The following is a 71,300-nucleotide window of genomic DNA, read 5'->3' as shown; positions in this document are numbered from 1 at the left end:
GGGTGGGTGCTGTGCAGTCGCCTTGCTTCAAATGTGCACAACTTCTATACGCTTGTTAAAGATGGGACAGTGACGGAAGCACTCTGCCATCCATAGATAAAGCTGCTCTCAGGGCTGCGATGCACACATTGAGTGGTGATGCTGTTCACGGGAGGAGGACAGTTTCGTGGCTGCTTTCACTCTAACGTGATTTAACTGTGCCTAGATTCAGTCTGTGGTGCGGAGAAGGATGCAGCCTGTCAGAAGAGGGGACTGTATGGTTTTCTCCATAGTTAAAGAACTGATTTGATGGTGTCTAAAGAAATCAAACTGAAGTGAGCTCTATTTTGTGCTATTGTTACAAAACCCTTCCTTTGATGCCTGCTGTCAGATGTGCTTTCACAAGCTTTGCACTCAATCTGTTGGAGCCAGCCCTGGCACTGGTGCCTCTTGCTCCACAGCCATTATGTTACTGTGATGGGGAGGTATTAAAGCAGATCCCTGCTGGGCTGGCAGATTCTGGTGGGGGAGTCCCTATTGCAACTGGAGCGATCTAGAAAATAAATGCTAAAGAAACTTAATGTCTAATAATAATAATAATAAAAGAGCTGGATTTTTTTCAGAACCTTGTGATACGGGATTTAATTTGGAAAGCTCAGGGATTCAATATGAAGGTAAGGGCAAGAACAGATTATCTTTGCTTAAAAATAGGTGGGAAATGTGTGTGGAAGACTGATCCAAGCTCTTCACTCTGATATGGTTTTAAATTGTGAAGTTTCGGTTTAGAGGTGAGCTGGATAAAAGGAAGGGGATGAGGCTGTTTTGCTCTACTGGGTCTGGTTGGGGTGGAGTTAATTTTCTTCCTGGCCTCCTGGGTGGTGCTGTGTGTTGGATTTACGACTAATGCAGTGCTGATGCCGCGCCAGCATTTTGGCTGCTGCCGAGCAGTGCTCGCACTGTGGCGAGGCTTCCTCTTGTTCCTGCTCAGTGCTGCCAGCGAGGAGCCCAGGTTGGGCAAGAAGCTGGTGGGGACATAGCCAGGACAGCTGCCCTGAGCGACCCAGGGCATGTATGTGCTGTATGACTCCATGCTCAGCTGTATTTGTGAGCTCTGGATTTCCATCCCAGGACAAGAGCTGCTTGTCAGGCCACTGTGCGAGGCCACAAGAGACAGGTTTTCCCCAAACAGCTGTGCTAATTAGGCTTGTACCAGGTTTATTTCATTGTCTGGAAGATTTGTTTCCCTGGTAGAACAAATGAAGCTGGAAGCAGTTTTGTTAATTTTACAGGTACAACTCACTTTTACAAGGAGCAACATGAAGTCTTGCACCTAGAATCAATGTAGTTCTACATGGCTTGCTTTATTTCAGGAAAAAATACAGGTGGCATGACTTGCTCTACGTCCCTTCATCTGGTTCTAGCTGTGCTAAAAAATATCTACTAGAGCCTGACCTCAGTTGCAGACTAAATCCTGTGCAAATGTTTGCTGTAAACAATGCACTTCTTACTCAGGGGAGTTAAAAAGAAAAAAGGCATGCCTGATTCTGAAGGGAATGAACATTTCCCAAAACATAAACACACAGCAGTAGCTGCTTTCCCTTCGTCAGCTAAGATAAAACCTCACAGCTTGATCAAAACATTAGCTATACTAGCTGCACATGAATTATTGGATGCTGTGTGTGTTTATAGGATGTGTGTGCCTGGCTCTGAATTTATAGAATTGTCAACATCCTGCTTTTAGGTTGCTCAAGGTCTGGTTTGTTATGCTGGCCACTGTAATGCAGAACGTCATGCAGAATTAAACTGCCTTTGTTAAATGGAGCTGCACTACTGGACCATTAGCAACTCCAGGTGAAACCTGCTTTTTTCTTTTTTTTTCTTTTTGACAATTGAAAGGAAGGGAAAGGGAGAAGAGACGTGGAGAAAAGCACTTCCCTTTTATGAGAAGCCTCCTGAAGGTGTTCAAGCAGAAAGGAGAACATGAAGAGGTGGGATTGCCACGTGGGACGATGGGCACACAGAGGACTTGGGGCATTGCTATTGCCACCTGAGTGGAAAAAGAAGCCCCAGGATGGCAAGGTGGAAGCTTCTTCCACACAGAGAGGCAGGAAGGGCTGCAGTGGTTTAACTGGCATCAGATGGTGGGCAGTGACAGAGGAACTTGTGGGGGAATGGCAAAAGCATAGGACATGGGGCTGTAGATCATTTCATTATAAATGATATCCATCTGTGACTTCCATGGTTCTTAGGACACAAATACTGTGATTGCCCAGTCTCAGATCTGAAGGGTACAACTTGTGTTCTTTTACCTTGGGAAATCACTCATCTTTCAGAGCAAAGAAATCCCTTAATTTAAACAATTTTCATTAATTATAGGGAGAAAATATATACTTATATGTATGTGTTTTTCTGAACATGGTATCAATGGGTTCTTGCTCCATGGAATATTTTGGAGAGCAAGGTGTGTGTTTTGAACAGGCCTTGTGCACTGAACCAGCTAGCTGGTCTCTTCTTGATGCTGCAGTACAACTCTGCAAGGCACAAAGTGTAATATAAGTTGATTACTAAAGGTACTTCATAGCTGAATAGTGAAGCACTTCGCTAGTCCTTTCAGGTCTTTTGCTCAAAGCAGAAGGTAAAGTTTGCTAGCACCAGCAGTGCTGTTGCTGCCTCTTACTTGCTAATGTCTGCTTACATTTTTTTCAATTGCATGAAAAAGCAGCCTAGTAAATTAGAAGCACTCAGTAGGCATTAGGCTGCTCTTAATTATGTGGAAGCACAGACAACATTCACAACAGTAATAGGAAAACTACCAAAGCAAATGCAGCAGACGGTAAATGCCAAATTAAGGTCTGAGCTCTTGAATGAAACTAAATTTGCATGTTGATGCTGCAGACTGAGTGTGGGGTCCACAGTTCACTGAATAATCCCCATGTTTTATCTAGCGTGTGCAGTCCTTGTATGAAGAGTGTCTTTGCAGCTGGGTTCATGCATAAGCCAGGAAGCAAAGGATATAATTAGACTTTGCACTGAGATTTGGTGGCACGCTTCTGGGTTCCTGTCCTCCCCAAAGGAGGAGGTGAGCTGCTCCCCTCGCAATCCACCTGAGCAGAAGTGAGGAGCCAGGTCGGGTCTGGGCACTTGAGTGCAACACCAGTACTTCTCCCTGCAGATAAGAGCAGACAGTGGTTTATCTGATTGAATGGGTTTGGAAAGGCTGAGCAGGATCACTCGGGATCAGTGGTTTCTACTGGGGGACCGGAGCATTTTGTACTAGGTTTTCAACAAACCTTGAAGTCAGATGTGGTTGTCAAACCACGCTCTTGAGATTGCTACGGTTAACATGCAAGCATGTTCAAATTCATCTTCTATTTGCTGTGCTTTAGGTCCACGTCAGTCTGTAATGACATTGCCATTACTGGTTACTAGACTTTTACACCACATGTGGCATTCGTATTTCCCCCCTTGGGAAAACATTCCTTGGTCTTCAAGTAATGATAGATGATAAAAGCTAGGATTTTTTCTGTCCCCTAGATTTTCCTCTCCACACTGCTGCTGAACTATCACTCTAGATTTGTAAATTACACTTCTTGAGGCTTTCAGTTGACCCAGGCTCCTGGAGCTGCTCTTGGTTTGTTCATGCAGCTTTCCAAGGTTCACAGCCTTGAAATGTCAGGAGGTGGGGGGAGTGCCAACAAACAGCTCCTGAGTTTTTGCAGCTTGTGAGACCCAGGGGTTAATGAGAAAGCAATCGCTGCATCTCTTCACATAACTTTTTGGACCTTATCACCTCTGATTTATGCATGTTTCTTCCTGTCACACTTGGGTTATTACTTATTACATATTACTGAAACCTAGCAGGTGTTCAAGCTTTCAATCTTTGAGTGAGGTCTCAGTGTGTGCTTGCTGTTACCTGTCGGGATTTATTTGGCTGATGGTCCTAAGGTGGCCACTTCTGTGATATTCCCTGAGCAGTCATGGCACAGGTCTAATTTCTCATTCAGTGACATAGGAGCTCTTTTCACTGCGTTGCTGAGATCCATAGCAGAGAGAATTGCCTGGACATAGTCCTGGAGTAAGCTTATTTTGATTACAGCAATGCCTGCCAGCGTTTCGAAGCATGAGGGTTTCACAGTGGAATGTCTTTTCTGCATTACATATCTGTAATGAAACTTAAAGTATGAATTAAATAGGACTTGAACTGCTAAAATGTCTCAGGGCAAGCTAGCAGCAGAGCATGCATTAGAACTGAGGTTCGTATGTCATTGGCATTGCAGAGAAACAGGCACCAAAATGTTTTGAATGGAAACCATAAAGCATCTTGTTGTCATTTGGAGGCAATAGCTGTGATAATTCTGAACGCCCCCATTGCTTTTCTGTAGGCACCAGGGGATATTTATCATTGCAGGCTCCTGTGGGCTTTGGATACAGTGGATTTAATCCAGGTAAATTGAAGCTGGCGTGAGTTGGTAGCTCAAATCCTACAAAACGAAACTTCACCTGAATGCAAGTGAAGAGACAGACAGCTCATGTTTTAGTTAAAAACTCATAATACACATGCAAATATTTCTGAATTATATATCAAAAATGAAAAAGAAACAATGGAAAGACTGTAATAAAGCAGGCTAGCAACAACTGCTAATTTTGCTGCCTGTCTAGTCCTTAAAATTCCAGGAGATACTTGCAAGTTTATCTCAGGCTACTGTCAGGGATCTTACGTATGGGTTCATGTAATTGCAATGAATTTTTTTGTTGGGCTCAGTCTCGCGTGGCATGCATTCTGTGTGCAATTACTAGCTCAGCTGCTTGGGGCTCTGGATTATTTTGTGCTGATTGTGCAACGCCTCCTCTGACAGAGGGGAGGAGCTCTGCGCCCAGGTATGCACGAGAGGTTTCCCTCTGTAGAAAGAAAGCCTCATTTTGGGGATTGGAAATACTGTATTTCTTCTGTATCCTCCATCTCTGAGACACCCAAAGGAAGCTACACCTGCTTAATACCTCCAGGGCTGGCCAGGGAGTGCTGATTCAGAGCCCGAACTCAGCAGTGTCTCCTGCTGGGTGCCTGAAATTGGCTTTTACCCTGTTTCTATAGGATCACTTCACCCTGCTCCCTGTGCCCCTAGTGCTGGGTGCAGGCTTCCAGCTCGAGGGTCTGGTTTCGTTGGTCTCAGACTGTCAGGCTCCTCATGGGAGTAGCTGTAACATCAGTGTCCAAGAAAATGGGTGTGACTGGCAGTTACTTTTCCCCTCTGATAACATTATATTAACACTGGATTCTTGAAATATTCATAAGGAAAGAATATGGCTGTGTATACCTAAATGTTCATATTGCCCTAATCCTGGGCAAAGGGAATAAAAAAAATTAAAGCAGAAAACCCCTTACCACCTGGAAAGAGAGAGCTCTACAGCAATCCCTTTTCCCCTTCAGAAATGGAAGCAGCCTGGAAAGTCTCTAGTTTTATATTTAAGGGAGAGCACTGACAGACATATTATATAGTTTCTTTCCATGTGTTTTTTTCCCCACTACTTTTATTATCATTGTTCTACATGCATGAAAATCCCCTCATATTTAAGAAATGTAGAGGGGGGGGGAAGTTGTCAAACTGATCTTGTGCTTTGGAAATGCATCCCTGCCAAGGTACTAGTTAGGCTGTCTCATTGTAGCATTTTCAAAGCCCTGTATATGACCATATTAAGCCTTGATATTACAAGTACTTCTTCACAGCGTAAGCTGGAAGAATTAAAAGGACCAAGCTGTGGCTCTGTATGGACTCAGAACACTTATTGCTGAAGCTGTAGCTGCCTCTGGTGGGACAAAGTTAAACCTTGCTTTAGCCTGAGTCTTCTATAAAGAAATATATTTCAACTGATTTTCACCACTGCTCCTTGTGCAGCATGAATATTTGCATGGGGCTCTTGAGGACCACTTAACATCAAGGAACACAGATCTTCCAGCCCCTGAGGAGCGTGTGAGCTGGCAATATCTGGAGATGAAGCAGCTTTGGGGTATAACACAGTCATTTGTAAAACACAACCATCTCTCCATCACTCCTCAGAATAGCTCTGGGCTGAGAGGGGCTGCAGGGGGGCTCCCATGTGGGGCTCTGCTGTCATACCATGCCCTGCAATCACTCTTCAGCTGGGAGGAGGACTCTTTCTGACATGACATTTGTGCGGTGTTGTGTTTGTCAGCTGTTTGCCCTGCTGCTGGTTCATGTATTTAAGCTCTCGTTTTGGTTCCTTAAAAGCTCATGGGGTGGCTGAGAGCGGCTGTGTAGTATTGCTCAGTGCATATTTTCTGTAGCTGGCTTTACAGAAAACCCTGCTGCTTAATTGTCTGTGACCAAATTGGTTCCTTCTTGTGCAGGACAGGGGCCCCCAGGCAGAGCAGTCATACATACGCGTGCTGTATCTGGCTCTGGTCCCTAGAGCAATCTCCTTACTCACTGAACTTTCTGCTTGCAAAACATGTGTCCTAATAATGTTGGCCATAGCCTATTATAAATGTTACCCCTGTGTAGATAACTATATGAGCTTTATGAAAGAAATACATCCCTCCCTCTTGCTATTTTGGCCTAACTTACTGGATCTTCTCCTTAGCTCATGGCAGATTTTCAACGACTACTGAGAAAAGATTTTCAGTAAGTATGAAAAGATGTACGCTATCCTTCTAGGACAAATACAGCTATCTAGGACAAATACAGCTGTACCCAGTAGCTATATTGCAAATGCATTTTTTGCCAGAAGGTGGCAGAGTGGAAGGTTTTGCAATTACTGTTCTGGGAAGGTAAACGCCTTTGGTCTCAGCAGACTTTAAAATTGCCTTCTGCCCCACAGGGAAGCTGGCACGTGTCTCCAAATTGTTCTACTGCCAGCCAGGTCAGATGTTGGACAAATCAGAAAAATAAGGTTTGGGCCATGTGGGTTAAACTGAATTAAGCTTAAGGACTGCCAGTGACCTTCCCCAACACACAGTGCTAACTTTGAGGTAAACTAATCCACTGAAGACATTACTGTTTTTGTTAAAATACAAAGTCTGTGCATGTAGGCAAAGAGCTAAATGTATACAAGACTCCAAGGTCTGGAACTGTAACCAAAGCATTTAATTAATTAACGCTATTCAAAAGAGCTCAACTAGCTAATCTGTGGCCCTGTTATCGTACTAACTTATAAAGAAGGAATAATGCAAGGTATATTTTTCCTGGTTAAATGTTTCATCAGATTGTATTGGTACCAATCCCTGGAATATTTATGGATGTATGCATTGCCTAATTTTCCATACATGTTGCGGAGCTGGCATATATCTGGAGAAGAGAAATTGAAATATGTACTCAATTTGTTCTTATTACCCAATACAGTGCTTTTATTCTGTCTGTAAGGCAGGCATCGATCTAGTACTTGCAACAGGCTGCTGGAGCTGGGGTTTGTGTCCAGCTGTCACAGACACATCAATTTGGAACAGAAAAAACAAAGGTTCTCCTGCTGTGTCTCTCTGCTTTGGGATGCGATAGACTGGTTCACTCTGTGAACTCTTTGATCACACCATGCCTTGGAGGATGCTGTGTGTGCTGTGAAGAGACTGAAATGGGATTCCTGAGCTGGGGGCTGCCCTTGTGAGCAGTGCACAGGCAGGACAGAACGCCAGAGCTGGCTGCAGGGAGTCGGGGCTGTTGGGAGCCCAGGACAAGGTGAGGGGATGGACCAGGGCCAGGATCCACCTAGGTGGTCCAGTAGTAGCAGAGGAGTTGAGGCTGTGGGCAAGGTTGCAGCCACGGTCCAAGGCAGGGCTGGAGACAGGCCTGCCTACTGCAGGGCCTGGGCCAGGTCCGGCTGCCCATGGCCATGGGTTGGACTGCAGATAGAGGCTCCTGGTATGTCTGCTCAGGGCAATTAAAGCCTATTTACACTCAGGGTCCTGATAGTTTGCAGTGTGATGATCTTTGTGGTTGTGTACTTAGCTCTCTCTTTCTTCCAGTGGTGTCTTCATTGATTTTTCCCTGTACTGATGCTACCTGGAAAGCTCGCTGCTCCCCAGGCTTTGTAAGAATGAGAAATGTTTTCACAGATAAATATTGATTAGGTAATGAAGTCCTGCTTTATGACTTTCCACAATCAAACAAGGTTCACAGTATCACTTTGAAAAGCAAGGACAAAATGTATCAGGCAGCCTTTTCTGTTGCTTAATAGGTCAGCATCAGTCTGCACCCCAATTTAGTGAAGTCTAAGATTGATCTGATCTAAACTGGTGTTTTAGCAGCAGATAGTCTTTTGAGGGTGCTCTGGCTGTCCTATAGTCCTCATTGGCCAAGGATACTTCCTTTGCAGGAATAAATCCAGGCTTACCAACTGACTTGTACTATGTAATCTGTCATCTGTCGGCCAAGTCCTGGTCTAAAGCTCACTTCCTTGGTTGCCTTCTCATCTAATCCTTAGCTGGTCACTTCTTATAGCTGGATCAAACTTCAGTACAGTAAACACAGAGTTGGGACAATATTCCAGCTTGACAATAAATCATAGAAGCCTCTTCTCAAATGTAGATAGGGGATTGTGTATATTCCACCCTGGCCAACTTGATTATGCCAGGGACTTGTGATGCTTTCTCTGTGATGCACTGCACAGCACCTTGTCTTGAGATGAGACACCATACAAGCAACAGCAAACTTTCTCAGAACTCAGCTGGGTTTTGTCATGCTTGTGAATAAAATTCAAGATTCACTGATTTCTGGTCTTTTGTGGACTGAAGTGGTGTTGAGCTTCCTCTTGTCACTTGGTTTGTCTTTTCTGTCCTTTCTCTTCCATATGGCCCCTGAGATGCACTCAGACACTCAGAGGCCCCTGGAGTACCAGCCTGGCAGGACAGAAGAGCTTTCTGCCTGGACAGTGGCACTGCCGTTCCCCAGACCTCATGTGCTTGGCTCCATGTGGGGTGGCTGGGGCCAGGTTTGATTATGTGGGTGAGTGACCTGGGCCTGGGAGTGAGGGGAAAAAAGGGAAACTGAGACACCTTAAAGGAACTGGAGACCACTGGGGTGTATAAAAAGGCAGCTGGAGACTTGTGGGTTGCAACTGATGGCATCAGAGGACCCACTGAGGGCCCTGAAAGCAGGGGGGGGAAGGGGGGCTGGTGTGCACCTAGAGATAAACACAAGGGATGAAGAACAGACACTGGTGCTGCTCTGAATCCTCCCAGGTCCCCATGTTTCTCTATAGATGTGTCTTGACATAGGTGGTTGCCCTGTGCTGGCTGCAAGAGGCAGAAATGGCCAGGCCTCTTTGCTTCTTTACTACGTCTCTGTAGGGCCTCTTTTTTTTTCTTTTTACTTAGGTGAGTAAAAGCCCATGCAAGCAGTCTTCTTTGCTGGAGTTGGCACGGCTAACCTGAATTTCCAGTGCCATAGCAGCCTCAGATATTTCATAGCAGAATCAGAGCTGTAGAATAACGTGACTGGCTTTAAATCTCTGCTTTAATGGTGTGGTTTATATCACCTTTCTGGTACGTGACCTTGTCTGAGTTTTTTTTCAATTATGTCCTGTAGCCTTAACGGCACAGAATCCATTTAGAAAGTAAATTGATATCCCTTTGACCCTAAGGTTTGGGGGGTTTAGGTAACAGGATCCTGTAATGGAAAGATTAGCTGAGAAAATTGTAAGCACTTCTGAGCTCTGTCAGTAGGTGTCTGCACTTGAAATTCTGAAGAAGCGTACACTTCCCCTTGCAGCCCACACCTGCTGCATGACAACGCCAACCAATGTGGGCTGATGTACATCTATGTGCTAGGCAGCCTCTTCTGGGAGGATGGGAGCCCAAGGGGTCCAGCGAGGCTCTGTTGTGGCCTAAGCTGGTTAGGCAGCGACATATATGGCTGCCCATTCCTTCCCTTCATCCCAGCAAAACGGGGTAGAAAACTGGAAGAGCAAAAGCAAGACTTGTGGGTTGAGTTAAAAGTACCTCAGTAAGCAAAGTTAAAGATGGGTTATTAACCAAAATATTGAAGAAAAAATAGAGGAAAAAACAACAACAACAAAGAAACATAAGCCAACAGTGATAAGATGAACAAGTGATGCAGAAGTGTTGTCTTCTACAGAGCCAGGCTGAGGGAGTGGGGGGGAGTGAGCCTGGGGAGGAGAAGGCTCTGGGGAGCCCTTGTAGCGGCCTGCCTGTGCCTGAAGGGGCTGCAGAACAGCTGCAGAGGCACTCTTTGTCAGGGGGTGGGGTAGATAGGACATGGGTAATGGCTTTAAACCAAAAGAGACTAGATTTACATTAGGTTTGTGGAAGAAATTCTTCGCTCTGAGGGCAGTGAGGCCCTGTCCCAGGCTGCCCGAGGAGCTGTGGGTGCCCCATCCCTGGCAGTGCCCAAGGCCAGGCTGGATGGGGCCTGCTCTGCTTGAGGGGTCCCTGCCCATGGCAGGGGGGTTAGAACTGGATGGAAATTGCATGCAGGAAGGAGGTGTGCTTGGGAGAGAGCTGAGGCCACGCAATGCAATACTACCTCAGTAGGCATGTTCCTGGTATGCGCACTGTTGTGTGACCCATATTTAGGTATGGAAGTACATACAGAATGGCAACTTTTTCCATCCCAGTAGTAAACTGACATGCAGGTAGCGTAATTGGGGATGGTGAAAAGACACCATGAATCTTCAGGGCCAGATCTGCCAAGTGAAGGTGACATTTAAGTTGCGTTGTAATTCTATTATCCCCCAAGGCCCTCGGCATGGAATAGACAATATTAAAGCCCACCCCCATTTTGTAGTCAGCTGGTACCATCGCAGCACTCTGGTGTACGAGAAGTGCAAATGCATTTGTCAGCCCTGGGTCAGGTGTGGGAGAGGAGCTCCTGGGAAGACCAACATCTTTGGAATGTGAGCACCTGCAGCAGAAAGGCTTCAGGAGGAAAGACTGGGGGCTTCAAAGGCATCCACTGAGGCCTCCAGGTACATAAGGAAGGCAGGCGTCTTGTAGAGACCTGGAAGACCATGGAATTTGTTGTAACTCAGAATACTGGGGTTGGACAGTTAACAACCCTCTCTGCAAGTCTGGAGAGAGGCTTCTTGGTAAATCCTTGTCCTACTCACCCTGTCTCCTCTAGTTTCAGGTAGCAGTTCTAGCTCATTCTTTGATAATGCCTATTTTTTTCCTGTTTAAAATTCCTTTGGATGAATTCAGTATTAAAAACAAAAAAAAAGCCTGTAGAAAATCCTACAGGAGATTAATCCAGGGATACTCCTGGATTACCTGGATTAGACTTTGAGGTCAGTTTGACCCTGACCCCACCACTTCTGGGACTGATTTGATGCATTTGGTACTGGTAATTTTATGAAATATATATATATGTACATAATCTGACATTTGTATAGTATCGATATTGCTGTTAAAGTATTGACAAGCTTGTAATTGATAATAAGAATGTGCACTGCCATAATATTGTTAGGTTTGTTGAATATATAATACCAATCTATATCGGCTGCTATGTTGCTGATTTTAACTACCTCTAATTGCCTTCCTACTAGCTGTAATTGCTGATGCTAGTAATTAGTGCCATTCTCTCAATATCTACTATATACATGCTTTCCTGGTAATATCCGTAATAGCTTGATATCTACATCTTATATTTATATATTTACCTTATTAACCATAGTTTACTTGCTAGTGCTGATTTGTGGTAATCTGGAGTAAACAGACTTTATTAGAAAGTAAAGCCTCCGTCTCCTCCTGTGCTCTGGAATCCTATGAACCTGCTGTTGCAACCTCTATCTACCCACAGGCCAGAAAACCTTTAGGTTGGGGCTGATGGGACACCTTTCTCTCTGGAGTGAGGGAGTTTGAGGCACTTAAGAGATTTTGTATGCAAATGTGTGTCCTTTTCACTCTAGGGAGTTTAAGATTTGTTGTCACAAACAGCAAAGTACTGTAGGCTAGTTTGATCTCAACACTCCTGTAAACCAGTAATGAGTAGCGTCCCTCAAGGGTCCGTGCTTGGACCAGTGTTATTTAATATTTTCTTTAATGACCAGCTTTTGTCCTGTAGCAACAGGACAATGGGCAATGGTTTTAAACTGAAAGTTGGCTCTATATGCAATATAAATCTAAGTTTTTCACAATGAGGGTGCTGAGACCCTTGAAGGGGTTGCCCAGAGAAGCCGTGGATGTCCCACTGTTCAAAGTGGTGTTGGCTGGGGCAACCTGGACTAGTGGGAGGGGTCCCTGCCCATGGCAGGGGTTTGCACTAGGTGATCTTTAATGATCCCTTCCAACCCAAACCATCCTGTGCTGCTATGAGTCTATGATCTGATTAAAGGGGGGATTCCTTTTCATTGAGACCCCTTTGCTGTGAGCATTTCCTCCTTCCACAAACCTTGAGTGGACTGTTCCTCTCTGTCATTCATAGGAAAACTAGGATAAAAGAAAACTTTCTGCCTACCTGGAGGGGCTGGGCTGTCTTCTCCTTTCATGTATCAGGAGCAAACTTGTCGTGCCATTGCCTGGATAATGCAGCATTGCTCCCCTTTACACCTTCATGGACTATTTTTTACAGAAGTATCTGCTAGACATCTCCTATAAATATCCATCATTTCCTGGGTTGTCTGGCTTTCATTAACCATTTTTCTATAGAGGAAAACCTTTGCAGTCTGGCTTCTTGCACTTCTTTTTTCCTCTCCATAAAGCTTTCAGACCTGCTCCTTACACTTTCCCTAGGCTTTTCCTTGTTTTTGAAAAGTCCATCAAATAGCTTCATCAAACTGCTTCTTGGTGCATTTCAGTGCCACCTTATATCTGTCTTTGTTTGTTTGCTTGACCCTGACTGTTCAAGATGACTGAGCTTGGAAATAGATATCACAGGGAAACTGTCCTCAGCTCTCTCTTTTTTTTGTGTGTGCTTGGATAATCCCTTCTCCTCAGTAGCTTATCAGTGTGGATAATAGCCTGTGATTACACCTGCCCATCATGATGGTGCACAATAAATGGTGGCAGTGAATGGCAGGTTCAGGCTCTGCAGGTGATTGATATGGTCCAGCTCTGGTAGTTGAAAAGCCAGAGATTCAAATGAGTTTGAAGATGTGTTGTGCCCCTCTGAACATCTTCTTGTTGTCTCTTTCCAGGAACATCTGTATTTCTGTGAGCTTTATTCCTCAGACCTGGTGCTGGTCTGCATTTTAAGATCATCCGAACTGTTATAAAGCCTTGTTTGAAAATGAGCACTGGATGCATATATATGGCTGGATGTATATTTATGGCAAAAGCTTGTATGAGTGGCATAATAACTTGAGCAGTGTTTTTGAGAGGGGGCTTTTGAAACCTTGAAATGACAGTAGCTTACCAATACTAGTCATGCATATTTCTGCTAGCAGCATCTCCTGCTTGCTATCTAACAGCTTTCAGAGAGAAGCTGCATTTGAAGTGTGGTTCTGAATAGCAGCTCTTATTTGGTCTGCTGAATCTTCTTCAAGAATGGAAAATGAAAGCCCCATGAAACTTTAAGCACCCTCCTTGTGTTGCTAGTGTCTCACTGTCACTTATGTAGTTGTCTTTCTCATATATAGGGTTGCACAAAACCGTAGAGGTACGGGGAGGAAAAAATAGTGAGACTGAGGCTGCAATGGACTCACTGGGTGTTTTCTTACTTGATTAGAGAGGAATAATTAGTAATGGAAGTAATTTCCTAGGGCAAGAGCGGTAGCTGAGCTGACTTGAATGGTTCTTATTAGTACAACTGATATTGCTCATGCTGTAGAACTTAGGCAAATGTTTCTGAACTAAAACCTCAAAGGTTGCGTTCTTCAGTTTTGTCACATCAACTGAATGTCTGGAATTCAGGGCAAAGCAACTTGTCCTTACACACCTCTGGCAACTGGCAGAGACAAGTGTGCATCTTCTGTGAGACTACCTTATATCAGCGTGCTCAGGGTTGGCTCAGAAACCTCTGGGCTAGAGAACAGCTGGATTTGATGGAACAGCATAAATTTATTTTGACTGTGAAAATGACGCTGTTGAAAATCTATTCAGTCCTATGGTTCTGATGATAGGGACAAGTGTGTAGAGCATCCCAAGAGCTCTGTGAGAGGAGAAAGTAGTCTTTTTGACCCATGGAAGTCCAAACTCCTGTGAAGAGAAATGCCTGCCTCTCCTGTTTGTCTTCCCCCAGAGTGTCTCTTTTCCTGCATTCTTGGTGAATCAGCCCCATGTATACGTACGCTTGCTCTTAGATGAATTAGAAAGGGAATTTCCATGGCTGACAGCTGGAGAGACAGCCCAGTGGCGGAGAGATTAAGAGGGACCTAAGAGCTGGCTGCTGGGAAGGGAGCAGAGTAGTATGCATAGAGTGGATTTGAATAACAGAGGTCAGAAGACTTGCTTTAGAGATGAGATTTTCAGATACCAAGTGTTGATCTAGCCCTTTCACCGTTTAACCTCACTTTCTATGTGGTGGAAAATTATTGCCCTCATTTTCTCGCTTTGTTCTGTTACAATACTAAATACTCTGAGAGATGCTTACCCATGCTGTTAATGTGTAGTAATGGGATTGCTATTTTAAAAAATCAATACAAATATCACACTAAAAAAAGAAGGGTTTATAGATTAGTCTGTCAAAAGCTGTTTTAATAGATCTGTCTGACATTTGAGACACTTTCCCCAAAAGTACGCTTTCAGTTTCAAATTAATTTTTAAATGCTGCTGGTTGCAGATTCCAGGCTAGCTAATACAAATTGTTAATGGTGAAAACCTTTCTCAGCAGTTCCAGAGAAACTGGAAATCATAAATGCTTTCATTATTTTTTCAATTGATCAAGAAAGTGTTCTCTCACAAATGAGGGAGTGGCAGCTCCAAACACATGCTTTGTGTTTGTGGTTTCAGCTATCTGGGAGACTGGAGAAACTGGAGAGCTGAAGCTGATGTGAAAGTTTAGAACAAATCTTCGTAATACTTCCATTTGCAATGTGAAAAATTGAATGATGCTGTCTTGATTGAGACTCTTATTTGAGATGAAAAAAAAGCAACTGCTAGCAGCTGTATTTATAATCTAGGTATTTGAAGTTTTCTCTAAAATCCAGACTTTAACAGTATTTCTTACCCTCTTCTTACCCTTCTCATTTCCCCAGCTCTGTATGGGATGTCTCGTTGATCCTTGTCTGTCAGTACATTTCAGCCTTTCTTCTTCTCTGCTTCCTAAAGGCTTATTAGCTACCAGTAACTGTAGTTGTTCATCAGATTCAGAAGTACTGGGGCCACATTTTTGGTGTATCTTTCTGGTTTTGATACCAGCTTCATTCTAGTTAACAGTGATTTTGACTCAATAAAAATAATTAAAAAATAAATAATAAAAAAATAAATCAAAGTCCAGTTTGGTTAGTTTGGCTTTTCCTTCAGTACCAGCCTTTTCCCTGTCTTGGGAACCAAGTCTCCTGATTTGTTCAGCGGTGGGCCCTGATTTTCCCTAGTCTTCCTCTTGTCATGTATGTGCTTACAGAACCCTTCTTCTTGTCTTTGACATCCTTGGCCAGATTCAACTCCTTTAGGACTTGAGCTTTCCTAACTTCATCCCTGGATACTCGGACAACGTCCTGTATTCCTCCTGGGTTCCCTGTCCTTGCTTCCACTCCCTGTGGGCCTACTTTTTGTGTCTGAGTTTTGCCAGGACCTCTTTGTTCATCCACACAGGTCTCCTGGCATATTTTGCCTGACTTCCACTCCATCCATTGGGTGGACCACTCTTGAGCCTGGAGGAGGTGCTCCTTGAATAGGAATCAGCTTTCTTTGTTCCTGCTCACAGCCAGGGCCTTACCCTACTAGGGCTCTTTGAAGCAGATCTTTGAAGACCTCGAAGTCTGCTCTCCTGAATCCAGGAGACCCCAGTCCAGGGTTGTGATCTTGCTTTTGCCCTGCTCCCTCCTCTCAGGATCCTGAGCTCCACTTGGTCACTGCAGCTAAAGCAGCCTTTGACTACAGACCCAACAAGGCCCTCCTTGTTGGTGAGTGTCAGGTCCAGCAGATCACCTCTTCGTGTTGGCTCCTCTATTACTTGGGTCGGGCAGTTGTTACTGATGACAGTTGTTATTGATGGTAGTTGTTATCGATCCCAAGAATCTCCTGGATTATTATGCCCTGCTGTTGTTCTTCCAGCAGATATCTATGTATCTCCTTGAAGTCCCCTTTAAGGACAAGGGCCTTATGGCAAGCATAGATCCCCAGACCCCAAATCCTTTGTGGTCTTGGGAAAAACAGTGAAATGTATCAACAAGTGGATTGAATTCAAGGCTTACTTTAAATTGCTTCTCTTTCATTATAGTGCTGCCTATTGTACAAAAAGTTAAACTTATAAACTACCCCTATAAAGACTTGAGCACTGCTTAGTGTTTTTAAGCACATAGGTTTGACAGTAGCAGCCGATCAATAATTAACAGAAAATAATGGTCAATGAAAGAAATATGTCTTTGCTAATTACTCGGAAGTTTCCGCATGCATTTTCCATGAGTGTCTTTTCCTTGCAGGACTCTGAAAAAGCATATTTAGTGTTTTGTTTGCTTTCAGCCATGGTTTTCAGCAGATATTGACTGAAACAATGACTTGATCAGTCTGACAGCCTCTAGGGAATTTTGTTCCTTTGACTGTATCTCTCTCCTTGCCTCTCCCTGTGTGCTGAAATTCTTGGCAGAGCTGGCAGATCTGTCTACTAATGTTGCCTTTAATGCTTCTTATTTTAAGACTGTCCTTAGCTCAAAACTTTTCTGAACAGTCTTGTCTAGGTGGAGAGTTCATGCTGAATTTGACCTTAGTTAATTTTCTTGAGTTAATTTTCTTGAAAACAGTTTCCTCCCATCACTAGGGAGGAAAAAATGGTCCTACTTTTCTCAAACTGACTTTCCAGTGGCAGCTGTGCTGAGAACAAAGTACTGTGTATTTTAGAGGGCTCAGAGTCAGCTCCTTTGTGTGGCCACTCAAACCAGGTAACTCAGTCATGCTTTCCCACCTCAAGCCTGGAGGGTGACTATTATTTTTTAATGTGGACTTGGCAAGAGTTCTCCTAAACAAACAAACAAACAACCACCACTACAAAAAAACACAACCAGGACATAACTAACCCAATGCACGTGTGATAGGCAGTTTGTGAAGTCATTCCTTTCTTTTGTTTTTGAAGCATAAAGTTTGGCAGGCTGATGAAGAGGGAGTTCATCTGACTTCTTTCATCATATGCTCAGAAGTCACCACACTATAAGTAGAGTTGCTGGCAAGTGAGGTGCCAACACTCTTGTCACTATAGGACTACAAGAGATGAGCTTTTTCTGTTTGTCATTGGATTACCTACTGGGAAGTATCACCGGGAGTCTCAAAGGGAATGGGACAGGGCAGTTTGTGGTGCAGCAGTCAGGCTATTGCAATGCAGAGGAGGCTATCTGTGGCTACACGGGCAGCTGTAACAGGAGTTTACCACCATCGAAGGCATTTCTTTCTCTGCCTCTGAGCACCTAATGATGATCTCTTTCCTATGCATGTCAGCCTGAAGTTAAAAATAAACCTATCTTCTTTCTAATGTCATCTCTTCAATTATCAGAATCCTGGAGCATCGTGGGCCAGTTAAATAGCTTCTCAGAAAATGTACAGCAGAATTGTATTATTAAGAGGAAGGACTTGGGAAGTATGCAAGTGAGGTAGTGGCTGGACTGAGGAAAAATAACTAAGGACTATCACGCTGACTGGCAGTCCCACTTAGTCTTCTACAACAGCTACCTCTGCACCTGTGCTATTTCTTACAGAACTGGTAAGTGAATTTAGCTTGAGTCCACATCTGTTCTGAGCTGTTAAAGCAATAGTGCAGTATCTGCTGCCAGAAATGCTCTTTTCACAAAGTTGGGGCACCCTAAATGTATCACTCTGGATGACCTGCATTTTTGACCACACTTTCCAACTGAACAATATTCCTGGTGCACCCTTCATGTTAGCTCCTTGGGATGGATGCTTGCTGTCCCATTTTGGTTTATGGCAGTAGGAAAATAAAAACAAAAAGCAATAGGACTTGGACAAATTATCTCTGACTGCTATTCAGGGGTTGGTGGTAGGCAGCATGTTCCTAAAAGCATCCCTTCTGGTAAAGTTTTTGTTGAAAAACCTTTGATTTCTGGGTACAGCTTTTGTCTGGATTAGGAGGAGAAGCTCCACGTTCAGCATCTTGTGTGTTCTAAGCACTCCAGAAATGTTGCACTTAAATTTCACATCGAGATGTAAGGGAGTCTACTACACAATCTGGAATTTATTGAAGGCACAAGTTGAGCTTGAAGATGTTGAAATCAGTGCTCTGACACAGATGGGAGCAGAACCCCCAGTTGTGGGGAGTTCCAAAATGGAAAAATATCCATTTATCCTACTACAAGCTGACTGGATGTGCAAAGCAAACTTGAGTTATACGTTGGTTAGTTGGGCACATACAATTAATTGCTTGACTATGTGTGCTTTTGGCCCATTCCCTAGTAAATCCCATCCTAGGTTAATGAAAGTGTCATCAGCTGTATCTGACAGGGAACCAGGAGTAGGACAGATGACTGTATTTTGTTGATGACAGCTGGGATGTAGATATGGTTGGCCTGCAAAAAGGTTTATAGTGCCCCTCCTGCTCTTGGAATTATTACTTAAGTAAGCCCATGACCTGAGGTAGACTTAGTTCTCTGTGATGGAACAACACTTTTTTTTTCTAACATAATACTTTTTGAGTGAAACAAAGTCATACTGAAGATACTTGACAAACAGCCTGCACTGCAGAGCTTTCCTATCATTTGCTGGATTCTCAGGGTCAATGTCTCAAAGCAGTTTATAAAGACAAGGCTGTCTCCACTTATTGATCAGCATCTATGTAGATGGCATGTGTTCTGGTCCATTTTCATGAAAAAGAAATAAATACCCTAGATCACAAATAGTAATTGGGAAAATCTCAGCAAGGAAGAGAGGTCTGACATGGAAAGCAGTCTATGTTGATCAGGAGAGTATGGAATCTCCACCAACAAATGTTTTTAAGGACAGACTCATGAGCCATCCATCAGAAATTAAAAAAAAAACACTCTATCTGATCTGTCTTTAGGGAAGGGAAAAAGTTATTTATCTCTAATTGTTTCCAACCTTAGTTCTTGTTTACAATAAATGCATTTTCAGTTGACTTTGGATTCAGGCCTAGTTCATGTAGTTTCACCAACCTAACAGTTTGAACAGGTCATTGGTTGGCTCGAAAGCAGCTTTGCCAAATTATTTGAGGGTCCTGCTGGACATGAAGCTGAACATGAGCCAGTAGTGTTCTGTGGCACCAAAAGAGCCAACGACACCTTGGGCTGTATTAGCAGCAGTATAGCCAGCAGGTCCAGCACAGCGATCCTTCCTTTCAATTCAGTGCTTCTGAGATCCCTCTCCTCTCCTTCTCCTCTCCTGACATTATTTTTGGTGGATTTCATTTTTTTAAGGCTTTTACAGAAAGAATCTGACAGTGTTCTGTTCATACCTATTAATATTTCACACAAAAATGCACTTTTAAAGCTTTCTGGGCTAACATGCATATCAGTGATTTCACCCATTTTTTTCCCAGTGCGATGCACTCTCATATTATAAATAAATAGAAGTGTCTGCATTTAGGAATTTAAATTGTTAAAAAGGATTTTAAATGCTAGTGAAACAACAGAATAAGTAATAAAAGAGGATAGGACTACAACTTTCTGTTCTGTCATAACCCAGTTTTCAACTTCCATAACAATAGGTCTTTATATCCTTGCAAGGTAACACTTAAACTTGTCTAGAAGACTTGTCCTCTTTAAGTGAGCATAGCAGGACACTCAGACTAGTAAGAGGTGGTTCTAATAAATTTGGACAATGTTAGTAATTCCTTTTTGAACAGTTCAAATATCTGTAATCACTATAGTATAGCAATTTCACACCAGGTTATTTTCTTTTTAGCGTGCCATTCATCATGTCATTGTAGACTTGATGGAGTAGTGTGTTACATCTTGGAAAAACGGTTAAAAATAACAAAATTGCTTTCAGTAATTCATATTAAATCCTTGTGACTAGAGCAGCCAGCTGGGAATCACATTCTACATGGATTTCCACTGAAAAGGAGTAAGAATCACAGGAGCTGGTACCTTTTATACAACTGTGATTGATCTTCAGCAGTGCACCCGTTGACCCGAATATAGGGAGAAATGAGTAAGCAGAAAGTGTTGTTTCTTCACAGAACCATATCTTCTGAGCAGTTGTCTCCACAGACACAACTTTAGCTCTTTTTTGGCTTCTCCAAGATCCGTAAAGACCTTTACCTCAAAGAAGCTCTGCTATTTGTGCTTTTGTTGCCAGACTTATACCGGAACAGGATTTATCATGCCTGTACTTCAGGTAGGACTCTGGTATAGTCTAAATAGTTTTGTTGACCTTTCTTGGAATGAAAAACACCAGCTGCTCATTTTATGTAATCTTAATATACAGTTGAAGTTATAATTAATATAAGTAGGCTCAGTTAAGGTAATTATAACTTCTGGTTATAAACAAGAAGTGAAGCCAACAAATGGCCTGTATTGTCTGAAAGGGAAGAGACTTATTGTGGTGGCTGGTAGGTGCACAGTCCTTTCTACCAGGAGAAATGAGTAAGTTGGGGTCTTAGCATGGAGAAGGACAGATCTTCCAGTGCTACAGCATAGGCACTGGAGAATAGAGGCAGAAACCAAACCATGTACCATGTACAAACCTGAGGAGGGATCCTCCTTTCCTCTTTCAGCCTTAGTGTAGTTCCTTTCCATTTGTTTTGGGCACGGAAATTACTCTGTGGTGGCAAGCCATGGGAAGGAGATTGCTCTCTGCTCTCCTTCAGGCTGGTCCGTGTGAGAGGAAGGAGCTGATGCTCTTCACCCATGCTTAGTTCTTGTGCACAGCCCTGTAACACTGATGGAGCTGGTGCCTAACTCAATGCTCAGCCTGTGATTCTTCTTTTCTTCATCAGACCCCGCACCTGCAACCTTTTGTCCTTACGTGATCAGGGCATAGCCCTTGAGCTTGAAGAGGATGGGGAAGGGACTCAGCTGAAAGCAAAGTCCTGCCTTCTTTCTCCTCCCTCCTCTCCCCAGAAATAGTGATGAAAACAGAAGAAACATACAGGCCTGTGTGCGATGGTTTTGTTTGCATATGCTCTGAATCCTTGCTGCAGAATCTACAGCATTGTGTAGCCCCGAAGTAGCATGAAGTGGATGCCCAAATATCCAGAGGAGGTGTTAACCATCTGTCATTTGGCCAGGAATGCAGACTTGTCCCGAGTGCTATCCCTGTAATTGCTACACTCCTCCTTTTTAGGGTCTTTGCTCTGTAGTGTTCTTCCAAGCCTTAATTCCTCAGATCTTTGCATTTTCCTGCCAAATTTCTGCTGTGGTCTTCTTGTAAGTGCTTCAACAAGTCGTCCTTCCCAACCTGCTGTGTCCCTGCTGGGAGAGCTGTGTTAGCTCAGAGGTGCCTCATTTCCAGACCCCTTATTTTGACTTGGTACTCAGAAGTTTAAGGTCTATAGCTTTTATGTTGCATTGGTGACCAAGAGAGATGTGATCCACATGTACAGAAGGAGGAGTCAGATCTCTGACTTCTTTGTCACCAAAGGTGTGTGTGTAAGTCTATCCTTGTCCTTTTACTTAACCTGAAGAGTTTACTTTATTTCAGTGCATTTGTGGGTTCCTTGCTGCTGTAATGTTGATTTGCCCTCCCTGCAGCATCTTCCGATGTTCTGTTAGCCACTGATGGCAGAGACAGTGGGGATGACAGGCAATGACAGGCAATTATTCTTATTTCTTCACAGGTTTGTTGTGTAGCTCGTGCCAGCTATGTTCAAGGTGCTTTTGGGGAAAAGTGCTAATGTCTTATCTCATAGTTCACATTAAACTATTTTAATTGCTTTCCTCTCCCTCTCTTGTAACACTTCAGAAATACAGTTGAGCTGAGCTGGAGACAGGATAAAACAGATTTGTTTTCCCCAGGGGAGAATGGATTGGACAGTCTCCTCCTCCAAAATCACAGCATAACAGGGTAAAGAGTCATACAAGCTGTTATTCCTGCCCAAGGTGAATTTCTACAGTTTGGATGAAAAGGGAAGAAGTGGGTCATTATAGGAAGCCGTAAAAGGGGGCGGGATGCAGTGGGCAAGGGGGTGCAGAGGGCAAGCCATGTACAGCAAATGAGCTCCTATGTGAAACTGCATCTGTAGAAATGTTGCCTCAAGACTGTTAGTAGACTGTAGCCAAAGCAAAATAAATCCAAAGGGATTTCAGTAATAGAAATAGGTGATGTGTGTGTTTGTTTGTTTTTATGAATCTCCATGTAACACTTACACTTTACTTTTGTTTCTGTAATTACTAAGTACCATGGCTGTTCCACAACAGTATTTGGTGTCTTGTTCTCTCTGGTGATTTTGATGAGGAAATTGGGGGGGAATTTTGATGAGGAAAGGATGGCGATGACACTCAACAGATTAAATATTTCACTTTTTTGCCTGTTTGATCCATCATGCTTGGATAGTGCTGCAAAGCCATCTATGCACTTGCTTGGGCTCTACCATGAGTTTTGGGTGGGAACAGATGACCTCAGAGTATTTACAGCCATTGAATGCTGTAGTATGGTGACTACACTGTGAAACTCCATAAACCTACCTCCAGTAAGACATTGTCTTTAAACAGTGCTAATAGCATGTGGCTCAAAGCTCAGCCAAAAGAACCTCGATCCTAATAAGGATTTCACAGCCAATAGTTGGTGATTTTAATGCTGTCAGCCCATCATAGTCTATTTATTTGGCACTAAAAAAAAATCACTCAGTGTGGTGAGGTGAGACTAACTGAGTTAAAAACAAACAAAAAAGACCTTACCAGAGAATGAATATAATGGTCGACTTCACAGGTGCGCTGTCAGTTCTGCCTTCAGCAACAAAAAGCTAGTTATAAGCTCTCATCGGTCCCAGGTTGGAAGGTGATTTACTGCCAGTTACTGACCTCATAGCATCTGCCTTTCTGCAGAGCGGAGACTGCAGGGTTCAGAAATCCCTGTAGCTCTTCAAGCACCACTTGACTTAAATCCGCTCTTTGCTTTATGCTTTTTATTTTATTTTGTATTTTTTAAAGGATCATAAGGTTCATATGTGTGCAGAAGCATTTTTCTTCCTTACAGTCTCTTATTGGCTATTGGTGCAATGGAAAATATTTTTATACCTACATTGCTTTCCATTTCTTAGTAATACAAGTGCTTGCTGTATTTTGATACCTGCGTAGACAGTGGCACTGGTAATCTCTGAATGCTGATCCTGAGGATTTTTACTTCATTGATCATAGAAATGTAGCTCTTTGGACATGATCTGAAGAAGAATCCGTATTAGCACTGTTTCTGTTGTTCAGAAATACTAACCTGGCTTTAGTCCCAAATTAGACTCAAAATAAACTCAAAATATATAAATATTATAATAGATACATATATAATATAAAAATATAAATATCAAATTATGATATAGGTATTAATATATATAAATATTATAAGATATTAACTCAAAATACTCCTTGGTATGCTCTGTGAATTAGGAAAGACAGCAAGCTCTGTGGCATTTGGCAAATTCTCACTGAAATTTCTCCAGTGGAAGTAGAGCCCTGATGTTGCTGGAATACAGGAAATATTAGAGTATTTGATGTAGGTTTGGAATACAAGTGATAGCAATTACATCTTACATATGTATTCTTAAATCAAGAATGCAGATGTGCTGGAAGGTGTGAATTAGTGCCAATGGAGGAGTTCTTGTCTTTGGAAACTATTGATCATCTTTTCCTAGGGGGATTAAAAAACTCCTAACATGTTCAGAGATCATTTCTGACTTAGCTTGTGGTGCAAACTCCCCCGCTAGAGGTACAGGTGAATTTGCTACATTTGAGAGACACAAGGTGCTCCCGAAGTCCATTTTTGCTATGCCCAGGACCAGGCAGAATTCTACAGTTGCTTTTTAAAAGAATGTTTGAGGCCCCCTTTTATGTGGCTAGGGTGCTTACTGCAGGTACGAACCCCAGGTAAAGATTCACATTCAGCGCTTCAGTAGTTTTGGTGCATGACCACATTGCTAACGTCTGCCTCTGAAAGCTTTGTTCCTGTGAACAGAAGTGTAGCTACCTCTGAGCATTAGCTGCAAAGCAGTAGAAAAGTTCCTGAAAAGTAGTAGATCACGGACGAGTTATGTCTTTGGGCTGAACGTACGTGGCAGAAGCAGACTGAACTCCCTCCTGACTTAAATAAAAGGTCACTGGCACATGCTGTTCTAGTGCAGGTTTGTCTCCTGGATGGAGAAATGGCATCCAACATTGCTGGGTACGGGCCAAGTGAGGAAATTAAATAAAGGAAACCTTTGCCTTCAGTTTGGCAGAGCACAGGAAATAAAATACAAACCGTAACAGCCTCCAATGGTTTGAACTCAACCAGTTTTTACTACAGCTTAAGGTAGGCTTCATGGGATAACAGCTCTTACAGAGCAGGTGAAGTGGAATGTTTATGTAATGCTTACAGGTGCTGGCTTTAGTGAGGACTTAAAGTTCTGTATGATAATCATTTTGTGATTAAACTGAGCAACGTTTGGAGTCTAAGCTCCTTCTGCCCTTTTGCTCCTTATTTCTTAGTTGAACCAACTGGATAACCAAGCCAAGAGGGAAAGAAAATGGAGGAACGAAGTGCATGGTAGCTGCCTATCCATAAGCCATCAATTACTAATGTGCAGTACGTCTAGCAGGGGCAGGTAAATCACTGTTAGAAACTGCAGAGTGAGTTAAATGAAATCTTCTGCAAATGCAGATGTGTGTACGACAAGGTAATATGAGATTTAGGGTAAGTAAAGCTATCTCTGTCACAGAAGGAAAGATTGCTCTGAGGACGGGGAAATCCAGATCCATTCCCTTTCTTGCTGATGCTGCTTGGCATCAGCATCTTCATGCTGCCAGGCCTTGGTGTGACAGGAGGCAAAAATGCTTCTGAGCCTCCTTACTCCTGTTGCAAAAGCAACAGAGGTATGTTTGCTGAGACTTTCTGGTGGTTATCCACATACATGTCTGGGCCCACTTTGACTGCACGCTGGGAACAGGTTCCTGAGAGCATCATTCCCTCAGTTTCTGAGAGGAGAAAAGCCTGGAATGGGGTGTGCGGAGGGAACCCAGCGCACACTGGAGGCTTTTGAATCCGGATGCTTTGGGATCATAATCCAGAGTGCCTTTGCGTAGCTTAGTGACACACCTGATTACCATGAGCTAGCACCATGAGTCTCTGCTTGTTTTTTACGGTTGTGTTTTCAACAGCAGGCCTTTAATTACACATCACACTGTTTTTGTCTTGGGCTTTTTGGGCAGTATGGCTTTTGTTCTTTTCCTCCTGTGGTGCTAGGGTTCCTGACGTGTTACCACTTCTGTCCTCCACAGCTGGATGCAGTTTGTCCTTTGCGTGCTTGTCCACGACAGTGCAAAGTAAAATAGGGTTGTGGGGAGTGGTTGAGCTAGACACGGGGTGACATCTGTCCAAAGTGGTTGACTAGAGGGATGTACCAGGTAATTCAGCAGCACCCGGGATAACCCTGCTTTCTGCAGGGGGAGTGGGCTGGGAACAACGTGGCTCTCCAATGAGGTGCTGTGAATTTCATGGCAATAGAAATTACTTTTACCAAAGTGTGGAGATTGACGGCTGTTCATTTTGGAATGGTAAACGTTAAAATCTATTTCTTTATTCCCATAAGGATTTTGTTATAGTTCTAGCTTTTTAATAGAGCTGCTGATGAGATAAATGAGCTGCAGTATTGTCATCAGATTCTACAGTACTCTGGCAGCAGGTGGAGCAGAAACTTTGCTGTTCTCCACCTCCTCCAAATAACCTGCAACAGTCATTTATTGCCCATATCCTGCTGCCGTTATGTCTTCCTCCATCATTAATTGGAGAATAATCCTGCCGGTGCTTGCTCCCGTGCATTTTCTCTTCCCCCATGCCCTCCCTTAAAAGGAAAGCATGACACAGATTGAAAAAGGTGGGGCTTTGCAAGCCGAACTATATCAAAACCTTCCTCTTTGAGTAATGATTTCAGTAGGATTGCTGGGGCATATTCTGGAGACTTTGGTAAGTGCTCCACGCCGGTACATGATTAGGCTTTGTTTTTATCTGTGCTTAGGAGTAAATACTTTTCGTACTCTGAGACTGAGGTAGCTGTACCTCTGAAGTTTGGCACTGTCCTTTCCTTTTTAGAAGCTGTCACTTAAAGCCAGTTGCTAGAATTATGTTGATGTAAATAGTGGTTAGATTTATCTGAAACCTTTCTGGAAGTGGAAGTTGGTTTTGTTTTTCAGATGCAGACAAGATTTTTAAAAGCCTATTTATTAAAGTCTCTTTATTAAAAGTTATTGTTTATGACTTCTATTTTTCCCCATTAGACTCTTCCAGGATGAAGATTTCCTTGGAATATGTTCCTCTAAGTGCTATGGAAATCATATACTTAGTCTTACAGTTTAGAGGATTATTCTTGTTTTTATCTAATGTTTAGTATTCTCAAAAACTTGTTAGTTTAAAAAGCTTATGTTTTAATGCAATGGTCTGTGCTTTAAACAGTGCCTTCCTATATATTTAATGGGTTTGAAATCTGATCAAAAATGAATTGTATTTTCCTGTTACATAAACTGCAGCTGTCACATCTATTAAAGTGTGTACAGTTGCTGTTATTTCTAACGCTTGTGGAGTTAATGAGTTTCTCTCCTAAATACCTGCTAAGCACTGTCGTATCAAAAACTTGAAACTGAAATTGTGGTATCAAAACTTGAATTGAAATGTAAGTCTAAGATTTTCAGTGTTCCTTTGCACTCTTGCTAACTTTTTCAATTTGTTTGCAGTCTGTTCATTCTTATCAATTATTTTAAAACGCAGGGAGACAAACTTTAAATTTCTTTAGTGTTTTGAATGAATAACTTAATGCCCTTGTTTCCATCTCTCTGTACAGTTATGTCCTTGGCCACTTTTCTGGTGTTAACTTACTAAACAAATCAACAGGTAAAGTAAAACTCAGCCAATAAATGCTGCATAAACCCAGACCAACACATATTTCTTCCTGCACAACTTTTATCTTGAATTACACCTTTTATAAACATTTTTCTACATCAAAAGTCAATGACGTGGAATGATGAGAACTGCATACTGGGTTAGCTGGAACTGTCTCCCTGTGCAGTGTCAGGCATTCAGTTAAATAAGTGATGTGGTGGAGAATGCTTGCTTTTGTTTTAAGCAATCTATTGAATTTTAGGGACGATACCCTCCCAGTCATCACCTTCTTGGTCGATACCAGAATTAGTCAGAATGCTTTTTGCAATCTTCTAGTGCTCTGTAGCACACCTACGTAGCCTAGACCTGAGGTTCACCCTAACAAGGGTCTGGTCATGCCAGGAGTTCACAAGGGGGTGCACACTTGCAGTGCCTCACACAAACCCACCGTGGGAAGGATTTAGAGACTGGCACCCCCAGCAGCTGGCACTGGATGCAGGGGCTGCGGCCCACCTCCAGTCTCACTCAGCAGCAGGCACGAGGTTCAGAACAGAGGTATTTTGGAAAGAGATGATTAGGAAAACAGCCCAGGCTGCAGTGGTCAGCCAAGCAAGCCCGGTAACCAGCACTGGTTTGTATGCAACCAGATCCTTTTATACGCTTTTCTGCCCATTCCTCCCTTGTTCCTTGTTCCCGATTGCCTTCCCCTCACCAGTTGACACGGTTCTGCTGCCCCTTCCCACCCAAATTCCCAAACCTCAGCTTTGCATCCTTAGCAGTTGCAGAATCCCAGTTTGCCTGCAGTTTCTTGGTGCCTCACCAGTTAGAGTGCCTGGCGAGATTTCTTTCTTGTCATCCTCTCCATGCTCGTTGGACGCAGGTCCGTGTCTCTATATTTTTGTGTCTGGCTTGTCCCTTTTCCCTCTGTTTCCCAATTGGCATGGTCCCTGAGCAGATAACCTCACTGGAGGAAACCCTCTCACCTGCCCTCATCATTTGCAGTACTACAGGTCCGTGTGTGCCATGCAAGCTAGCTCACTGTTGTCTTGTTAGTTCTCGGTCCTCAGAAATAATATAGCCTCACACAGGACTGCTTTGTTAGAGCTGGGGAGTGAGTGTTCCTGTGCCTGGGAGGCTGCTGTCCTCCACGTGGTGCCAATGGCACCTGGGAGGCAATCCCAGTCTACACAGTGAGAAGAAAAGGCAGGAGATAAATTAGTATTGAAACAAGTGGAATTTGAGCTCACTGCCACAGCTGGCTGCCAACCTTCCTTTTAAGGCAGATATTTTTCAATATTTTGTTGCAAATAATGTAAAGGGAATTGAGGCACTTGCTGTTAGCATAAAAATAAATTTGTTTGGTGCTTTGGGATATGGTGCAGATGAAGTGATCCTCCTTCAAAGACCTTCAAAGACAGTGAAGTCAGTACAGGTATCTGCTCTAGAGAGTGACTGATGTGTGTTTGACTCCAGGGCTGGCTCGTTAGCTTTCAGATGCAATAAATTTCAATTCGACATACTCTTCAGATTGTGTCATTGCTAAAAGAGTGGATGGAGACACGAGGGACCTGAGTTCAGGTGCTGCAGTGCTGCATCTGCTCTTCTGGTGTGCTTCTGGACCAACTTCTTTTTACACTGCAGTCCATTTTCTGTGGCTGAAATGAATCTTAATATCCCATTTAATCTGTAAACACACTGAACTAGGAACAGCTCATTGTATCAAAACAATGGCCCAAATCCTCAGCAAGCCCATCAGAGATGGGAAGGCAAAGAGAGCTGAGATTCTGCAGTGAATTGAGTGGTGCGGGGTGGCACATACACTCCTTCCTCAAAGCATGTTGACTTGGGGTTCTTTTTGAAGTGGGGAAAGAAGGGGAGAGTCTTTTTGTGGAATGACATAGGAGAAAAGATCTTCTCTGAATGGTAGTTTCATATCTGAGGAGTCAATTCACTTTTAAAATCTCTCTGCTGGATTCAAATAAGTCTTCCTTTGCCTTCCCAGGATTCTGAGTGTCCTTGTTGATTTTACCTGTTGAAAGCAGTGACCATTGTAGTGAGCCTTTCCACCCCTGCTGCACTCTTCCAGGTTTGTACAGGCACCATGCGACACCGAAGAAATGGCAATTTCGAGAGTTCCAGACTTCTCTGTTCCAGCATGTCTCGCAGCATAGACGTGTCATACAATGACAGTGTGAGTATCAGGTACATCCTTGATATGCTTGGGTACTGTCTTGGGAGTAGGCCACAGTGGTTACAAAATAGGTCATGTCAGGAGAAGTTTGACTGATTTGTCAGTTTTCCTTTCATGGAGTTTTCACAGCCAAGTGAACCTTCAGGCAGTAATGGTGCTTTGCTGACTTGCTGGTATAAATTTTTATTGCACAATGTTAGTCATTTCTGGTTTAAAATTCTTTTTCACATTTTGGTCAGAGACAAATCCTCTGCCTCTACAGAGAGGAACTTCCACCTCTTCATTTGATGGAAAGGCAGACAACAGATAATTACATTAAAATCCCTTTCAAGCCTCAGTCATTTGCTGATCACAGTCTGGCAGTTTTCTTGCTTCTGCTAGGCTTGAAAGTGCTGTAATGATTAGCTCTTATGTCTCTAGCCTGTAAAAACCACAAAAAAAAAAAGTGGAGGGAACCAGGGAACCACTTGCTAATTATGTTCTTTTCCATTTCCTTTGTTTTGGATATTACACGCATTTTGAAGAATGCTTTTCTACTTGGAATAACTTTCTTTAACTGCTGTTTAACTGTGAATTCTGTGAAACTGGTAAACTAAGCTATAACTGTATTCAGAGAATCATAGAATATTCCTTTGCTTTTGATCCCAAGCAAAATCTTGGATTGCAAATCCAAGCTGTGCTTTAAAAACAAACAAAAAAACCAAACCTCAGGCCTTTGTCTGCAAGTGAGAAACTTTTTTTTTTTTTTTTCTTTTGTCTTCCTGGCCTGCAAAGGCAGATTAGGAAAGAATTTGTAGCTCAAAAGTTTGAAAGCTTCCCCTGAACTTCTGGAGTTTAAAGGTTAATGTAACAAGTACTGGTTAAACAAGCTGGAGAGACTTTGAGTTCCACTGAGCTCACGTAAAGCATGACTTCAGTTCAGGTCTCCTACTGGGGTCTCTGTGTGTTAAATTGGAATAGCCCCTACCCAAGAGGACGTTAATATCTTTTCCAGAAAAACTGTGTTGGTTACAGTGATCTAAGCACTATCTTGACCAGAGTTAACCACTGTTTGGAAAGTATTTTCAGTTTTAATTGCTTCAAGTTGTTTGGAAAGGTGGCAATGCATGCAAATAGAAATGCTCCCTAACCTACAGCTGACTGTATTGTGCTATTCGATACAAACAAGATGTTTTTTTGGGGGGTCTTTTGTATTAGAACTGCTGAAATTCAGGTAGGCTCTCTAGCAACTCGTAGGGTATCAAATCTGCTTTGCTGTTCAGGATTTCTTATGAGAGGAAGCCCCAGTTTTTACCTCTTTAGTGTACGTTTGTTTGTTTGGAATGCCCATTTGTGATTTTTTTTGTGTGTCTTTTGTGTCATGTCAGTTTCCCTCAGTGCTTTCTATGTTCCCCCAGCCACCTGTGTTGAGAAAGGAGACTTGAAAAGTTGCACCAGTTTCACTTTGTGCTTGAGCTGACTATGCTGTTACTGAGGTCTGTGCTTTTTCATGAGCTATTGGAAGTAATATTTATTTTTCCCCCCAAGGATTTGGTCAACTTCATTCAAGAAAACTTCAAGAAGAGAGAATGTGTCTTTTTTACAAAGGACACCAAGTCAGAGTAAGTAGAGATTTTTCTCTTGTTTTGCAGACATCAGGGAGGCTGGGAGCTGAGGGTGTTTTCTTCCTGCTAGGCTATATGGCAGTGGTCAAGGAGCAGACTTGGCACTACCCATGTAGCTGGGTACTGACTTGTTCAATTCATCTCTGCCTACCTGGACCCTACCTCTGACTGGGAGGACTAAGGAAAATACTACCTGTGCTCCCAAACCTTTTATCATTGCTCTGAGAGTCATGTAGACCACCTTGATGGTTCTGAGTCGCCTTGTTGCTGTATGCTATATGGAAGAGTAGAAGCTGACATCAGTTCTCTCTTGATGTGAAAATGTATTAGCCCTGCACAGTCAGGCTCTGGGTTTTTATGGAAAATGATTACATTCAAGAAGACTTCTTCATACCCGGTTAAGAGCACAAAAATTGAAAGAAACTATTTGTATCCTTTAGGTTTGCATCTGATAAGATCACTTCTGTTGTTCTCTGATGCCAAATTCTGCTTCATTTCTGTGCCTAGTTGTAGGGTTTCAAATTAAGCTGTCAGTCATCTAACTTGGATTGGGGTGATGAAAAAGGTCATATAGGTAAGGCGTATGCTGAGATGTCAGCTCACGTGCCAGCATGGACTGATTCCTGAGATGTATTCCGCTTGGTTTCCCAGCATAAGTAAGAACAGAAGCAGATTGTAGGAGAAGGAGGTATGATTATTCTTCACTTTGAGGGTGGTGAGGCCCTGTCCCAGGCTGCCCCGAGGAGCTGTGGGTGCCCCATCCCTGGCAGTGCCCAAGGCCAGGCTGGATGGGGCCTGCTCTGGTTGAGGGGTCCCTGCCCATAGCAGGTGGCTGGAATTAGGTGGTCTTTAAGGTCTCTTCCAACCCAAACCATTCCTAGATTAGGTACTGGTCTGAAATAATCATGGCTCATTTTACGTGCTAACTTGCCATGTAGCAAATTAGTTGAGTGCCATGCACAACTGGTGCCACAACTCCTGCTGCTTGGTTTGTTTTATTTGTACAACCCTGCTCCCAGACTTTTCATTTGGGACTGCTATTGTAGTTACACTGTGTTTCACAAGCTCCAGGTTTGTTGCAGAACAATACTTCTTGGAAACGTCCTGGTAGAGAGGTTTTGAAGGTGGTGTCAATTGTGAAAATTTTCTGTCTCTTGTTAATAAAAGTTACTGAAAGAATTGAGGGCTTACTTTTCTGTGCTCAGAACAATAGCTGGGGTTTGGTGCCTGTTCACTCTTCTTTTAGGGGCAACTTGTGTAAGTGTGGATACCCTGAAAATCAACATATAGAGGGCACTCAGATTAATAACAATGAAAAATGGAATTATAAGAAGCACACTAAGGAACTTCCCACTGATGCCTTTGGGGACATTCACTTTGAAAACATGGGAAAAAGAGGCAAGGTAAGTGATAATATTAAAGGTATGTGTTAGCACCCTGTTGGGTGCACCATATTAGGAGTCCTGAATCCAATGCCAGCAAAAGCTTCTAAAAGCAGAGAAGGTGAAGCTGGAGTATATTTTATTTTCAAGGAAATTGAAAGAGTTCGGCTACAAAGGAGACAAGATATCAAGCCACGATAACTACAGTAAAGAATAATTTCTTCTGTGTTAATAGTTTTTATAGGCAGGTGATGTGGGTGGGGTGAAAAGAGGTTATCTTTTTCCAGTTGTGGCAAAAGAATGAAGGTGATGCTCATTTACTTTATTTTTTTCTTCTCTTCATGTACCTAGTTTTATTGTAATTTGCATATTAATACAACTCTGAAGGCCTGGAGTTTGGAGGAAATAATTTCAACTAGACCCGTGATGTCTGTCACTGTGACTCTGTACCCCAAGTGTATCAATGTCCATTTGCATTTTGTGGTCCTCATCTATACTGAAATGGGATGGTGTTGAAGAACAACTCAGCACCTTTTCACCTACCTTTAGTAGTGAACCCAGCATGCTAAGTTCCAATGCCTGAACCATCAGGTTGCTAATAAAGATACTTCGTTCCTGACTGCCTGACTTTAACACCAGTGTGGACTTTTCCAGTGTGGACTAACCTATGCTTTAGAAAGAAGATGGTGTGAGGATGTACACCAGTGTAACTCTTGGGACAGGAGTATGTGTAGCATGTTTTGCCTTTGAAGGTGCAATAGGATCCATGAGAAAACCATAGGGCTTTAACATCGACCTTTCTTCTGAGGACCGGTGCTCTTCAGTACAGAAGTTGCACATGCCTGCTTGATACTCCACAAAATCATTATTGATGCTTTATAATGGCTTTAAAATTGTGTGCAATGTCATTCAGCACCTGCCAACAGAGCTTGCTGGTCGCTCATGTATATTGCCTTCCTCCCTAACTGTTCTTTGTGCACAGTCTGTGGATGTACAGCTTTTCTTTGCATACATTCCTATCTTATCTTGTCTGTACCAGACACTCTGAAAGGTGCTTTGGGATGTTGGAATGAGGCCTTTGGTGCTGCACGTAGAATAACAGAGTAACTTTGTTTAGAACTTTTTTTGATTTTTTTTTCTAGTAAAAACTCCTGCTCAAAGCATGCCCAGTTGTGTGGCAGGGCTTGGCCCCCTGCCCGGTTGAAGTCTGAGTACTCAGTGGGGTGGAGAACCTACAACGAGGGTAAATTCATAGGAAATATAAGATATCAGTGGAACTTCAGAGGCTTAAATGCTTTTCCTCCTCTTCCCCTCTCCCTTTTCCTCCTCACCTTGCAGCCACCTCCCTTCAAATCCAAGGTAATCAAAGACTGTTTTCAGTGAGGGAAAAGATGTTTTATTCTGTGTCACACTTCCTAGGACACATGAGTGTTTTGGCAGAAATGCTAGGCTTGAACAGATTGATAAAACCTCTGCATTTAGCAAGCCCTACTTGAGCTCAGTTACTTCTGCAGTGTTGCTCAGAACCTGCAGCATCCAAGAAACTCGTTGTTTCTGTATTTAATGTTCTGGTAGCCTCCAATCTGAAAAGTGCTGCACTTGAATATCTTTCTGAATTCAGCTCCTGAGACGCTTCATTGCCTGTGTTTGAGGAGTGGATGAGTGTGAGCGGGAATAGTTGGGATGCACTAGTTGGGTGCACCAGGCAGATGGCACTGTTGTATCTTGAAGAAAGCAAGTGGCTAACCCGAGGCATTCACCTGACTGAGGATAGTCTCAGCAAGGACTCTAGAGGTGGGAAGCGCCAGATGAATAGTTGGTGGTGCGTGGAATAAAGCTGAGGTGTGTTTACAATTACACACTGTGAGGATATACGAGAGAACAGGATGAACTGCGTGGGCAGGTCAGCTTTAGTACCTGTAGCTTTTTTTTCTGTTATTGCTTTATATAGATGAAAACAAGTTATTCAGCTGGAAACCTTTATCTGCTTATGAAACAAAGCTGTATTCATAAAGACATAAAGGACTTTGTGTTATCAGTACAGAGCCTTGTTCAGGAGAAATTCCTTCTAACTATAGAGCTAACAAGGTTTGCACTGGGGATGGTTTAGCAGCTCCGTGGAGCAGTTGTTTCTGGCAGCTCCCCCTCTCCTGCAGAACACCCAATTCTCCATGCATTTGATGATCCTTAGAGTCGATGCTGTGAGATTCCATTAACTCTCATGTAGCTCCTTGAGCCTTCTAGGCTTTCTCTGTGATGTGCTGTTCTGAGCCAGATGCAATAACTAGCCCTGGGAACCCTTCCTAGCACAGATGAGTATGTTCTTCAGTTTAAGTTAACTGCCTCTCAAGATTTTATTTTTGATTTATTTTTAGTAGAGAAAACAATCAAAAAAAGCCCCAGAGCCTTTTACATAAATGGAGAGATGGTAGGTCTATCTGAGGAGAGATTATCTATCTTATGTTCTTTATGGCATCCTTGTTGAGTGTTCAAGATTTACTACAAATTTGGTAAAGTTTTCATGATGTGTTATATATATATATATATATATGTTATGACAGGAACACTATATATATGGAGTCTAGAATTTCTAGTTTGTCAAATTAAGACTTCAACAGTGTACTCAAAATACAATTCTAATTATTATTGTTTACTTACAAGAATACTACCATTAATCCATAAACAAAGCTATACATAGCTTTGTTAAAGTTAAAATCATTATATTGCAAACTTCCTTGGTTCATCCTGTGAATCCCATGGTCAGTGCTCTTGTCTTCCGCTAGTAGCACTGCTATCACATCTATAATCAGCTGAGGGCAAATAGATTCTGAGAATCTGCACACTCCGTTCAGTACAAAGACTGTGGACTTTTAGTAGTAGTGGCAAAAATCATATTTCATGGACTACACAGTTGATCTTCTGCCCAGTTGAAGTTGTATGTGGCAGAAGCTGGTAGTGCAGTTTCAGCACTGCAACTCTGAGTTGCAAACTCCTGACAGGCTGAAGTTTTGGGACTGAACCCAAAAAAGGTGGAGCTGGATATTGTAAGGCCTGCAGTCACATTCCTTACTGTGCTGCTGGTCTGAAGTTACCACTCGGTGTTCTGCTTTGACTGTGCCTTATCTCTAGACCTGCTCACTAAGTTGTCAAGAGACAAAAGTACCATGGAAGTCCTAGCAATGGTGCCTGCTTGTAGTGGGAATATAAAGATACTTTATAAGGAAGGAATTAATACTTAAGCTCCAATTCTTCATCACTTCAGCCGCTGTCTGCCAGCTATTGGAATGAGAGTGTAGACTAGAGAAGAAAATACAATTCCTGGTCTGTTCCCAGCTAATACTATGTATCTCATGGTATTTGTTTCTTGTATTTTTTTCTCTCCAAAGTACATCCGTTTGTCGTGTGACACAGACTCTGAAACACTCTATGATCTTATGACACAACATTGGCACCTGAAAACCCCTAACCTTGTCATCTCTGTCACTGGAGGTGCAAAGAACTTTTCACTCAAGCCCCGGATGCGCAAGATATTCAGCAGGCTGATCTACATTGCCCAGTCCAAAGGTAAAGACCTGCAAATGGGTCTGTTATTTTACTGGAGTTTTGGAGAGGAAGCATCTCAAAGGGTCAGAAGGGAAGCAGTGCCTTCAGTTTGTTTCTGCTTGGCTGATGCAATTGGGGCAAATGTTGCCTAACAGTTTGTAAGTAACAGGGTTGAGAACTAGCCATCAGGCTGCCTGAGATAATGTAAATTGTGTACCGTATCTTTTGTGTTTAACTGAAGAATAAATGTCTCCTTTAAGGTAAGGTCTTGAGAGGGAGTTGGGTAGTGGTATTTTAAAGGGTGGGTGTTATGAGAGTGGGTATTCCACTGCATTCTCCCAGGTCATCCCCCTCTGTGTTACCCCAGGAGCCTGGATTTTCACAGGAGGCACGCATTACGGGCTGATGAAGTACATTGGGGAAGTGGTCAGAGACAACACCATCAGTCGGAGCTCAGAGGAGAATGTGGTGGCTATCGGCATAGCAGCCTGGGGCATGATTTCCAATCGAGAAAGCCTGATTCGCAGTGGTGATAACGATGTAAGAAACTTGTTCAGTCAGTGGGGAAACAAAGACAAGGCTCTGCTGTAAATTGTAGATTGTCTCTAACCAAGTGGTGCTCTCAGCAAGATCAATGTCTAGGCTGATGCTACTGGTCATGTAGTGACTGACTTGAGTCAGTCAAGAGCTCTTCTGCTCATATGTTCTGGCAAAGCAGAGCTTGCCAGGCTTTTTTCTAGTGCATTTTTTGTGTAGAAACACATCTGTCTGCTTAGCCTGACTTTGTGTGTCCTAAACAATTCAGTCTGGGGCCAGCTTTTCCTCAGCATACGTATCAGTGAGATGAACTACTAGGTGCTCTTCCCAGAGCAGGAGGGAACTCAAGTGTTTAAGGTGGTCACACGTCAGGCCGGGGGGGGACCAGCAAGGGATTTCAGCTTGTACACGTATCATACCTGTGTGGATGTTCAGCTGCTCTAATTTCACATATGGCAGAGGGTTAGGGAATAACCTCTTCCACAGTTACTCTAGCTGCTGTGAAATCCTTACATGGCAGTAGTCCACCGTGGAGATTCCCATGTACTAAGACATATTGTGCCAGCTGTTGCTGTTAGGGTACTGTCATCCCATTAGTCAGATACACTGGCATAACTCCCCTTATCTTGTGTCTGCAAGCTGTTACAAAGCTTGTCTAAAACCTATCCGGCTAGGTAAGGAAAAACAGTTTTAATCTGAGGCGATTTGAAGCTTGGACTAGATGATCTCAAGAGGTCTCTTCCAACCTCAATATTTCTACAGCTCTCTGAGGTGCTGAAAGTAAGTTTTGAGGTGTTGAAAGTAAGTTTTCCACAGTTTTAATATTTCTGGTGGCCGAAGGAAGCATATTTTCCTTCTGCATTGCTTAATAGGATTTCTGAAAGGACTAAACTGTCACAAACAATATCATTCTGTTCCATAAGCTGAGGTACAGTTCTGAGAGGATTGTCTCAAATCAGGCTGCTCTTGTAAAGAAAAACTTTCTCTGCAAATATTTATACTGTGCTCTTTCATGGGGTTTATCCCACTGTCTTTTGTGTGTGTTGGGGCTGTCAGTGAGCAGTGTCTTGAATCAGGAAATTCAGACTCCTAAATAATGAGGAATTGTTGGTGGCTGAGGGTTTGGCTGTCACTGTCTTGTCCTCAAAGGCTTGTGCATGCATCTCTGTTAAACACTGTGCTTGTGATTCTAGGGGTACTACTTGGCCCATTACATAATGGATGATCTCAAGAGAGACCCCCTCTATTGCCTGGATAATAATCACACCCATCTCTTACTGGTTGACAACGGTACCCATGGGCACCCAACGATAGAGGCAAAAGTACGAACACAGTTAGAAAAATACATTTCGGAGCGGGTTATCCCAGGTAGGTGTGGATGTCAGGTTGCAGACCTTCTTCGCCTTAGACCTTGCATGCTTTGGGGCTTATTGACAATGTTTTTTCTGGGAACAAAAGAGTAGTGGTAGTGTCCCTTGAATGCTAGGCTGGAAGGGATGTGTTGTCTGCATTACTTGAATGCTCTTTCAGGAACAGCCAGGTTTCTTCAGCGCAATCTCCTCTCATCTTCCTTTCTGCATGTGACAACAGCCCTTTGTAGGACACAGCAAACGTTTCAGCAATGCAGCCCTTCCTTCTCTTCCTGCTGAGCTAACTGTGGGAGGCTGACCCTTGGCTTCCACATATATCCCACCTGGCAATGAATTCCAGGTAGCTGAAGCACAGGTACACAGGAGCTGAAATTAGGCTTTTCCAGAAATATTCATTTGTGAGGGTGATTGATCCATCCATAACCTGCTCTTTTATCTTTAGGCTCCTTTGCCAAGAACAGAAAAAAACAAAGGCCTTGACAGGAAGTTCTTAATTAAATGTTTGTGTGTGTGTATATATACACACACACACACACACAAAAAAATATATATATATATTTAACTGTGTACCTCAGCTAGAAGCATACTTGCTATTAGTCATGATGAAGCATCCAGAATTATTATGAAACTTGGTATATCTCTTAAACACTAGCTGCTAGAGTCATGGGAGTCTTAGCTATCCTTTACAATTGAAACTGTGAAGAGTCAGTGGTTCTGAACCTTCAGCTTTTGATAAGGACCTTGTATATAGACTCAAAATGGTCAAAGCAGTAGGTAAATAGAATAAAATCAAATGTCTGGGGGACGTTGGAGCTAATAAAAATTATGATTGCTAGGAGGAATTAAGCATCTATTGGAGAAGGCTGTCTGATGCCAGCCTAGTCAGACTGCTGGTCAAAACAGTTTTTTTTTTTTTTTTTTTTTGTTTGTTTGTTTTAAAAAAAAAGTTGTTAAATTTATCAAAATCAACAGTAAACTAGTATCAAAATGAGGAGCTTAGAAACTCTATCATTATACTGAGAAGAAATGGATTGATCAAATTGCAGTAATGGGTTGAAACTTTTTCCCTCTTTCTTTTGGCATGTTCCACAGAATCGAATTACGGTGGGAAGATTCCAATTGTATGTTTTGCCCAAGGTGGAGGGAAAGAGACTTTGAAAGTAAGCTTATTTCTTTTATTTATTTATTTCACTTTTTGACAGTAGGTGCACTACTCTAATATTTAAGAGAGATTAGAGATTACTCCATGAGCAACATGATGAAGTAGCCACTCCAGTTATTCACTGAAGAATGCCTACTGGTCGCTTGCAATTGTTTTTAAGCATATGAAGTGTGTTTCAGTTGACACTTTCTGTGCAAAATTTCTGCCTCAGGCTGACATTCTGAATTTTTTTTTTTTGGCTGGGACAGTTCAGTTCTCTTTGTTCTTCTGTAATAAATCCATCACAAAACAATTTGTTTATTGTTTTCATTTGAGCAGCAATCAGAGTAGTCGTTGTCAGCCATGTAACTCTTGATCCTCTTTGTACAAGGCTGTCTAATTTTTAGGTTTGGCAAAACTCAGCTTGTACTTGCTTAGTGGAGATTAGTGTTTGCATATTATATGAAAGGAAGGTAAGTTTGTGTTGGAGGTTCTCCAGTTCAGAGCTTGCTTGAGCTGACTTGATAGCTTGAGAAGCCTTAAGATACATGCATGGAGAGACGACAAACCCACTGTTGAGAAATGATACAGAACAGACTTACCAGCTATCTAATCAATATGAATAAAACCTTGTTAAATCAAATGCATAATTCCTGAAAAGAGCTTCCTCTGAAAAGTTACTGGATGATAGTTCAGTTAAGGGTTATTTATCAATGTTACTAGTACAATGAGACATCTGTGTCTGCCTTCTTGATCATTTATTAAGCCTGTCTTCACAAGGAATAGACTGATCAGCCCAAGGTGACACAGCAGGTTCCATCGTGTGGGTGTCTGTCCTTGCCATGCCTTACTCCTGGTGGTGTTGGCCAGGAAAGCTCCCTATTACTCATCTTCTGTGCCTCTATGATGACAGGAATCTGCTTTAGCAGAGGAGTGGTAAAACTGTTTCAAGCTTCTGTTCTAACCTCCCTGTTATATAAAACATGCACCCTTGGACCCTTCTTAAGAAAACCACTTTGATCTAGCTGGGAAGAAAAACTGACTTGCTTTTGTCATGAACCCGTTATCCAGTTGAAAAGAGTAACATGCTCACAGTTTTGACAGTTCCAGAATGATTTTTTCTTTTGTGAAACTGTCTCTGAGTCTGTTCTGATAGCAAATAGATGCTCTGTGGTTGATCATAACTTCCATTTGCTCTGTTTGTACAGTTTTCTGGCAGGCAGCTTATATTCTGGTGGTGTTCTCAGTGGCAATGATGCAAATGAAATAGGTATCTCTTGTTGTGGTCTTTATAACAGGGGGGCTAGCGGTCTTTCTGTCATTACTTCAGCACATTTTTCAGCACATATCAGCACATCATCTCTGCTTTGGCTCCCTAGTCTATTCATGTGGCCATCAAGAGTAAAATTCCCTGTGTTGTCGTGGAAGGCTCTGGACGGATTGCTGATGTTATAGCTAGCTTGACGGAGGCAGAAGGTACTCTGGCTTCTTCATGTGTCAAGGAGAGCTTGCTCAGGTATCTGCCTCGCACCATATCAAGGCTCTCAGAAGAAGAGACTGAAAGCTGGATCAAATGGGTAAGTGCATGCTATTGTAGAGAGGCTGAACATGGCAGAATGGTAGAAAGTAAATGGGAGGTCAGGAGCAGCTAGTCTGGGGAAAGACAGTTTGTGTTTAGGTTTAGTTCTGGGTACAGGATTGCTAAAGCCAGGTTGTTTGCTTTCTGGGTCCTTGTGATTCCTCTGGAGCACTGGTTGCTGGATGTGGCAGATGTGCTGGTTGGTGTCCTGACTCCCTTGTGTGCTTTGTGAAGGTGTAAAATTGGATATGTTGAATCAGGCCTCGCACTGCTAGATCCTGCTGGATTGCTCAGGGGCAGAGAAGTATCGCTGCTGCCCTGTGGGTGTTCAGAGTGTAGCAATTCTACTCCAGGATTCTCCCATTTGTTCAAAAAGTTTTTGCCTTTCTTCCTGCATCCTTGAAGATACCAAGGTGGACAGATTTCCCTTACAGACTAGGGACAGGGTCTTTAGATCTAGAGGCTTGCTTGGTCAGGATTTCACCACAGCAGCATCCCTACATCATCTCGAGTAGGACACTGTTGCTAAATAGATTGTGGTCTTACAAGTACTGCGTACGTGGGATGCAGTTGAAGGTAAAAAATTGTACATACACCAGCAAAGTCTTCTTTTTCCTTTCTATCTTTGACCACAGAGCCCTCAGAATTTAGTTACCATCGTGATCCTAGGGGTTTTTTGGAGACTGGGGAAACTGGAGGACTAAGGAGAGCATTTGCTCTCAGGGGTTGGTTGGGCCTGACTTAAGAAACTGTTTTAACTCTCCAGTTACTTGCCCTCCAGAGCGAGCTGTTTTGAGACATAATTCTGCACTCCATGACAGGGACAGAAAAAATGGAGCTCCAGAAAATCTTATTGTTCTGTTATTTTTCCAAAGTCTTAGTTCCACCAACACTTCAGCCCACTGAACAATACATTAACTTAAGCTAATTGAATTTCTCAATTAAAAGCCCAGTGCTTTATCCTGGGGTCTGATTCTGTTTTCCTCTCTTGCTTAATTATCTCCTACCCATGTTCACAGCAGGGAGCTGGCAGTGGAGAGTGATTGCATGTTCATAATGGGGGATGGAAAATGGCATGTACCATCCTGTACATTCAAGTCTCTTTCACTCAGCTTTTCTTCCCTCCTTTAACTTATTTATTTTTAATGGATATAGCATTGCAAGTTGTTTGCAGACCCTGGAGGGGAATTCAGACACTCATACTTCCAGATGTATTTCTTTGGATATGAACCAAACAAAGCTTCTAGTATTGAAGTTTAAGGAGCTATTTTTTCTGATAAATCCTGAGTCAAAACTTAGTGAGAACTTGGCAGAGTGAGTCCGTGGGGCATCCTACAAGTTCTGCTGGGCAATGTGCTGTGCTTTCCCCAGTTCTGAGCAGCAGGGTTGGACTAGATCTCCAGAGGTACCTTTTCCCGATTCTGTATTAACAAGCTTATAGGAAAAAGTGGGATGTGGTCTTTTGCAGTGACAGGTCTTTAGAAAATAAATCTGAACTTGTACTTTGAGCCTGGGGGCTGTGCCATCCCAAGCTGAAGAGAAAGAGTTGCCCCCTGAGCAGATCACGACCCTCTGGTTTCCAGAAAGACCTGCACTGGAGAGTGTGGAGCTGCTGAAGGCAGCTTTCACAGATGAGTCACCTTTAGTTTCTGTAGTTTCTGCTGAGATGTCTTGTCCTTCAGTTACGAATGGCTGAGATTTTTTGTTTTTTTTGTATGCTAGAATGAAAGCTTAGTTATGTGAGAAATTATCTGGTTTTGACAAAACACAAGGAAGTAGAAGCAGTGTTTAATAATAAACTGCTAGGCATTTGTTGAAATGTGGACTGTCACACTGTTTTTCTTTGAGTGGTTTCTAATTACTGAGATTATATCTTTTTGGTTGTAACGATCTGCATAGGGAGGAATCACAGTTACTTGCTATATATTCAGAGGATAATTAATCTTGGTGACTTTAAATCTCATCTGCTTCTATCTGGACATGTATAAATTTTAACTGTATTTGGAAATAGGACTGATTGCTACAATGTGAATGGGAAGCTCTGTTCAAGATGGTCTAGGAGATCAACTGCTAAACAGTCTAGAGTGCTTTGGAATATTTTTATTTTTTGTAGATCAAAGAAGTCCTTGAGAACCCACATTTACTGACAGTTATCAAAATAGAAGAAGCTGGAGATGAAATTGTGAGCAACGCCATTTGTTTTGCTCTCTACAAAGGCAAGTCATTGTTCTGTTCTGTTTTTGTTTTTCTATTGTTGTTATTTTTTGTTTTCCTTTGCTATGTGTGTTAAATAGCTGGACAAAGATGGGTTACTCTGGGATTTTGAATAGCGAGGTTTAGCCCTAGGCATGTGTATCCTCTGCTGTGCTTTGAGGCATACTTTTTCAGATGATTCCTACACCCGCATGCTGCATGAAAGGGAAGATATATGCATGTGTTGGGCACTAGATGTGTCTCTAAACTTCCAGAATCCTCTAAAACCCAATCAGGAAGATGTCCATGAATCTGGGGAAAGATGCTTGGTAGGGGTTTTGTTGAGTAGAGCATGAAAAACAGAGATTAGTAAGTATGCCAGGAAGCTCTTCTGTGTCTGGTCTTTTACCTAAGAGGATCATTCTTCCTTTGCAGCTTTCAGCACCAATGAACACGACAGAGATAACTGGAATGGGCAGCTGAAGCTGCTGCTGGAGTGGAACCAACTGGACCTGGCCAATGATGAGATCTTCACCAATGACCGAAACTGGGAGGTAGAGATGACTTCTGTCTGAGTACAGTGAAATGGGCCAGGGGAGCAGTGGGAAGAGAGATGTAACAGCAGACACTGTCTCGATATCCTGTCCTCTGTGTTAAGTAAGACCACCTTTTCCTTCTTGCACTGATTGCAAAGGTGATCTGCCCATGCTGGAAGTAGTCCACGCCACCTAACAAATGCAATTGCATAAGGAAAAAGCTGATTCTGATAAGTGTGCCAGCATGAAGGAAAATGTGGCAGTTACATGTGTCAGGCCCTTAATTAATCTTTTCACACCTCACATGCCCCCTAATATTTGTTCTTCCATTTCTTCCTAGTCTGCTGACCTGCAGGATGTCATGTTCACAGCCCTAGTGAAAGACAGGCCCAAATTTGTTCGTCTCTTCTTGGAAAATGGCCTGAACCTGAGGAAATTCCTTACCACAGAGGTCCTTAAAGAGCTGTACACCAACAACTTCAGTAGCTTGGTGTTCAAGAACTTGCAGATTGCGAAGAACTCCTATAACGATGCACTTCTCACATTTGTGTGGAAGATGGTTGAAGACTTCCGAAGAGGTCTCAAAAAAGATGATAAAAATAGCAAGGATGAGATGGAGATACATATTTCAGTAAGTGATGAGCAGTTGCATTCCACTGTGCATCCCTGAGAAGGAAAAAAAGCAAAAAATGTTTTGTTTCTGGTATAGCAGGATTTGCTTTTGTCAGCCTTATTTTATACTTAACATGTTTCCTCCTATTACAAATACTTGTAAGGATTGTTTATCTATGAGAAAAGTGGGTGGTTTATTTGGATGTTGAGTTGTAAGATTTTCTATTAGAGCAATCAGTGCTGTGATTATGCTTCTATTTTACACCAGTATAAATTCAGAGCCCAGTACTGAAGTACCAGCTGGGCATGAGTAATTTGGACTCATATCTGGGTAGACTATTGTATTTTGTATTCTAAACCTTGCTTATTGCAAGAGTGTCAAGCACCTTCTGGACCTTATTTCATCGTGAGATAGAACCACATTTCTTAGTTATCGCTAAAATCCAGATCTAAATTGCAAAACCGGAGCTTAGGGATCAGATATTAAGCTTCTGAAATCAATTGTGGACTTCAGAGACATAATGCAACGTGTGTGACAATTAGGGGAAATTTGGTTGAAAACTGCTAGTTAGCTTTGAGAGTTTCCACTGAAGCTTTTTGCTTCTTAAAAGTTTTGTTGCTCAGGAGTTATTTCACAACTGCTTTGCAATCTGCAGGTGCAAACTGCCTTAATACAAAGCTGTTGGTAGTGTAGAACTTTGTCTGTTTCAGATTTTGTCAAGTTCAGGGTCTTGCTTAAACACAAAAGGCCTATTGGTGTAAAATTAGCATTCCTTTTAGAGGAACCTAATCTGTGTTATTTAAACACAAAGTCAAGCTGTGAATGAGACTATCTGAACCACATGGGTTCAAGCAGAAAGTGATTTTGACCCAAATGTCCTTTAATGCACATTTAGGAAAAGCAGTGGGGCTGAGTCTTCCAAATAAAACAGGAAAATATAAGGCTGCTGTAACTTAGAGTAGTGTGTGAAAAGTGCCAGATAGCCAAGAAAGGGAATATGTGGAAAGGGAATAAGTGGGATGGCTTTAAAAGGAAGAAAACAGAGAATGGAGAGTGACAGGCTAAGGACTTGTTCCAGGAGCTTAGGTCTGAGGACTCATTACTCTTTCTTTCAGAATGAGTGTCCTATCACAAGGCATCCATTGCAAGCTCTGTTTATTTGGTCAGTTCTTCAGAACAAGAAAGAGTTGTCCAAAGTCATTTGGGAGCAAGTAAGTTGAGTTCTTTGTTCCTCCGCACACATCCCAGTGGTGTTCCTTATCTTTGGGCTGTAGGTCTTTGAAGGCTCTGGATCCATCTTTGAACACAAAACCACAACAGGTAATTGTTATGTGGCTCTGTAAGCAGGTTGAATATTACCCATTTTGTGCTTGGCTATGGATTTCATACCTTCCTTTTATAATGTCAGGTATGAGTCAGCAGTCCAAACTAGCATTTACATGTAGTTACATTTTCTTACCTGTTTTCAAGCTTGAAGGCTGAGTTCATAGGTTCTTTTCAACTCAGGTTGAAAAAGACCTCTAGGATCATCTAGTCTAACCTAGCAGACCTGAAGTTTTCCCTCTGGAAGTCCATGGTGGCAGTTCTGCTAACCCCTCTATTCCACCGAATTTCCCCCACCATTCTGTAATATGGATGTGTTATGATCCCAGGTATTTAATTTAAATCCATTTCTAATTTTCATTAGACAATACCTTTAGTTATGATTTCATCAAATACATAATTCACAGGCTGCAAATGTGAGGCTAAATGAAAGCAAAGCTAATGGATGCTCCTGCTCATATTGGTCTGTCCCCAAAATTGAGTACATCTGCCCCGGTATGTACTAACAATAGTACATTTGGTCCAGGCTGGTGGACAATAAATATGGTAGTATAGCTCATGGCAGAGCAGACCCTCTTCTGTGACTTGTCTGTCAGAGATACAAAGCTGATATCTAACTGTTGAACAGGAGAACTTTTCAGACTAGTCACAAAGCTGTTACCAAACCAGTACAGTGACGATTGCCATTCGTTTTGTGGAACTAGTTCTTCATTTGCCAGTCTTGACAGGGAGCTGGGCAGCTGGAGAAAGAGCAGGATAACTTTTAAAGAGTATAACACATTCCCTTTCCAGAAGGGTTTACATGACTTTACTCTCTCCATAGACCAGAGGTTGCACTTTGGCAGCCCTTGGGGCCAGTAAGCTTCTGAAAAGCATGGCAAAGGTGAAGAATGACATAAATGCTGCTGGTGAGTCTGAGGAACTTGCTAATGAGTATGAGACAAGAGCAGTAGGTAAGTGCCTTCATTAAGTCCTTTAGAAATTTGACAGAGGAGTCAGAGATCAGGATGCTGTTTCATTTCTTGGAACAATACTTGTTTTAATGATCTCCAGATCTGATGTATAGCAATGATTGCACAGCGAAGTTTTTATTTTGTGCAGATAATGCAAACTGAAAACCATGCTGGTTTTGTTTAGCAGAATGCAAGGCTAGAGAATTCATTCAATTTGCCTGAAATGCTGCCCAGAAATTCAGCCTGATTTGGAAAGAAGAGAATGACATCTCAAAAGGGAGTAGAAAGAAACTTTCATTTAGAAAACTAGATATCCATCATTAAATCATAGAAACATAGAATGGTTTGGTTTGGAAGGGACCTTAAAGACCATCTGTTTCCAACCCCCTGCCATGGGCAGGGACACCTATACTAGACCAGATTGCACAAAGCTCCCTCCAACCTAGCCTTGAACGCTTCCAGGGATGGGGCATCCACAGCTTCTCTGGGCAGCCTGTTCCAGTAATATCAAAATATGTTTTTAATGCTTCCACATGGTCCGTTCCCATTAAAATCTGTCTGAAAATCCTATCTGAAATCCCATTAAAGTCCTGTCTGAACAGCTTGTCTCCAAAAGCAAGAGTTTGGGCATTTTTTGGAAAATATCTTTCATTGGGAAGAAGAGTTGCCTCTTGTAATGGCAAGGCTGAAGAAGGGTGCCCAGAAATAGCAAAGAGAATACAGAATAAGAGAAACCTCTTCATGAGTACTTCATGAGAAGTGTCCGCAATCAAATTTGCAGTAGTACTGCAAAGTAGGAGTGAGAATAAATTACAGTTGAAAAGTGTATTGAATCCCTAAATTTGAAACTACAAAGTCACATGCCTTTCCTTGTTCCCAAAAGACAAACAATACTGTCTCTTACTGAGAATGCAGATCTCAGTCGTTTTTCTTTCTTTGTATGGCCTTCAGTTTCTCCTGTTACAAAGAGTTGCCAGCGATCCAGAACTGAGCCCTCATCTCATGGGCCAGAAAACAAATATTTCTTATTTAAAGACAAATTGGTGACAGGAGGGTGTGTGCGCTCTTTATTTATTTTTTTTAAGATTACCATTTTCTGGAATAATAATGCTTATGTTTTCTTAATGCCTAGTTATCCTGGAAAGCATTCAGAGAAATACACAAATGAAAGCCAATGCAGGTGGCAGATGACAGATTAATTTGTAGCACCCACAGTTTACAAATTCAGGCTTATTTGTAATCTACCCTGTAGTGCAGGATTGTGGTTCCTTAACTTCGAGGGAAATAAAATAGTGTTGCCTCTGGGGGATTTATTATGGGTTATGGCTATATTCTCTTGACTGATCTGGTTATGGAAAATGGTCAATCTGTAACTCCATTTCTGTCAAGCAATTTGCTGTTATAATCATGAGTCACATTAGGTGATGGTTAAGGTGTAATAGCCCTGCAGACTGAGTAGGGAAACCATGGAAATATTGCTGATAAGAGCCTCTGGAGGCCTTAAGTCCCACCTTTGTGTTGAGGTGGAGCTCTCACCAGGACTAAATCTCTTCTGTCATGGCTTTGCTTAGCCAAGTCTTAAAAATCTCCACAGACTGATAGTGTTTTATCACTCCTAAAAGCAGACGATGTTTTTCCTTGTTCTAGGGCTAATGGAGGCTTGATTGACCTGCTGAACTTCTAGCCTTATATTTATTTATGTGTATATCAGAATGACTACAGAGCTATTTCACTATCTGCTAAGGAGTGCGTGCACTGAAAATTTCTTGCTTGTCCTGCTTCACAAGGTGAAGCTTAGGCTTTCCTCCAAGGTATCTAGATCCACTGGGCCTGATGTTGAGAAGTGAGCAGGCTCCATTGAAGTCTGTTACCAAGACTGATCTGCATATTGCAGTGTATATGATAACACCAGCTGAAGGTATTGTTGTATGTGTGCATCTTTGCAGTTTTGGTAACAAAGCTGTTTGGAAAATGCCTGGGAAAATGTCCTGTTGGAGAGAAGCACTTCTAGTAAAGGCTGGTTTGTTTTCTGAGAGGCTAGATTGCTCTTCAGGCAGTGGCATGCTGTGCTCAGTCATAGATACACCAACAGCACTGCCTTTGAGTGGGAGGTGGCCAAAGCTGGAAACAGAAATTACTTTTTATTGCAATTGAACATCTTTTGTAGTGAAACGGTGGCCTGAGTTTTCATCCTGGCCTAGTATGTGTACAACACAAAACCCAGATACATTACCTGGGTCATTGATCTAGCTTCTTTCCATACAGAATTGTCCTGCAAGTCAAACTTTGTTTATCACACCATGCAGATTGTTGGTGGCAAAAATCTACGGGCAGAATAAGATGCTTATAGCTCTTCTTCAACAACCACATTTGCAATGCATTTCTCAGTGAAAAACCACCAAATTCTGCCCATGTTGTTTAACTCTACTGTTAGTATGGGACTGGTGACATTGACTATAACTCATTATATCAGTGCTAAATGAATGAAAAGAAAATGATACTAGCAGAAGTACTGAATCATTTGAGAAGAAGTTCATATTTTTCCTCAATTTTCAGTGCAGAACTCATCTTGATATTATCTCTGTGCAAGCTGATTTGATACTACAATTTTTCATCCAGACATGAATTCTGTATGAAAGCTTAATACATGCAAGTGTGTTAAGAATAGAGTGTATGTGCATGTTGTTTTCCAAATGTTCAGCATGATGAAGAGTTCTTGAATCTGTATGCTTTAATATTATGTTTTTCGAGTTACTGAAGGCAGCTGCATCCTAATTGGTGGAAAACTGAATGTGAATTTGGAGCTCAGTGTGTGTTGGAAAGCATATGTAGAAATATGCAGCAGGTAGCATATGAATGAGCACTAATGCTGCAGGGCTGGGCTGGGTAATTCCTGCCCTTTGGGCTATACAGTTGTTGTCAAACAGGGACAGAGTCAGGGGGACAGATTTGATAAAGTTGCTTTCTTCCCTTATTGAGAGGCCTCTTTCCTCCAGAGCTGTTCACCGAGTGCTACAGCAATGATGAAAATCTGGCTGAGCAGCTGCTGACCTATTCCTGTGAAGCCTGGGGAGGGAGCAATTGCCTGGAACTAGCAGTGGAAGCAAAAGACCAGCAATTCATTGCGCAGCCAGGGGTGCAGGTAATATCAGTGACAAGAAGGTGCACGGATTGCTGTAACTCATGTGATCTGGGTGACTTCTAAAATAAGAAAAGCAAATATTCTTGCTGCCAAAATGCTGCATCCATGGGACTAGCCCATGAGAGGCCACAGCTCAGACACTGCCCTCATGGAGGCCAGAACCTACAGGCGATGTTTCCCAGCCGCGTGAATGCAGAGCTTTGTGTGGCTGTAGCAAAGCCCTTTCCCACAGTGTGCTCACAGAACCATCTTCTGCAGTGCTGTGAAATGCATCGCAGAGAGCACGGATTGTGCCTGGCGGGGGACACCGTGTGGCTAACAGGAGATGGCTGATTTGCCCAAAAATGCTAAGTCAAGAGGGGAAGACAATTTAGAGCTGTAAATTATAAAAACCTAGATGATGAAGACTGCCTGAAGTGACTTCCCCCTTGGCACAAGTCATATGTGTACACAGTGTGAATGTACTGCCCAGAGTAAAGTGCCTTATAGATCAGGTCAGGTACTGTTTAGCCTCACATTCAACTCCTCAGATAAGCTAGGGGATGGCTGGACTAAGGAACCAGCACACTGTTACTGATGCAGAAAGCATTCTCTATTATTGAAATAGGAATCCCAGTTATTTTGTTTTAAATCTCAAAGCTTTTTTTTTCCTCCTAAATCAAATGTCCTCTAATAGCATTCCGAAGTTATTTTATTGCTGTTTAAACAAATAAGGCTATTTCCTTCTTCTCTGCAGAATTTCCTTTCCAAGCAGTGGTATGGAGAGATTTCAAGAGATACTAAGAACTGGAAGATTATAATGTGTCTCTTCTTTTTCCCTTTAATAGGCTGTGGTTTCATCTCATTCAGGTAATCAACTGGCTTCTCATTAACAGAAGTAAAACAAGTCAATTAATCATAGAATCATACAGCAATTCAGGCTGAAAGGGACCTCTCAAGATCATCCCCCTGCTCGAGCAGATTGACCAGGCCTGTGTCCAGTTGGGTTTTGAATATCTCTAAGTACGGAGACTCCACAACATCTCTGAACCTGTTCCAGTGTTCAGTCACTTTCAGATAAAGATATTTAATGGCTCAAAGGTCTTTTAACAGATTGTTTTCTCACTCTGATCTGGAGTTAATATATGCCAATTTACTTGTATGCCTGATGTCGGTGGATGCAGAATGGCATTACCTTTAAAGTGCTAGTCCTATGCTAGTCTTTGTACCTTTCTAGTGTTCACTTTGAGAAAACACAAATATTTCCAGGCATAAGGCTGTGCTTTGATACCCTTTCCCTCTTTTAATTTCTCAGGAAAAAACCTATGGAGAAGAGTAAGAAACTCTTCCTGTATTATGTGTCTTTCTTCACCTCACCCTTTGTGGTCTTCTCCTGGAATGTTATCTTCTACATTGCTTTCCTGTTGCTCTTCGCCTACGTGTTGCTTATGGATTTCCAGAAGGAACCTACCATCCTGGAGATGATCCTTTACGTGCTGGTCTTCATCCTGCTTTGTGATGAAGTGAGACAAGTAGGCAGCGCTTGCAAACCAAAAACGTTTAATGCTAGAATAAAAGCCTTATGTTGGCAGTTTCCTCCTCCCCATGCCCGTATCCTAAGGCAGTGCAGGCTGCTTCTAAGTTACAGGGGAACCACCTCCTGGGACTTCCCAGTGGTTAATTCCTAGATATGTCCCAATATCTGCAGGCTGTTGAGCTGTGATCCACACAGCTATTGAGGCTGTATGGATAAGCTGATGCCACTGGAGATGCTTCTTAAGACTGCTTGGCTGAGGTTGCTAAAGCAGTTGAGATTATAGAGGTTAGTTTTAACAGAAGATATATTTAGATACATGCCTGTAGGTCAAGTGATTCTTGCCCTCTTTTCTCCACATCTCCCTTTCTTTTCAATGAGCAACGTATCTTTATGTATTTCTGTTTATCTCTTAGTCATAAATACAGTTTTTGCTAGTTTTACACAATCCCAAGTACCAGCCTGGGACTGCCTACAGTTTTGTACTGGTGTGGTGTGGGAACAGTGTGCAGGACGGCCTATATAGCCAGTGCCATAGCTGTTACTCTTCTCACTTCATAAGTAAGACCACCTTAATGAAGAAGGCTTGGCATCTACTAAAAAAGAAATACTTCCCAGGTTAGATGAGTATTCCAGATGAGTTTAGGGGATTTTGTTTGGTTGTTTGTTTTTTTTTGTTTCTCCTTCCCCTAAGTATGGTGGATCTGGCCTGTTTCTGAAGATTTTGGGATCAGGCTTTTCAGGCAAGCCAGTCTGTGCTCAGAATAGTGGAGACTTGAGTCAAGAAGTGCTGGGGCCATCAGAAGAGAAATGAATGTGTGGTTTCAGTGCAGTGCTGCTTTCTGCTTGTCCTGTGAGGCATTAGTCTCCAAATGAGTGTTTCTGGGTGACCTGCTTGATCAGGCTACTCTGCTATCACATTTCTTACGTGAGCTTAAGTGACATTACTGAGTGTTGATGTTGCTATGCTTAAATTTCTGTGCAGTCTTTTTCCTTTTAATTAATAGTCAGGCAGCACCCTGTTTAAGCCAAATTTCTTGCTGAGGAAAATGGGGGAAAAGTAAAAGACTGTTGCAATGAAAACACTAATGGAGTGTTTGTTTCTGCTGATTTAGGTTCTGGTGTCTCTGGACCTGTCATTGCACTTCCTGTATGTACCCAGCAGAGATCCAGGGGAAAGCCTTAGGGATAAAAACCTTTTTCCTATGCCACTATTTCTCACTAATCTGAGCAGGTAGAACAGCTTCAGATCCCAGTCATTGCATTAATAGCTAGTGGCTAGACTGTACCAATTAGCTGCCTCCACTCCCAGAATGTAGAACAGAGGCTTTATTGTGGATTTAAACACATTTAAAGCCAGGATACTGGCTTCAGACCTCTTTTGCCTGAATTTAGGAAATTTTCTCCCTAGCTTCCTCTGAGATAGATTGGTTGTGCATTGGTCTAACTCTTCAGTCAAAATGGTATCCATGTCCTTAGTATTTTTTAAAAGAGGGATGTCTCAGGTTTTGTTTTCACATCGAAGTAAGAGTAAAAATAACACTGCCTGTGGTCCCACTGTAGCTGCTGCAGTGAAGTAATTTTCTGGGGGGGAGAAATCAGCCCTCTTACTTGAGTGGTGTGTCTATGAAGGTGTCAACTACTAGAAATGCTTTTTTCATGCTATCTTCTTAGCCGCTCTCTTCACATAAAGCACCAGTTCACCATCATTGCTTTACTGAAAGTGAGACAACTTATATTTGTAGGGAGCTCCTAGAGAGATACAAGCCAGCGTCATGAGTGTAAGACACATTGTCCTCACTCAGTGCTCAACTTCTGCTACCTTAAATAGTAAAAAGGGCACGTATGGGTTCAAGGATGCAGAAATAGTGTCTGGGACTATCTTGAGCCTGACAACCTGGTAGCTGCCAAATCCTCGTCTTTCTTTAGCAATGAGTTCAATCAGGTGAAGAAAATGCAACAGTTGTGCAAATGGAATAGCAAAGTGTCACTCTCATAACTTCTGCATTAAGAAAAAGATTCCCTTTGATCTGTGTGTATCCCTTTAAAGTACCGGGAACAGAATTGCCATGGATATGTTAGTTATAAAGAGATTCAGTGATCAGTACTCTACTGATTGAGAGCCTTGGTTATTTCAATGTAAATTAAGAAGAAAATAAAATTCTGGTTTGTAGCAATTTACAGCTCTGGGATATGCAGGAAAAATCTGGAAATTGATCTAATGAGCCAGCATTTTGCTTCCTGAAGTGCTGGTGCTCTCCCAGGGGACTGCACCCAACACAGGCTGCAGCACTGTAATGGCTTGTTGCACCTCCAATTATCTGCCAGTGCATGAAATTGCTTTCAACAACAGCACATGAATTATGGGGTTGGAGCTGATTTTGCTGATCACACAAGTCAGATCACCACAGGCAGGAATAAAGTTAGGGAGTTAATGTGGGCAGCTGACTTTCAGCAGAGGCTTTGCAGTGGATTTTTTTATAATTAGGGCTTGGTCTGTTTCTTTAGACCCAGTGGAGGTTTCTCCTGATTAAACTATCTCTGACTTAGACCCAGAAGTTGGTTGCACGTGCTTTGGATCCACGATGCACTACCAGTTATTTGATCTGGAATAGGGTAGAGATTCTCATTAGTCTTGCAATTCAGAATTAGAGTTAGGTAGTTAGAAAAATAAATTAAATTTGTATCTTTGAATAAAACGTGTGTGTAGCCATAGACAGATCCCTGAATGAGCTATGTGAAGAAAGAGAAGCCCTGAAACAGCAACCCTCCTGCCTCCCCGCAGTGTTTTATCTGCTCCCAGGGGGCTAAAGCAAGACTCCTTTGACCCATTTGGCAGCAGTTTTGCTGGAGCATACCGTGACCTACTCTGAAGCTCCCCTAGCTGCATGTATGTGGTCGCTCAGCACATCGGTCTCAGCCCATGTTAGGAGCACTCCTTCCTCTCCCTATGCACATGCATCTGTGTGAGCTGGTTGTGTCCTGTGAGCACAGTAACCCTCACTGTGACACAGTGCTTGTGTCACCGATCTGCCTAACTGGTCCTAGTGCAAGAGCATTAGCCTGGGCCATCTGGGCTGCAGGAGAAAATGTGTTAGTGAGCTCTAAGTGTAGAAAATCCCAATCTATTGTCCTATTAAAGTTAACAAGAAAAACGATTCCAGTAATGTCTGTCATTGCTGTGGATACTAAAAACAAATCCCTTGGGGGAAATTAAAAACAATCTGACCTCTGCCCGTTGTGTGTGACAAAAGATTACTTGGGCAAGGAAACAACCCTTAACTGTTGCAATTGGTGGAATATTTACCCATGAGGACATCCAGTGGGAGAGACCGGGGGAGGACATACTGATGTATGAGCTCTCCAAGTAACTGTGCAGTGGTTACTGTCTGCTCTTTTTTCCTTTCCAGTGGTACATGAACGGCAGTAAGTATTTCTTAGATCTGTGGAATGTTATGGATACTCTAGCAATCTTCTACTTCATAGCAGGAATTGTGTTCAGGTGAGCAGCGCCTTTTCTTATGGCCATGCTATGGCCTTTTCTTTCCAGGTTTTGACTGCGACCTCTAACTAGATTTTGGGAAACAACATGTTCCTGAAACACCCTGTTCTTTATGAGGGCCAGGCATACTGCCAAATCTTGACTCTAAATTTTTAATGGCAATTAAAGAAATAAAATAAGGTGATTGGACAAACCACCCGCATGCAGTATTTTCTCTCTTTGGTTTAATGGAAGGTGAGTCTATCCCTGGAATCAAAGATGGCTTCCCTAAACTCAGATCCTTCTGGGCCATCAGACAGCCCTTCTTCATCTCTAGATTTGTGTGAGCATGTTTACAAGAAAATGGTTGAAATGGGTGAAGATTTCATGATACATGATAATGACTTGTTATACAAAACATATCAGAGTTGTAGGATAAGCTGGGTAATATCAGAGTCAGAAGTTCTTCGGGATTTTCCCTGGCTCCTACTATCGACTATTTAGTGTAGTAATCTGGACTCTTGGACCTCTAGTGGGTTGCGTTTGATTTTTCATACAATAGTCTAAGAGAGTGTCATTAGCTCACATAAACTGCTTAACATGAATGGTTGAATTAACAGCCATGGCAAAGAAATTGTGGAAATACATTTTCAAGTGTAGTTGTTTAGTCAACTGTAACTTGGTTCTCGTTGCCAGAGTGCAGCAGAGTGGCTGTTGCACTGTGGTGTTCTGGGAGGCAGGGGGGTGAGTAGCTAGACATACAAGACTTCCTCACTGTAATAGTTTTCAAAAGGAAGAGGAAGCAATGATATAGCTAAGCTAGGACATGTGTAAAGAAAATGTCATCAGGCAGGGGTGGGCATGGGCATGGGACCCTGGATATCTGTGCTCTGTTTTCCAGATATTCACTTTTTGCTCCCCATTTCAATGCTTCAGTGTATTTTTGTGACTTCCGCATGCTTTACCCAATGCTTCTCTTCATTTTCTTTTTGCTGTCTCCATCAGGCTGCGCTCATCTGATGAAAGCTCTTGGTATTCTGGGAGAGTCATTTTCTGTTTGGACTACATAGTTTTTACTCTGAGACTGATCCATATTTTCACCGTTAGCAGGAATCTAGGACCCAAAATTATTATGCTGCAGAGGATGGTAAGGTTCTGGCAGCTACTCAAGTGAGTTCAAATAAATGATGTGACAAGGTGCCACATCACCACTGTTCTGCTGATGGCAGCAAGTTCACTCCTTCTCTTAAATCTGCTAAACAGAATTAATTAAGATTTAAATAGGAGCTAATTAAGAGCAGGGCCTTTTCCTCTTCTGTACAAGGTTGAATTTCAGTCTGAAAAAAGACCGGGCTGAAGAGCAGATGAGAAGCTTTTCTCCCTGGTGGCTTTTGTCTTGCATGTCTCAAATGTTTCAGTGGTTTGTTTCAGTCACTCTTGTTGCTCACATGGGTGTTTAATAAACAGGAAAACAGAAGGGAGCAATATAGGAACAGCACTGCTGTCTTCCACTGCATCTGTCATCTGGTTTTATTTTGCCTCATACCACTGCTGCAAAGCTGAATTCTAGGGAATATCTGGTCCTAGAGTGCCTTATGACATGGAAGCAACAACGCAGAATTGTTTCCTGTACATTTTTCTCTCATTTGGCCTTTTTCAAAATTTTTCAAAAGAGACAAGTTTTTGAATAAGTCTAATAATAAAGCTGCTTGGGGCTAGGGGAAGGGCAGATCTCGGTGGAAGTGGGTCTGCAACAAACTGGAAGGCTCAGCTAGGATATTACCAGTCTTTGCTTATCTATATATTGTTAAGAGCTGGAAAATTATGAAACCAGTAGTCAGAGCACCTGGAACACTAATGCCAGTTTAAAGACATCCAAGGTGGCATTTTCAGAGGTGGTAACTGCTTTCACCTGACACTTGGCTGCAAGGTTTACCGCTACAGTTGTTGCATAAATAGTCTTTACATGTGGATTTGGCTTTTGTGAGTGAAGCCTGTGTGATGCCAGTGGGATGCTCTATATTCTGAAACATCTTAGTTTTATGGTTCTATAAACATTTTCTAAGTTACCTGCATGAGAATGGTCAGTTATTTCTGTATGTGCATATTGCTTACTGTAAATTTATGGAACAGTGATCTGAAAATTTGCATAGAAATAGTGAATGCTGCTAGCCACGTAGGCTTTTCTCATACTTGTTCTCCACCCTCATATTAAATCAGGCAGAAAAAAAGCCATGTATGGCTTGCAACAGGCATACTGATGTATTTGCTTGTTGTCTTTTTTCAGATGATAGATGTCTTCTTTTTTCTCTTCCTCTTTGCTGTGTGGATGGTGGCCTTTGGTGTGGCCAGGCAAGGCATCCTGAGGAAGAATGAGCATCGCTGGGAGTGGATATTTCGATCTGTCATCTATGAGCCGTACCTGGCTATGTTCGGCCAGTACCCTGATGATGTTGATGGTAGCTATCTTCTGTGGGTGGTGGAATGCTCTGTCCTTTCAGTGGCTGTCCAGTCCTGTGTTTGAGTGGGAGAGGAATTCCTTCGTCTGTGGTCTTCAGGGTGTCAGCAGCTGACTGGTGGCCCTAGCTAAGGCCTTTGGAGCAAGGCCTGCCACATGAAATCAGTCCCCTCACTGTCCGTATTTCTGACGCCCAGCATGTGCCCTTTTATTCCCTTTTCTCCAAAGAGCAACCAAGCAAGGTTTTGTGTCTGAATGGGGAGGGGGGAAGGAAGAGGCCACATGTGTTGTGTTCAGTTGCAGTACCTGGGGCTAGGACCAACAGAAAGAAGGGGAGAGGGCTCACTGTTTGCTTTCCACTCTTGCCCCCTGAGGTACGACCTACAACTTTGACCGCTGCACCTTTTCTGGAAATGAGTCCAAGCCCTTGTGTGTGGAACTGGATGCCAACAACCAGCCCCGCTTCCCAGAGTGGATTACTATTCCCCTGGTGTGCATATACATGCTCTCAACTAACATCCTCCTCGTGAACCTGCTTGTGGCCATGTTTGGGTATGTAATAAAGGAGTGACCATTTGCTTGTGATCACTGCATTGATATCCCTCTGAGAAATAGAATGAAGTCCTGGAAAATGGCAGGAAGACATGCCTTGGAGTCTGCCTGTCACTTTCCCAGAAAAACTGCTGGGAGTAGTCTGGAACAGGGTTCCAAACTCAAAAGAGACCTCACAAGTTAAGGGTGGTGTGGGAAGGTGACCAAAGGCAAGGTTATTCAGCATTTCTCACAGTCGTCTGGCCGAAGCTGGTACAGTGTTCTGGGGATGGGTTGCTATATGTCCTTTTGCTACTTCCGTAAGTATTCTTCGCATGCAGTTTTCACAGAGGACAGTGAAATAAATGAGGTTTACCTCAAAAGGTTTGTTCATCCTTTTGTATTAAACCAACTGTCTTTGTATCATGGAAGAAGAGCAGATTTCTTAGATGTTGGTGTTATGACAGGAATACTTGAGTTTCCCGCGAGTTTTTGGAGTGCATGCCATGTTATCTGCTTAGGTATTGTACAGCTTTAATACTTTTATAACTGGAAACAATTAAACAGCTCTTAGCCATCATCACCTGGAGGGAAGAGCTGTCAGCTAGATCTTAGGAGACATAGTCGGTGTTATATTTGGAGTTTCTAACAGGCCTGTAGTCTCATGTGTTACCACAGTTCATGCTGTGGAAAAAATTAGGGTGTATGACTCCTATGTTTAGCAAAGCCTTCTTCCTTGTGCCCCTCATTGCTCCTGTGGTGGGAGGGTTTCCTGACCATAAGTACTGCTCTGTAGAATTTTACCCTGAGATTAGGTAGGAAGTACATTGAGCTGCTTCATCTGTTTGCCCTCAAGAACCCAACATAGCTGGAGCCAACATCTAGCAGGAAAGATTGTCACCTTCCCAGGGTCACAGGTGTACTTGCCTTTACTGCTGTTGCTCTTTGCAAATTAAAGCTTTGTGTGATAGCAATGCAGGTGACATCTTCAAATTCCTTCTCCCTTAGATCAGGGGAACTGGAACATGTAAAGGGACTTAGTCTTGAAAAATGCCATCACCTCTGTTTTTATATGGTAATTTATCTTATAGTAATGTTCTGTGATTCTATACAAATATACCTGTCTGCGAATCTACTGGTCAGGAGGCCTATTCTGTCTGTGAACTGTTAGACCATGCAGATGGATCTGAACTGACCTGAACTGTGCTGCTGGTAACTGCTGGCTTAATTGTATAGCCAAGTCAAGTCCAAATGGTGGCAGTTAAGCACATCACCAAGTGTATGTTGATTATGTTAGGACCAGCCAGAGCAAACCAAAACTAGTCCTTGGGGAAAAGTTCCCTGACCTCATTTGAGAAACTTTTGGTGTTTACACTGTAAGCTTTAACTCAGAGTTGAGTTAGTCATGGAAGCCCCTCATATCAGCCTTCTGGAGCATGTTGCTTTCCAGTTTCATTTCTGACTTGTGAATGCAGTAAGGTTGGTGTTGTGGCTCTGCTCTCTTGCCCAGCCCTGCTTCTTTGGTGTTTCACAATCCCTTGTAATGTAACAAAAATAATTACAACCCATGGGCATTGTATATGCAACAGCCACCACTGGCTCTTCTCCTTGGCAGAGATGCTTAAGGTGTTTTTTTTGTTTGTTTGTTTGTTTTAACCAGCTTGGAGCAGTTAGTAGGGTAGGGCAGAGCTAGGCTGTGGTCCATGCCATGAGTTGAGAACCCCTCAGCTTCAGGATCTGCTCTTCCCTCTGCTCTGAACACTATTCCCATGCTGACCTGGACTACAAAGAGTCAGAAATGTGAGTTTTGGCAAGGCATCTAGAATGAGTGCCAGGAAAGTGTTGAAGCCTATCTGTCTATTATAGCTGTGTTTTCCTAACCAGCACAGGACCTGGAAACATAAGATAATGTTTATACTCCCTGGAAAGGGTGAAAGAAATTCACATTAATAAAGGAGAGTGTAGCAGTAAGCCAGCCGTACCTTAGAAGCCTGTGGTATTTGTTAGAACACTTATTTTAACAGGATGTAATGATAAAAGTTCTGGGTTATACAGTTATGCCAATAAAAACTTACCTTTTTTTCCAGTTCAGCTAATTTTGTGGAAGGACCTTACAGGAGTTCTCTTAGTTCACATTAACTGTGGACTGAACAACTTAATCAAGCAGGAGTGCTTCCTTGTACTGAACTCAGGAAGGCCTGTGGGATAACAGCAACCAACATGTTTTCGTGATGCAGTCAGAAATGTCTGAACATGAAATGGTTCCTCCAAAGACCTGCGTGTACATTGTATTTGTCAATCTCTAATAATGCTGATGTCTATGAGACACCAGTCCAATCAGTCTCTATCTATTGTTAAAATTAATATATCTTTGGGACTAATTTTGACACAGAATCCAACTTATGTCTAGTATGCATTAAGTGAAAAGGATGCATATTACATTTCACATGTTTTAGATACTTCTGAAATTCAGGATTATATTTATCATCTAAAACAATAGATAGCTTCCACCAGAAGACTTGCAGGTGAAGGTCTTTGGTTATCTTGTGTAAGGGTCCATTAGGATCTCAGCACAGACATTTTGAAAACATCCACCTGCCATTTAATGACAGCAATAAAAGGTCAGCCAGTCTGTAAGTTGCTTCCTCTTGTGGCTGTGGCTTTGCTGGGTTTGGACAGTGCTTACATACAGTAGGTTTGATCCATGCCTGAAGCTCTCATTAATACTGCTACTAAAAAATCTCAGAAGCTTTTTTTTTCTGGAAATAGCTTTTTTGTTTGCTTAGAAAGAAATAAGTCAGCTGGTGAATTAATGAGATATAGTATCTTGCAAAGAAGCATTCTGTTCTCATGTTAACTGGAAGAAAATTGCCTACAGCTAAGGTAGTAAAAGTTGTGGAATATTTTCTTCCTGTTCCTAATTTTTCCAGTTTGTTTCTAACTTTTTTTTCCTACTGTCTTAGTTCCTTCCCTTTTCAGATTGCTCTCTAAAAAGGTGCACAAACACAATAACCTTCCAACCAGTAGAAATGAACAACTCCAGAGTGACTTTTCAAAAACTCATCCTAGTATAAGAGAAACACTGTGCAACTTGCCTCTGGTGCAGTTCTTTGGCGAATAACTAATGATACATGCATTTTCTCTTTCTTTGCCTGTTAGTTACACCGTTGGATCAGTACAAGAGAACAATGACCAGGTGTGGAAGTTCCAGCGTTATTTCTTGGTCCAGGAATACTGCAGTCGCTTGACTATCCCCTTCCCTTTTGTCATCTTTGCCTACATATTCATGGTGATGAGGAAATGTTTTAAATGCTGCTGTAAGAATGAAAGTAAAGAGCCATCTATTTGTTGTGAGTAGGATTATTTTGTATTGGAAAAAAAATGTTGCTGGTGTTGTGATTCCCATCTCCCACCCCCCAACAGCTTTGGCTTTGGTCTGATCAAAGAGCTTTAGTGTTCTACCGTGAGATCTGCTCCACTTGAATACTGTGCAGAGTTATCCAGTGCTCTCCTCTCTGAGCTCTTTTGGGGCAGATTTACCTCAAATATGTAAACCTATTAAGTCTTTTATTCAATTGTATTAAGGATGCCTTTTTGGTGCTTGTAGCTTTCAAAATTTTTTGCATAAGAGCACTGAATAAAATTAATTCAGAGCCATTTCAGCAGCAGCTGAAAGTCATCTGCATGTTCTGCACAAAAAATGTAAAATCTATTTCTCATCAGCACCTGACAGTGTATTCCTCCTGCACTGTTCCCAAGTGCACTGATCCCTCATCTTGCATGCTCTAAATGTTTAGGTAACTTGTGAAAGAGATGGTGACCTTAGTCTCTGATTGCTACTCTACCTTCTGGGATCGTATTTCTTTTTTTCTTTCCATTACAATCTACCAGCTAATATAGTTGGTAGCTGCAAGGGCAGCCTGGCAGAGCAGTTTTCTTTAGAGGCTATTCAGTCTGTGAGTGAGTGAAAGAGAATACAGAGACTTTTCTGGGCTGTGGTGGATGGACAAGTAGGCAAACCAACTCAAAAGCACAGGAGTGGCTCAGCCCTCTAGTTATTCCCTCCTTAATTCCTCTGTCAGAGGGCACAGATATGAATTGCGTTAATAAACTTTTTTACCCCCAAGAAATTGAATATTTTCAATTTTTAAGTGCTATTCAGAATCAGATGAGAGACAATAAGATGAGTTAATTGACAGACTTATTCCTCTCCATCAGCATCCTGACTGTTGCCCTGCAGCACAGACAGGATTTGTGAGTCGTTTAGGAGAAAGATGCCTGCTTTGGGCTACAAAATTCCTTATCATTGACTAAATCATCGTGGCGGTCCAAAGCACTTCCCTTTCTGGGGAGGTTGTTTAACTGCAGATATTTCTGTCAGATGATGCACAGTTGATCTTCCAGGGAAAGCAAATGAAAGAATTAATTTAAGCCTGAATATCACTTTGGTTTAGCTGCTGTTGGGTACTGAGAACTGCATGGAGAAGCATACTAATGCACTGACTTGCAAAATCCTGGCTTTCCCACTAAACTCTTGTAAAAGTGTTCTGGTTGGGATTTGGGTGAATAAATGGCCATTGGTGTCTGGAACAATGAATGATTGTGAAGTCAGAGGAGCAGTGTGTGGAGGAATCAAAACTTAAATCATTTGTCAGCTGTTGGCTTCTTTTGTTTCAGGAAAGGGTTTTGGGGGTTGTGGAGCGATGACTGACAGAAAATCCAGGCTTTGGAGCTTCCCTAGCTCCCTTGCCTCTAGCACAAAAAGCTTTTGTTGTGGGCTTCCCTGTGTGAAATGTGTATATGCATAGGAGAAATGCAGCTCAGAGCTTCCATTCCCAAATAGGCATTATTGTCACACTCTGCACTACGTGATGCTGAAGAGGGATGTTTATGTCCTACACCAACAAGCCATGTGCCATGTGAAGCATAGATTTATTGAACCCAAAGAAAGCACTGGAGAGTTTAATACCATTTCAGTGTTAGTCCTCATGAGACTGCCTCAGTTCCATTCCACTCCTACATTTTTTGAGCTAAAGCTTTTTCTTGAATTGAATTAACTGCTCCTGCAGGTACACATACACCAGTGCCTCTTTAGAGGGCAGCAGTTGGTTTGGAGTTGCCAACAGATAAGAGTCTAAAATTGATATACAGGCCTTGTGCTGATGATTGATGGGAAAAACGTGGCTAACTTTTTTTTTATTAATACCCATGTGGTTCGTGCTAATCTGGTTGGAACAGGATAAAATGCAGAAATATTATCCTAGAGGACTTTGATGTCTTGCTCTGTGTCATTCTTTAATTTACAGCATCAACAGGAGATGCTTTTTAGAGAAGACCATATTTCAGCATTTTGAAATATTTATATTCAATGAAAAGTCATACACATTCTTAACAGATGTTACTCTTAACAGTCTAATACAGGGTAATGTAGAAACAATAAGTGCAAACAAAGCTGAAAACCACAAAGCAACTTTGTGTCCTATGCCTTGGTGAAATGGCATAGGACACTTGAAATGGCTTCCATTTCACCAAACACTTGTGCTAACCAAGACTCAAAAACAAAAATTTGCTATTTATTGTTTTTTTCTGTGGGTGTGTACATGTGTTTTTTAAACCAACTCTGATTGCCAGGAGCATGCAGCAACAGGCATCCATGTCATGTTTATCAGAGCTGTATCACAGGTGGGAAGTGGGGCTGTGAATGTTCTGTATGCAGAGGAGGTAATCATTAGCCTCCAGATGCAAGCACTAATCCAATCTTTTTGCATCTTGACACTGGAGACGCAGATGAACTGAATCTAGTGTGGTGTTTTGTGTTTGTTTGTTTTCATTTATATTCCCCAGGCTCAAAAAATGAGGACAATGAAACTTTGTCGTGGGAAGCTGTCATGAAGGAAAACTACCTTGTCAAAATCAATACCAAAGCAAGCGATTCATCGGAGGAGTACGTCTGCACTTCTTTGTCTTCAATCTCTTAACTTTCTGTTGAATATTTTTAGTGAAACAAAGTTTTCAGCAGCTCTAGATGTTTACAAGCTAATCCAAATATAAGTAAACTCAGCATCAACTTGCCATTTTATTTTTTATGAAAAATGACTTTTGCTTCTTTTAATCTGTTGCTGTAGATTGGCTTCAGAAATAGTTGATTGAGCTGGTAAAATGCAAAGACCACCACATCATGACACTTTGATCGTCTCTTGGATCTGTCCCAGCACTTTCAGAATAATAGTATAAGTGGAAAGAGAAAGTAAAGTAAGCTAGAAGACAGTAACAGTTGCCTGCTGTGTATGATGGCTTAATTTTGTAGCTAGCTTCCAAGAACTTCAAAATTTCCCTAAATCAAATGTAAGGAAAGAGCTGATAAGAACGGGTGGAAAAGGCCAGAGACTTCTCTGTTCCTTTGCCCATGCAGTGTACATTGCCATTCACAAATATATATATTTATGTTAAGACTACACAGAGGAACTCAGCATTGGATAGTAAGTTAAATACCCCAAAATACGCATTTAAAATTTGAAGCAGAAAAGTCTTGACAAGAAAAATGGAAAAGTGCAGCACTAACAGTAATTGATATGTTAAGGCATTTGTAAGAAAATAAATGAATTTTAAATAACGAAACTGTTCCTGACCAGTGGCATCTGCAGGCAATTTATTTTTAACTGATCTCTGTCAACATGCAAAGAGGAAAGTCTTCTGAAACCTTCAAATTCAGTAGTTGCCTTACATAAGCTCTTTGGCCATTGAGGACTAGATGTATTAGCTACAGAGACTTCCGTAAGGCAGTTCTGCAGTTTTGCAGTGGGAGGGTGGTTAGCCAAGACTTTAATTCCTGGATTCAGCCCCTCTTTTCTGTGTCTTCTTTCTGCTTTCAGGATGGTGCATCGATTCAGGCAGCTGGATGCAAAGGTACTTGTTTCATACTGCTCGTATTGGGGGATGTGCCTCTGTCTGGTAAAGCAGGTACCAATCCACCTGGAAAATGAGAACCACCAAGAGCCATTTGCAGTCTTTGTTGCTGTTGCCAGGACCCCATCTTCATTGTGCTTTTTTAATGGGCTCCTTTGCACCTTTGATTCCATGTGTAGTTTCATATTGTGCTGGAAGATGAAGTAGAAAGATGCCTACTCTAGTATTGGAGAAGTGTTTTTCAGTACTCTTTATTGGATGGAAAGCAGTAAAAACTACTTCCATCTATAAAACTGTAGTATTTCACTGTTCGTATGGCCTTTGAAACACTGATGGGAAGAAGAGGCATTACACAGATCATACCCTTCTCAAACACGTTAGGTCAATTTTAGCCTCTACTGCTGAAGGCACACGATAATTCTACATTTTTAAAAAAATTAAGTTCTGCTTTTAAAATGGAATGGCAGTTCAGATACTGTGGCAAACCTGGTGATACTTCAGACAGCACAGGCAACACCTAGGTAAATAGAGAATGTTCTGTATGTATTTCAGGGTGGGAAGATCTGTAATTATGGTTAAAATGACCAGTTCTCATCCGGTTCACAGAGACATACTGTGTTGAAGCTATATAAAGCTGCCAATCTAATAGAGACCCTATCATTATCAAAATTGTCATACAAATATACTTTTTATGACTGTGAAACTGAAAAGACCTTTACAATGGGTATTATATGTGAGAGAGTGACTGTTTTGTGACTTTTGTCTCTGAAGTGGCTAGCAGTTGCACTCGTGTGAAGAAGTCCAAGGGTAAAAAGGCTCACATACAGTTCAAAATACATCTTTTGATTGTTTAGTTTGCAAAATCATAGCTTTCTCTCAAGACTGAAATGGAAATGGTGAGTGGCTGAGTATGTGTTTCCTCTTAAAACAGAGGAAATACAATAACCTTAATTTTCTACTGAAAAGCGATACCCAAACAGTGCCTCTTCTGTGTGATGGAATACTTTAGAGCTGCATTGCAGCAAGATGTTTTATCTGTTCATACCTTCAGCTTTAATGATGGAAATGTACTGAGGCCAGTGCTTAAGAGTAGTGTCCTTGAGAGCAAGAACTCCAGGGATATCTCACTGACTCTCAATTGAGATGATGATCTAAAAAACCAAGTCTGAGGACATAACCAAGTCCTAGGCATAAGCCCTGATCATGGGATAAACTTTTCTTTAAAGCTGTTGTGAATGTCTCAAGGTATAATGAGCATTGGTTACAGCATGAGAACATAAGGTTAGACTTTGAGAAGAACTTCGAGCAGTTGTGAGATTAGTGCAACAGGCATCTCTGTTATAGGCCTTGATCAGGATTGTCTAGTGAATACAGCCTCTGGGGGCTGCTCCAGATGGCCTTTTGAAGTTCACTCTAGCCCTTTATGCTGTTGTTTCTGTGACAGAGCATCCATATTGCTCTACCTAGACTTTGGAGGCTGCTCCATCCACAGGAGAATTTTTTCTCTAAAGTTTTTTTTTTTTTTTTTTTTTCTGAAAAATTGTAGTGACTTCCCAAAAGAAAAAGATCTTGTTCTATGTGAATCACAGTGCTAGAAACTGTTCCTTGGTTTGGCATCTCTGGACATGTGTAACAGGTGATAAGTGAAACAAGTGTTTAAAAAACAACTACACAAAAATGTACTTTTATGGTAGATTGGCTCCACACAACACTGATCTGCAATCTTTGCTTTGAAGGAGCAAAAGGAGATAGAATATAGATGGACACTTGTAGCTGTCATGATGCCTGCTTGTTAACTGTCTGGATTACATATTTATTAGGGCTCACTGCATTAATTGCATTGCTGAAAATGGTAATGGGTAGTATACTTTCAAGTACTATTGTATTTCAGATAATATTTGGAGAGGAAATTATTTGCTAATCATATTACTTCTTAGTATTACTTTCCTGTGAAAAGTAATATTAACATTACTTCATTTGCCACCATGGTGTGACTACTGAATACAAAGAAAAGTCAGTCATTGCTTTCTTAACTAGTTAGCTAACTACTCTTGCTAGCATCCGCAGAGTAGCCAGGTAAGCAGGAGTCCAGATTAGGGGTTTTATGTCTGTTGCTGCTGATCGGTTGATGCATGGTATTTTCTAGAGTATGTTCTAGAGTATTTTAAGGTACTTATAACTGCTTGCTTGTTTTGCTCTCTTTGCTTCATCCTGAGCTGCGATCTTCTGTTGGAATGAGTGAGTTAGATTGACTTTATATACAAACACAATTTATTTTTTTTATTTTTTTCTTAAGCTTTCTGATTTGAAAGGCCTCCTAAAAGAGATTTCCAGCAAAATCAAATGAATTCAACTGAAATCCTAAAGTAACTATGTGAGCAGGGTAAGTCCTCTTTAAATCCATTCTCTGGCTTGACTGATTAATCATCAGCTGTGATGGTAAACCATGTTTCTGGAAGAATGATTGGTATTAATTATTGATGCTTGTATAGATGTTGTCTAATATTGGAAGAGACTTAAGAACTAAATTCTCTTCCTCGTGTTTTTTGTTTGTTTTTCTTGAAAAATATAATTTTCCACTTGGTGTTTCTAACATTTTTGGCAAGGCTTAAAATACCTTATTCTGCTCCCTTGTCTTTTGAAAAACTGTGAATGGACCAAAGTTACTTTAGTTGTCTTTGTGCTGGAGGCCCTCTGGAAAATTAGGAGCTGCTATGCTGAATCCTTTATAGTTGACTCGTTTTAACTTGGAAGAACATAAAAGCCAAATAGAGACAGATGTGTGGGTAGGAGTAACACTTATTTTCTCACTATCAAAGTGGGGCATTATGGCAGATCACTATAGACTTTCTGGGTCCTATACAATGAGCTTTAGAGTTAAGAGTTGACTCCAAGTCTCCTGAGCTACAGTCCAGTGTCTAGTCATAAGCCATGTGCCCTTTTCCATTATGGTCTGTGGAAGAACTGTGTTGGGGCCACATGCCACTAGAGAGCAGAGCTCAGCACCTGCCCCTCTGCTCCCCTCATGAGGGAGCTGCAGGCCGCCATGAGGCCTCCCCTCAGCCTGCTCTGCTTGGGGCTGAATACACCAAGGGACCTCACCCACTTCTTATACGCCTTCCCCTCTAGACCCTTCCCCACCTTTGTAAGCCCTCCTTTGGACACTCTCCAATAGTTTTATGTCCTTACACGGTGGTGCCCAAAACTGCACACAGTACTAGAGGTGAGGCCGCACCAATGCAGAGCAGAGTGGGACAGTCCCTTCCCTTGACTGGCTAGCAGTGCCGTGCTTGATGCACACCAGAGTACTGTTAGTCCTTTTGGCTGCAATATTAGGAAGGCTGAGGAGTTAGACAGGTGGTTCTGTGCGCGGTCTGCAGTGGACCCACAGCCAGAAAAACCCACAACCCACAGCCTCAAGACAACACAGAAGGGAGTGATAGTGAAAACAAACACAGGGAATGGCAGCTTGCTATGGCAAGGACTAGTGGAGGAAGAGACTTCCCCTGTTGCTTGAGGTGCCCTTACAGAACCTCTTTGTAGATACGGGGACTGCAGAAGAACTGTTACACTGGGGAGATGCAGGTGTTGACAAAGCCAGCTCAGCCTGTTCCCTGTAGAATGACCAGTCCAACCAAAAAGCAGTGATGGTGATAGTAATAGGGGTCTCTCTTCTGTGGGGAACGGAGGCGCCCATTTGCCAACCTGAACTACTTTCAAGAGAAGTATGTTCCTACCAGGGACTTGAGACATTTCCAAGAGACTACTGCCCACTGCTGCTATTTTAAATGGATACCAGTGACCACCAGTGACCAGCACAAGGTGTATCATGAAGGACTATGGGTGGGGCATTGAAATCGGGCACAGCCGACATTTTGCAGTCACTCACCAAAGCAATCCTCCAGGGCAGACACGTGCTGCAGCAGAGCGGGGCTTTGTTCCTGCATTGAGGCCACTCCAGCCAGCTGAGGGAGCCGCCAGGACCTGACAGCCTTCCCAAGGGAGGCTCATGAGGTGCAGGCAGAGCCTCCTAGATCTGTTGCTTGAGAACAGAGAGGGTCTTGTGGGTAATGTGGCAGTTGGTGGCCATCTTGGTCATAGTGAAGCAGTTGAGCTTAAAATTTTTGGTGACAGAAAGAAAACGGCCACCAAAACTTCCCTCCTGGATATGGGGAGAGCAGACTTCAGGCTGCTCAGGGAACTAGTTAGCAAGGTCTCCTGGGAAACTGGTTTTGAAGGCATTGGTGTCCATCAGTGCTGGTCAGTCATTAAGCACTGCCTCCTAAAATCACAAGATCAGGCAATTCCAAAATTTTGGAAGTCATGCAGGCAGGGCAGAAGGTCAGCTTGGCTGACCAGGGATCTTCTTGTGGAGCTTAGGCAGAAAAATAAAGGGTATGGCTGCTGGAAGTAGCATCAGGCAACATGGAAGGACTACAAGGATGCTGTTTGCCCTTGTAGGGAGAGAATTTGTGCTGCCAAAGCCCAATTAGAGTTGAAGATGGCCAGGTCTGTGGGAGACAATATAAAGGGCTTTTTAAAATATGTGAACAGTAAAAGGAAGACCAGAAAAAACATAGGTCCACTACTTGATGGGGATGGTCACTTCAAAAACAAGGACATAAGCAAAGCAGAGATGTTTAGTGCCTTCTTTGCCTTTGTCCTCAACACCAATGATGGATTCATCCCAGGATGCTCAGAGAGCTGGCTGACATCATCACGGGACCTCTCAATTATTTTTCAATGGTGATGCCAGCAGTGCGTCCTGGCAGCCAGGAGGGCCAACCGTATCCTGGGATACATCAAGCACGGCATCACTAGTCAGTCGAGGCAAGTGATGGTCCCGCTCTACTCTGCGCTGGTGCAGCCTCACCTTGAGTACTGTGTGCAGTTCTGGGCACCACAGTACAAAAAGGACATGAAACTGTTGGAGAGTGTAACCACAAAGTAAATGGAGACAATAGGATTTATTATTATTATTATTTGGTTTTCATAAGACAATGTGTTCTGCTTGTTGGGTGATGACATTAAGACTGTTTCTCTCCTGTCAGAACTCCCAGGTTACCCAAGCTTTCCTGTTTCCTTATCTCCCCAGATGTTCAATGGCAGAAGGTACTCCTTATCAGCTTCTGTTAAAATGTACTGTTAATTCCAAGTGCTGTGCTGCTGCTGCCAAAATCACTCTGCTTTTGAATTTCACTCAGAAGGGTTTGTTCATGGGACTCCTTTACACATTAATTGCTTGTCTTAATGAATCTCCCTTCCCTCTTCATGCAGTAACCAGATCTAGCTTGTTAATTATACAGTCTGTCTGTAGACCTGCTGAAGCCTGTAATGCTGGTATGCCAGAATGAAGCGTATTGTGGCATCATCCCCCTGGGGAAAGATAATCTTTGGTCCAACACCAACATCTGGGACTTCACAAGAACAGTGTAAACTTACTCCTGCTCTACCTGGAACTGTGCAGCAATGCGGAAGCTCAACTGTTGCAGTCTTGCATGGAAGGGATACAATTCTTATTGAAATAGTTCTGAAAGGCCTTGTGTGTAATCTTTGCTTGTTTCTACGGGGATAATTTTTATACTTGGAGCATTGTAATTTGTTTTAATTTTTTCAAACGTCTGTTTGCAGATGTTTGTATAATGGATATAAAATTGCAAAGATTGGCAGGCTTTACATTTTCTTATACTTGCTATGGTGAGGTTGCTGTTGTCTTTCTTGAGATAGCAGTAGAATCTTGTGGTGGTTTGTGTGGTATAAATGGTGCATTACCAGCTGAAGGAAGACTACTCTGAATGGCATGCATATACCTCAGAAAATATTGTATCCATCTTCATCCTCAGTGACTAGGAACAATCTCTCAACATGTTTGATTCTGGAGACTTAGATATTTTCCTTTTGCTGGCAATGGCTATCTTAGTCCATACACTTTACCATGACTTACAGTCTGAGTGCTGTCAGGCAAAATATATGAGTGCTTAAGCAGATGATATGAGATCTCCAAGTGACTAGTTGGTGATGGTGGAAGGGGAACCTCTGTGGTAGCAGAACACTCCCCAGGGTAGTCAACTTGACTTATGCAAATAGAGCCATCTACTGCCTGGCTAGAAACCAAAGTCTATGTACAAAGCCTGTTTCTGTGCACAGTAGTATTATGTTCCAGTCCACGTGTGCTGTGAAAGCATCTTGGCCCATAAGGTGAAGACAACCAGGACAGGACAGGGCTACAAAGCATGGATGTTTGGGGGAATGTTTCTGCTTCTGAGATGCAGTCAACTGAGGTGTAGCTGACTGACCAAAGAGGCCAGTACATGTGTGCGTTCTGCAGGGAGATCTTTCAAAGTGACCTCTTTTTCTTAACACACCCAGAATACATGCCAGACCCTTTCCTGCTTCATTGTTTACTGAAGCTGCTTCTCTAGCTGTCTTCACAGTTGAAAATGGAAGTTTTCCAGGGAAAACTGTGATGAGGCCTTGCCAGAAGGGTTACTGCCTTTTTTTTTTTTTTTTTTTTTTTTTTTTTTTTGCTTTTTCACATTACCTAATATTACTGTATGCTCTGCCTTACCCAAAGCTGGGGTCTAGAGCATTACCAATAGCAGTGTTATATAAAAGTGTTTCAGTCTTTTCTTGTAAAAAAGATTACAAAGTCCTCAGTAAGACCTTTGCTTATTTCTGTGGCACATAGCTCACATCGTAAGTTAAGTCTTAAGATAAGTCTCCTTTCTGGAAACTTTCTTCAATGTCACTTGTATGCCTCAAAGTGAAAGTTGTGCTTGCAGTGCATTTCTTTCACGTACAAAACCTGTAGTGTACTTGCCAGAAGATACAGTGATGTGAATGATGAAAGTAGCTTTGAGACATAGCATGAAAAATCAAAACTCTGCAGCAGCTTGTCCCAGCTCTGCCTGCTGTACCAGCAGCAGGAATTGGCCCCATGGCTACAAAGCCCCGAGTGCCCAACGTGGGCCCGAGGTGCCCAGGGGGCTCCCTGGCACCCTGTCCCAGCCCTGCCCATGTCTGGGGGAGCCTGGCTGGGTCCCTCACACAGAGGTTTTGGAACCAGGAGTCCACAAAGTGCTGTCTTGACATAGCTCATCATACACAACTGAAACCTTTAAGCAGGGGAGTCTCTAAAATGTTTGGTCATGAGATGAGGGGTGACCATGGACATCTATTTTGCCACACAGATGTTTGCTCTATGGTCATCTTGTGGCAAAGCTTTTGAAAGTTCTGGGGAACGTAATGGTGAGTTGGGCGTTTTCCTGTACTAAAAGGCACATGTTCCAGCTTTGCTTTC

General features: G+C 42.3%; 1 protein-coding gene across 5 annotated transcripts; it reads left to right on the top strand.

The window, feature by feature from the left end:
• The first annotated feature begins 25,973 nt into the window (after window positions 1-25,973).
• On the top strand, window positions 25,974-69,688 carry TRPM8 (transient receptor potential cation channel subfamily M member 8). 5 transcript variants are annotated; one of them, XM_035331726.1, is made up of 27 exons: window positions 26,015-26,095; window positions 26,967-27,016; window positions 29,091-29,195; window positions 30,723-30,796; window positions 32,046-32,202; window positions 35,568-35,745; window positions 36,092-36,264; window positions 37,455-37,629; window positions 38,724-38,791; window positions 40,152-40,349; window positions 42,465-42,567; window positions 42,980-43,098; window positions 43,421-43,711; window positions 44,809-44,904; window positions 45,840-45,969; window positions 48,966-49,111; window positions 49,848-49,960; window positions 50,406-50,622; window positions 54,035-54,126; window positions 55,111-55,252; window positions 56,393-56,564; window positions 56,938-57,115; window positions 60,254-60,444; window positions 62,939-63,038; window positions 63,967-64,000; window positions 66,297-66,383; window positions 69,052-69,688. In XM_035331726.1, exons 3-26 carry the CDS (start codon window positions 29,106-29,108, stop codon window positions 66,345-66,347), a joined length of 3,288 nt encoding a protein of 1,095 aa, XP_035187617.1. In that variant the 5' UTR covers window positions 26,015-26,095; window positions 26,967-27,016; window positions 29,091-29,105; the 3' UTR covers window positions 66,348-66,383; window positions 69,052-69,688. The 5 variants fall into 5 exon arrangements, with proteins under 5 accessions (XP_035187615.1, XP_035187617.1, XP_035187616.1 ...); XM_035331725.1 differs by having other exon boundaries at window positions 29,007-29,195; XM_035331724.1 differs by lacking the exon at window positions 26,967-27,016 and having other exon boundaries at window positions 25,974-26,095; window positions 29,007-29,195.
• The last annotated feature ends 1,612 nt before the right edge of the window (window positions 69,689-71,300 follow it).

Source organism: Oxyura jamaicensis, chromosome 7 (genome assembly GCF_011077185.1).
Source record: "Oxyura jamaicensis isolate SHBP4307 breed ruddy duck chromosome 7, BPBGC_Ojam_1.0, whole genome shotgun sequence".
Classification (NCBI taxonomy): domain Eukaryota; kingdom Metazoa; phylum Chordata; class Aves; order Anseriformes; family Anatidae; genus Oxyura; species Oxyura jamaicensis.
Note: the sequence above shows the minus strand (reverse complement) of the source record. Positions and strands in the feature narration are given on the sequence as shown.

What these genes read in the sequence shown, in the direction of transcription:
- TRPM8 (XM_035331722.1), top strand. Translation starts at nt 26,054, where the DNA reads ATGATTTCAGTAGGATTGCTGGGGCATATTCTGGAGACTTTG. An exon ending in ACGTGTCATACAATGACAGT is followed by an intron (nt 29,196 to 30,722) that starts GTGAGTATCAGG and finishes TTTCCCCCCAAG; the next exon opens with GATTTGGTCAACTTCATTCA. An exon ending in ACATGGGAAAAAGAGGCAAG is followed by an intron (nt 32,203 to 35,567) that starts GTAAGTGATAAT and finishes TTCTCTCCAAAG; the next exon opens with TACATCCGTTTGTCGTGTGA.